This window comes from Nyctereutes procyonoides, unplaced genomic scaffold (genome assembly GCF_905146905.1).
Source record: "Nyctereutes procyonoides isolate TBG_1078 unplaced genomic scaffold, NYPRO_anot_genome, whole genome shotgun sequence".
NCBI classification, from domain to species: domain Eukaryota; kingdom Metazoa; phylum Chordata; class Mammalia; order Carnivora; family Canidae; genus Nyctereutes; species Nyctereutes procyonoides.
This window is the reverse complement of record NW_026575128.1, coordinates 26,897,447-26,969,535: the sequence shown is the minus strand read 5'-3', so window position 1 is coordinate 26,969,535 and position 72,089 is coordinate 26,897,447. Positions and strand designations below refer to the sequence as shown.

At 39.2% G+C, this 72,089-nt stretch overlaps 1 protein-coding gene across 1 annotated transcript; it reads right to left on the bottom strand.

The window, feature by feature from the left end:
- Nucleotides 1-29,222: 29,222 nt before the first annotated feature.
- On the bottom strand, nucleotides 29,223-50,762 carry ALX1 (ALX homeobox 1). Its single transcript, XM_055342023.1, has 4 exons — nucleotides 50,537-50,762; nucleotides 47,417-47,721; nucleotides 44,048-44,176; nucleotides 29,223-29,799 (listed from the first exon to the last, which is right to left on the bottom strand). Exons 1-4 carry the CDS (start codon nucleotides 50,760-50,762, stop codon nucleotides 29,479-29,481), a joined length of 981 nt encoding a protein of 326 aa, XP_055197998.1. The 3' UTR covers nucleotides 29,223-29,478.
- Between the last annotated feature and the right edge of the window lie 21,327 nt (nucleotides 50,763-72,089).

Genomic DNA, 72,089 nt, shown 5'->3' with positions numbered 1-72,089 from the left:
AATAAAGGTGGTGTGGGGAGAGAGGAAGAGGTAAAAAACGAAAAGAAAATACCTTACAGGAGCCAGAAGAAAATGTCACCTCTGCTGGGGACTTTGTGAAGTTAGGCACATCTTTCCTTCTTGGGGAATGTTTCAGATCTGTATTCAGGAGTAATCCAGGCTGCAGTGTCAGGCTAAGTGTGTCTTTGCGAATTATCCTGAGATCTTAGCCACTATTTTACTGCTGGAGAAAATAAAAGGGTCTGCTAAATTCCAATCAACCAAATTAGGAAGGTATTTTTAGGATACAATGCCTTTGGAAGTTGTAGTTTCCTCATATAAAGTGGGAAGCCTTGAACCAAATACTATCCCCGTCTCAGCCACAGCAATTGGAGTGGCTCTTACTATATTTGTAATAGAGACATATAAAATTAGGAACCAAATAGATTAATCATTTGAAAATAATAATTGATCAGATAATTCTATACAATCAGTATCATATTCTTTTTTTTTTAAGAATTCACAGCTTTATTCTGAATAAGCACAAAGATCAGAGTGTCCCATTCTTCTTAAGTATAGACTTCTTTTTTTAAGGATCCCTCAGATACTGAATTCTCTCTTCATGGATAAATTTCTGAATTAGATGTTTGCTTTGAAACAATCTGTGTTCTTCGTACGCTGCCTACCTACATAGACTCGAGTGATCTTCAAGAAAGGAAGAGATCACAGAGGAAATGAAAGGAAGACATGTAGCACATCTTGCTTGCACACCCTCATCATTCAGTATCTTAAGGCAACTTCCTCTCCTGTTGTCCCCTTTCCTCACTTTTCCCTTTTATATTTCTGCATCTCCTCCGTTTTATCTAGGTCATCGCTGTCCAATCTCCCTTCCTGAAGAAGAAAGAGGGTGATGGTAGATGGAGGGAGAGTACAGAAGGGAGAGGCTCCATGAGGACCACAAGGCAGTGAGAAAACGATCTGAGGGTCAGAGTGAGGAAGCCCTGTAGTGACACACAGGTGTCATCCAGGCAGGTAACAACTGTGTATCTCCGTGTGTTCATTACGGCCTTCATCCTCAATTGAGAGGCAGTATTATCTGGTCAGTTTTCAAAGAAGATAATTTAAAAAAAATCTCTGAGTCCTATGTTTAATGAATGCCTAGTTTCATTCTCTTCTTCAGTGCCCAGAAGAAAAACTAATACATTGAAATAAAGGTTTGTTTGCCCTCTCTCTTTTGCCCTTTTAATAAAATGAGCGTGTGTTTGTGTGTTTATGTATGTAAATCATGAAGAAGAAACAATGAGTCTACAGTGAACAACTAGACTGAAAAAATTAGATTCACTAAACTTAATATACAGTTGATCCATAAATATTATAGGACACGGCTTGTGAACACTTTTTTTTTTTATAATTAAATCCAGCCCTATTCTGACACACAAGTTTGGAAGATTATTGAATTCAGTAAAAAAAAAAAAGTTAGGAAACTTGTTTATTGCCACTAAATAAACAGAGACGTTTATTTGCCTAAACTTTAAAAAAAATTAGTTTCCATTTTGAAAAAATGTTAAAAGAAATACATTCGTTACTATGAAGTTATGACTAATTAGAATTTTCTTTTCAGGTCTTAAAATAAAATCCCAGGAAACAAATAGGCCATTATTTATTTTCATGACATCTACTATTTCACATCCTTTAAATGCTATCAGAGTAAAAATTATAGCAATGAGTCTGTTTCAGACTAATGGTTAAATATTCTAGTTTAAATAGATATTCTTTCTTCTATGTGCTTTTCAATAAAAGCTTTCCTTATACCATACTCAGGGCTGACAACTTCTAGTTAATTTACTGAAACTGAAATGTCCATATTTATATTATCAATAAATCATTTATGCCTTCACGGGCACAGAAACAAATATTTTGCTGTTTGATTATACATGTTTAGGATTCACAACTTTTCAATTTAGCCATATTATGCTAGAGAATTAAGTGATATCCTTATAAGTATATACATGGAACTACTGATAAAAGTAAGGACTTATTCAGAATTAAGAATTAAAAAGAAAGATGGGGACTACTTCTTGAATATGCCGTTTTACTAAATAATCTACAATATTTTTTACTTTTAGGCATCCTGTTTGGGGAAAAATGTTTAGTTTTTATGCTTTGCAAATCATATACATGGCTATTGCTTTAACATGTAACGTGAAATCAGATTACTGAAAAGATAATAATTATATTGAACAAATGTTTTATATGACAAAAATTGAAAATTCTTTAGCTATTTATTCACTTTAAGTTACACAGGTATATTGTTCAATCTGTCCTAAGAATAAAAACCTGGCTTGGTCAAATGAATTACATAATTATTCCAATTTGATATTTTACCCTGTTTGAGAGAGTAAAAGCATTATGATTTTAAAAACTCACGAGCATTGGAAAAAGCTTATATTTACATTTTGGCTAAATGGCCGCACTTCTAATATTAAGACTTAAACTTTGCATTTTCTGCGTAATTGGTAGCACAATTATTAGTCTAATTTTTAATAGTAGTTATTTTTGGTAGCATAAAATATCTTCATTTACAAAATTAGAACATACACATAAGCAAAAAGATCTATTTCTTACGTTTATTTATGTGAGAGAGTGGGTAGGAAAGCATGAGTGGGGCTCATGAGAGAGAGAGAGGGCAGAGGGGGAGAGAGCCGGGGGAGAGAATCCTCAAGCAAACACCTTGCTGAGCGCAGAGCCCCAGGTGGGCTCCATCCCAGGACCCTGGGATCAGGACCCGAGCCGAAGCAGGATGCTCAAGTGATGAAACCACCCAGGAGCCCCAAGCAAAAAGATATTTAAATTACCAGACAATACATGGAGAATGAGATACAAAGGTGTAGATGTAGTTGTGCATGAAGTCCAGTGTTCATGGATTCCCAGCCAGGGGCACAAACATAAACACGTGACCCCGCTAAAACATTCATTCACATACATATTTCTTTCCTCTTTTCCTCTTCTTTCTGGTTTTTCTTCTGCCTGCAAATATGCTTATGTGGTATAGAGAGACAAAGGCATAAATAAATTTTTAAATGGTTTTATTTGTCAAAGTACGGTAAGTACCTAGATAGATTTAGTAAATTTTAGAAGCTGCAAAGCGGAAGCATATAAACAGATAAGGAGGATTTGTATCATTTTGTTATATCTATATCCATAGGTATACTATATATACATTTATATACATAGACATGCACAGAGCACATGTTACCAATTAAGAGTTACATAAACTTAAATCTAAGTAAAAGCTTCAAAGCATGTTGGCCTATAAAAAATGTATATTGCCTTTAACTCAATGAAAAAAAATTTAAAAATTCTTTCCATAAATAAGCACAAGAATTCCTCTAAATTTACTTATTTTTCCTATAGGTCTATATAGTCAGGGAGAAGAATAGGGAAAATGAACTATTTTGCCACAAACGATCTTATATAAGACCTCACAGTTACATAGTGACTATTTTTCTTTGAAATTGCATATCGTATTTCCTGCTGCCATTTGTTTATAAAGTCTTTTTATTTTGGCTGGTGTTAACACAAAATTTTGATTTTGAAAATTAGGATGCAAGCACTCACCTCTTCATAGAATGTATACCTACCTACCTGAGCACCTAAATAAAAGAACTCGGAAATACCTACAATTATTGCTTAAAATCCCTGTCTGAAGAATGTATAATCTAGCAGAGGAAACATTTGCATGTTCAGCTAACGATACTCATGAAGTAATGGGGGTCTGATCAAAGTGCAGCGGAAGTACCCAGGAGAGAGTGATGATTTCCAACCGGGTAGTTGAAAGCCCGACACTTCACAGATACCTTCCTTAGGAAATAGTAGCAGCAGATTTCAAAGAAAATGTCATAACCTGAAGTTCACAAAAATGTCAGGGAACCATGGCATGTCATAGCAAACAGGACGCAGAGTGATGCTATCTAGTCACAGAAACCAGTTTGATGTTTTGACTGGTTTTATCAGTCAGGACTGGGGAAAAAAAGAAAGGTGTATTCCGTGATTGATGTGACTGGTACAGAAAAAGCAATCACACTTGTTTGTGTCTCTAAAGAACCAGTGTGCCTATGTATACACGTTGCACAAGCAAAAAAAAAAAAAAAAAAGACACGTGGGTACTGGAAGTGACTGTGCTAAATGTATTTTATGATCAAGTGGTTCTTTTTACCCTGTAATGACTGAAGAACGAGGAAAGCAAATGGAGAAATAGAGTTATTAGTGCTAAGGAAATATAGGGAAGAATTACATGGAGTCAGTGATAGAGAACTAGAGGGTCAAAGGCTGAAAGGAAAGCAAGATTTGACAAAGTGGAGAGAAAAAAGGGAAGAAAGAAGAAAAGGGAGGGGAAAGCACGTGTATGGATCACTTTCCAACAAAGCTGGGGATGAAACATCTGTAAGTCCTGTTGGCAGGGAGGTGGAAGGACAGTTGAGTTTAGGCACCTGGACAACACGACTCCCACCAAAACGCTTACTGTGATTGGGTTTATCCAGGAAAATTTCAGTTGATTTACGTGTGTCTAATTAGCCTTTGGTGATGCAGGGTGTATTTTAACTGTCCTAAAATTCCTGTTGCAATTGTCCACTGAAGATGCACCTGTGTATATTGAATAAAAATGAAACAAAGCTATTTATTAAAATAATTTGAAGGAAGCTCTTTTACCCTAAATTTATTTTCTTTTGGCTTAGGATGATAAACCATGAAAGACAACTGTCATTTTAACAAGCTAGTGAATAGCATTTAGCAAGTCAGCTTCAGTCCCATGACACTTCTCTATTATTGCTATTTGCTCAGTGTGTCATCCTCAAGAGCTCTACCTGTGTCCACAAATGAGCTTCAGAAACTTTTGGTATTTTTGTTTATTTTGGTATAAAAATACATTTAATGTAATAGTCACTAAATTATAGTATGTGTTATCTCTCAGGGCTATTTTTTACTTTATAAGCTACTCTACTACATAGTCAAGTAAAATATCAAGCTTTACAACTTTTGGAGCCCTCCTCAAAGAACAGTACTTATGCCATTTTAGACGGTATTTTGGAGACGCACTAACCACAAACAGTACAAGTCTCTTCTTGCTTGGACCTGGTCAGATTCAAATGGGCACACAGAACTCCCAACTGAAGAGCAGAGATGTGGAATAGTAACTACTCTTTTGCAATTTAGTTCTCTTTAAAATCTACAAAACCCATTTCCCTTAAGGAGTAGAAATAGAGGAACACCTGGTTGGCTCAGTTGGTTAAGCGTCTGTCTTCAGCCCAGGTCATGATCCCAGGTCCGGGGGTCATGCTGAATTGGGGTCCCTGCTGGGGTGGAGCCTGCTTCTCCCTCTCCCTCTGCCCCCGGCTCATGCTCTCTCTCACTCCCTATCTCAAAATGAGTAAATAAAATCTTTGAGGAAAAAATAGAAATGGAATTATTGTGAAAAGATACATATAGTTTATATACAGTTAGAGATATATGACATATATACCACATATATAATATATGTATTATATATGTAGTTCAACTGCCTTATGGAAGAATTTCAAATAATAAATACAGAAGAAATGAGGGAAATAGAAAATTACCATTAGAACACCACAGTGATAATTATTGCAGGCAAGATCCACTAGTGAATTCTATAATTAATAAGTAAAGCTTTAGGGAAAAACAGGATATTTGCATAGCTTCAAAGTATCTCCCCCAAGGACCTACTAATTCTGTGGCAGTTTTGATGTATTCCACAAATTATCCTATACTCTTCCCTCCAGGGAGTAAAGCTGAATTCCCCTTCCAAATAAAGTATGGAAGGGGAAAAAAATAGTAACTTTACAGAGCAGAAACTATGTAGCATCTTAGGTGAGTGATCAAGGCTAACATGGCTAGTGGTGAACCATGTTGATATGATGTACCCCCTAACATGATATAATGAGAATGGCTTTCACCTCTTCAAGTGTTCTTTCTGGAAATCCACAACCCCACTCTCATCATAAGAAAGAAAGCAAAGCAAAGCAAAGCAAAGAAAAAAAGACAAACTCAAATTGAGGGCTATTCCACAAAGCACTTGACTAGGACTCCTCAAAAATGTCAAGAATGTAAAAAATACAGGAAGACTGAGAAAATGCCACAGGTAATTGAAGACTGAGGAGATGGGACGAGGTGCAATGCAGTATCCTGGATGGGAAACCAAAGCAGAAAAAATGGGCATCGGTGGGGAATCTGAGGACATCTGACGAGCTTAGTTAGCAATATCGCACCAGTGTTAGTAGGCCCATTTGGTAAATGTACCTGATTATGACCGATGGAAAGTGTAGAGGAAGGTAGGTCAAGGATATGAGAGAATTCCATGTACTATCCTTGCAATTCTTCTACCAATCTAACATTATTTCCAAATAAAAACTAAATAAAAAGTCAAAGTTCTTACAATAGCTGGTAAGTACCTGGGTGATCTGGCCCCATTACCCATCTGATCGCACGTCTCCACAATGTTCTTCACACAACGGGGACAACCAGGGCCTGACAGTTACCTCTAGTGTGGCAGCGCCTGCCTCCTAATATGCCCTTGATCTTTTCTGTGGCTCCATGGAGAAGATTCCTGGAATCTTTTTTTTTTTTTTTTAAGGTCTTGATTTTTAGATAATTTCTACACCCAACATGGAGCTCGAACTTACAACCCTGAGATCAAGTATCCCATGCTCCACTAACCATGCTAGTCAAGCTCCCCTCCATGAAGCATTTTTTTTTTTGATCATCTCAGTTTAACTCTCTTCTACTCCAGTGACTTTCTACTGCCCTTTCCCTCTTCGCTTTTTTGACTTAGCATTCATCATTTCTAACCTCCTTTGTTTTTTATTTATTCCTTTAGAATAGAATTTCTGTCTATGAGGACAGAGGACTTTATCCATTTTGTTCATTGCTGTAGGCCAAGCACCTAGAACACTGCTTAGTAGCAATGAACACGTATTTGTTGGTTGAATCAATTCTTTAAATATTGTATTTCTGCTATGTTCCAGGTGCTGTGAACAAAATAGACATTATCTAGAACATCAAGTGAGAAAGGCTAGAGATGTTAGTGGATACCAGGTCCCAGAAGGCCTTGCCAGACACGTTACAGGATTGGGACTCTAATCAGAGGCACTTGAAGACACTGATGAGTTTCAAGCAGTGACTTGATCACTGAGTGATCACAATAGATGTGAGTTTTACACTCTATTGTGGTACAGAGATGAGCTATGGGCCTGGATGGATAAGACTAGACACAGAAGTACCGTGATCCACGCGGACGTGGGGAATAGATTGTTTATTCCAAGGTGAAGGAAGTTTCCCTTTTTATCTTGCTTTACTTGGACTAATGAGGAACAGCCTTTTCTTCAAACTAATGTTAGTCATTAACTCATGAAAGAATTAATGAGAAAGAGCTCTCTTTTATTCTCCTTCTCTTCCATGTTCTTAAACTGCACGCATGCAACCACACACATGGACACATTTACACAAATCACACTGAGATCTACTTTTTTATTTTATTTTATTTTATTTTTTTGAGATCTACTTTTAAATCGGTGTTGTTCAAGTAGGGATTGGGATCTTTATTTGAGGGAATTCTGCAAGGTACTGACACACATGTATTTACATGATAATGAAACCAGTTTTTTTTGTAGATACATGAGCTTTCTTAAAAGCTGAAGTTTGGGGCCCCTGGGTGGCCCAGTGGTTGAGCATCTGCCTTTGGCTCAGGTCGTGATCCTGGGGTCCAGGGATCGAGTCCCACATCAGTCTCCCTGTGGGGAGCCTGCTTCTCCTTCTGCCTATGTCTCTGCCTCTCTCTGTGTGTCTCTCATGAATAAATAAATACTTAAATAAAAATAAAAATAAATAAAAAGCTAAAGTTTATCTATCCCTGCCAACTGAGAATCTGTTTTAAATGTTTTTAAAGTGCCATGATTTTCTCATTCACTCAAGATCAATTTAATGCAATTGACATTACATGAAACTTTCTTTTAAACTTATATTATGTTCAGAGTTAAACGGTAAGCCCCTCAAGGCCAGAGTCTATGTCTAAGAATGTTCTAGCGTATATCCTCCACAAGACTTCACATGCTGCTTGACAGAAAGTATATGTACAGAGTTGATGAACTATATTACCCATGCATGGCATTTGACTAAAATTAATTCCACAATTTTTATTGAGCACTTCTCATGGATCGTTCATTATGTAATGTATTGCTGCCCATTGGAAGCTCAAAGAAGAGCAAAGGAATACACATTTTTTACATGCTGTTTGTAAATCCTATGGCCATATTTAATTCAACTGATTATTTTGTTAGAAATTGATATCTAGATGCCAATACACAGTAGGTAATTTTTGGTGGCACATAGATTGGAAGCTAATACCATTAACATCACAAATGAAGAACATTCTTTTCTCTTCCTTTCTCTCTTTCTTTCTTTCTACACTCCTGCTTTCATGAAATCCTTCTTCACCATCTCCTGGGCCTCCAGGGCTCTCCTGCTGCTAAAGCTCCATAATGAGGTGTCTGAGCAAGCGATAATCCCCAGAGGTCCTCAACGTTCCAAAATCTCCTCTCTCCTTTCCCCCTCGACAATGAAAACTTGAGACCAGTATTTTGGAAAAGCATTTCTGGAAGGCTGCCAGCCCTTGCCCTGGACCTTAGTGAGACTTGATTTTCATTCCATTCCTGTGACCTTCCTTCTTCTTCAAAAAAAGCCACACAATAGTGGAAGGTTTTTTAGAGGTGGGAGCATTGGTGGCAAAGACAATAGAAAAAAAAAAAAAAAGACTTAAAATTATTTAACAGAAACCAAAAGAGAAAGCAAGAGACTTCGATGTGTTTAACACTTACTGGTCTCTTCTTTCAAGGGCCATGTTATGTGCACTTATGATTAATTGCACATTTGTACTTTCAGATCACCCCACAGAGAAAGTGCAAAAAAATGAACCTCGATACTTTGCTTTCATTTTTGCCATGTCGGTTTCCTATCACATTAACTATACATTTGTTTTTTCTCATCTCTTATTCTTTATGGCACTGAAAGATAGAATTATCAGCACACAATAGTTTGATTCACACTGAAATGACCTGGAGAATGCCCCAGAAACAAATAGGCCCACCTATGGCTGTGCCACAAAGGGGAATTCAAGATATCCAGGAGATTCCCTGCTTCAATCACCACATCACCATGCAGTGCATAGTGAGCTTACACTACTTATTTTGTATCCTGGGTAATAAGACCTCATAGTTAGGTTGCTGAATGAGGGACTACTTAACACATCTTGCGGGAAGTTTTTATAGTCAGCGCCACTTAGCCAGTCTCCTATGAGTCCTAAGAGTTTCTTAAATGCTTGTATTCAAAGTTCAAAAAAGTGATTAAAGACATGGAGGCAGTTTCTCTGAAACTTGTACCCAAACAGCCATGGAAATCAACATGGCTGGCACTTCAAAACATATGTTAAAAACGAAAGGTTAGTTAAAGGTCAAGGGGGGATGACAATTTACCTTATGTCCTCTCAAAATGGTTCACTATCAAAAGTACCTTGTTTTCAAGGTTACCTAATTTTCTCCCTCTATCAATGAAATCAAAAGTCATAATCCTGAGGAGATCTCTTCCTCCTCAAGGCAGGAAGCTTCCACACCATGCCACTCATGTATTCCTTGCAATTGATTAAGATCGTCTTAGATGTGGGGAAGCTGTTTCTGATCCCCTTATCACAGTGTAAAGTAAAACATGCTTGACTGGTTAATAAAAATGGAAGATGAAATTACAAAGAGGAAAAGTTCACTTGAAAATCCAAACAAAGACTAAAGGCCTTTGGTCACACCCAAGAAAGTCAGACAAGCACATTTTAGAAATTGGGGGTTAAAGTCTCTCTGGCAAAATATTTCTAATTTACCATTAGTTATGAATATAACTGAGAAAAAGGGCACTCCGTATTAACTGTCTGAATTCAAATACATAAAACAAAACCAAAAAAAGCAAATGTTTTCCAGGTTTAAGTTCCACAGTCTAGGTATGCAATTGCCAAAGGCATCTGTAAAAGCAATTTTTTCATATGTACAGGGAACATTAAATGAGTTCACTGTACTTCATACATTATTAATATGTATGATTTTAACTTCCTCTATCATAAATCACCATTCATTCTCTATATTTTTTCCACTTAAAATATAATCCATTTTGGACATTGCACAAGTAGTCATTTCTCTAAGGTTTTGCTAAAACAATTAGAGAGAATCATAGAACCTTAGATTTTCAATGGATCTTAAGGGTCGGCTAGATTATTCCCTCATTTTAAGCGGAGGAATCCAAGACACGGAAATTAAGGTCAGAGTCATGTCAGAACTGGTTTCCCAACAATGCTCTCTCCTTGGGAGACCATATAGACCATAATGGTAACATGTGTTGTTTTGTGGAGTCAGGTTGCCAGAGTTTGAATCCTGGCTCCTCCACCGACTAGCTGTGTTATTTTGGATAAATACTTAATCTCTCTCAACCTCAGTTTCCTCATCTATAAACCGGGTATAATAATTAGAGCTGCCTTATGGGAGTGATTTTGAAAGTTGGTGATGAAGTGCTTAGTGGAATAATAATTTACTATATTGACCTTAGTGATATATCAACTGTTATTAATAATCTCACCTGCATCTGGGCTGTGGGAGTTGGAACCAAAATTTTCTCCAAGGGAAATCTGCTTGAAAGGGAGGTTGTTTGAAATCAAGCAACAACCAAGACAGATTTTTAGTTTCTGCTTTCCAAAGCCTCTGAGGAGAGTGTCTGAGATCACTAAATGTCCATTTTTTATTAATATCCATCTATATTACCCAGTCATTTAATAGGACATTGCATTAAAAAATCGTGAGATCTTTAATGACAATCATACATATATGAAAAAATAATGGAAGACATTAAAAACCAATTATGGGATCTAAAGAACATTAAACGTATACAATTTCATTATGGCTTTTAGAAGCTTACTGGCTGAAGATTGAACTATTTGGGTTTTCAACAGGAAGAAAATCTTTTCTTGACACTTGTTTTTATGGAAGGAGACACACCAACTTATAGCCGGCACTTGCTATATCACTGTGAATATATTTTCTTAAAGCATACTCCTCTCTGTGGTTGAAATGTTCACAAGAGGCTCCTTTGGTTTTTCAAGCCTCACGTAAATGGAGCCATTTCAGGACGTTGTTAAGCACTTAGAAAAAGTTTGCAGTGTGGTTCCTTTTAGTGTTAGGAAATTCTTGGTGTTACCCTGACCTCAAGTGGTTTCTTTCCTAATGTTTTTAGCAGAAAAAAAAATCATATTACACCAAACCTATTTTATTATTGATATAGTTTGTGAATTAGATAGAAAATATTATCAAGTTTAAATTGCTGGAGATTTTTCTTAAAATCGAAAACAGAATTTCTAAGAAGAACATTTTGCCCTTTGGGAGTCAGCCTACTCTGTTTTGGTTCTACTTCTGCTGACCTCTCCACCCAGTCAAAAACTCTATGTTTTCATTGCCCTCAACCTTACTTTTGGTGCTTCTCCTTACTTTGGTAGTTTCACACAGTTTTTACATTTATTTTCCCAGTATTTAGTCCCTCAGTGTCCTGGGCAAAGTAGATATCTTTTCTCAGCCTCAGTTTCTTTCACAAGAAAAGAGGTTAAGCATACCTACAACATGTTCGGAGATCTATCCAAACTAGGACATTATGATAGCATAGTGCTGTTTAAGAATGCAGGCTCACAGGCCAGATAGAGATCATTTCTTTTTTTGGGGGGGTGGAGTGTGATGGGAGGGGTCAGAAAGAGGGGGAGAGAGAGAATCCCAAGCAGACCCCACACCCCGCATGGAGCCCCACACCGGGGCTTGATCCCATGACCCTGAGATCATGACCTGAGCTGAAAACAAGAGTCAGCTGTGTAACCCACTGAGCCCCCAGGTGTCCCAGATAGAGATCATTTTAAAGCCGATCTCAGAGCTATTTACTGTATTTCTGAATAAGTCACTTGAACTTTCATCATCTGTAAAATGGATATACATAGTGAGATCGCCCTCCAAGAGTTATTGAGACAATTAAAAGAAGTAATGTGAACAGACATTCAGCAGTGTAGAGCACACTAAATGCTCAAAAATATTAGCTCCTGTCACTATCATCACATAAAGCAACTGGCATAGTACTTGCATTTGTGGTTAAACAAATGGAAATTATTATTATCAAATATTAGTGCTACGGTATATAACAATGATAGGAACAAACTCATACTTACTTCTAGGTTGTTAGGTGATGTGCCACCTTTCAGAATCAACACAATATATATTAAGCCTCTGGTAATACTCAACCTCATTCAAATAATGGAGGTAAGTATGATGTGGGGAGGTAGGGCCCTCAAACTACAGCTCACAGGTGGCTGAGTACTCTGATCACACACCAGGCTTTGCCTTGACTATTGCCTATGGGGGGTGAAGGGCTCCAGCCGTATCACATGTGCTTTTCATTAGTGAGAATTGTATCTTACCTTTGAAGTTCTCATTTTAAAATCCAATAATACTAAATATTCAGCGATCTGAATTACATATAACTGCTCTAGGATTTTCCATAGCTCCTTATGGGCTTACCGATTTCTGTGTCAAATACAAATTTTATTTTATATACACTAAATCCTTGAGACATTTATTTTGGAAACTTTTCGGAGCTCTAGTTCAAAACAGATGAATGTGACCTAATAAAGCTGGTTCTATTAGATAAGTTATATAATCACATCTCTAAGTCAGGCATTCCAAAGAGCCTGTTTTTTAACAACAAAATCTGGTCAATATATTCATTTACCCAGAGGAGAATATCAAAGTCTACATTAGTATTTCCAAATTAGGCGATAACTAACAAAAAGACTCTATGATTAGTTAGACTAGCAATATCCCCCATATTATATATCACCTTCCGAAGATTCACTATTTACATGTTAAAAGTTCTGAGAATTCCTAGAGGATAGAGACCTATTCAAAGTTGTTCTGCCCAGCTGAAAAGCAAACTTAAACATATGTCTGCATTTGAAGAACACCTACTATCAGCATGGGGAATTAGTGTTCCTTGAAACCTGTAGAGAACAAATATCAATATAGAAGACTAACGTTGAAAATAATGATTTTTCCCCTTACCTGAGGTAAATGAGCATATATTTGGCACCTCAGCTATCACTTCCAGCTTCTGGAAAGGAGAGGAACCCACCATCTTGCTGCTGTCTAGATGAGTTACAGACTTAACGGCCTACCATTGCATCGTGCATACTTTTGTCTTTATGGTTAAAGGACCTGAGGCCGGGCAGGAATTATTATTATTATTATGTAATTTCACAAAATTCTAAACCAAGAACTTCAAAGTTAAATACAAAAAGCAATTTCTACGAGATATATCAACATTAGGTGTGAAATATGTCTTAATAGTACAAACAGCTAATAGTAACTACAATGACAAAGAGAATTAAATGTGTTGAATCCATTCATTTAAAAATACTTGATAAACATTTGTTGAGCACCAAGCGTTGGATGTCTAGATGCTGGAACCAGGCTGCTGGAAAAGATACAATTTCTGTCCTTAAGGATGGTTGGCAGAGACAGATGTATTCCATGAATAATGGACAGGAAGTGAATACTCTGATGGGGTACACATGGGAGGCTGTGGGAGCGGATCAGAGGGGTAATTAGCCCAATCTTAGGTGATGAGTTTACAGACAAGGCTACCCCAGGACATAGGATTGCCAGAAAAAATGGAGGACACACACAGCTACATTAGAATTTTTTTTATAAACAATGAATAATTCCTTAATATAAGTACAATCATGCAGTATTTTAACTAGATGTCCTGTATTTTTATTGGCTAAATCTGGCGACTTTCCTAAGACATGATGTTTAAGTTACAGTCTGAGGGAAAAGAGTCAGATAAAGAAACAGAAAAGACCAACAGTGGCAAATGGACCCACATGTGGGAAGATGCAGATTTAAGCATAGGCAGTGCCCTGGAGAAGTACAAACAGGTCATTAGGGCAGAATCTGAGATTTGGCTGGAGTGGGGAGTTGTAAACATATTTTGGAATGTCTGCTTTCTTTAGCGGCAATGAGGAGCCATGAGATGGTTTTATGTCTAGTGTTATCAGATTTGTACTTAAGAAGAACAGTTCGGAATAGAGCCAGACTGGATGCAAGAAACCCATTAAGAAAGTATTGTTAGTAAACTTTCTGAAAAGTGTTGGTGCTTGAATTAATATGATGACTATAAGGATGAAGAGATATTATGATTTCAAAATATATTTAGAAATTAGTGTAATGGTTGAAGGTTCCTATCCTGAAGTCCAGTTGCACTGCTCCTTATGAGCTTTGTGTGGTAACACATCACAGGGGTTAAAAATAAAGATGTTTCAGTCCATTTATACAAGTAGAGTTGTCTCTGAACTCAGGTTCTCACTATTAATATAATCCTAATAATAGAACAGGATTACTGTAGTATTACATTAAGTAATACATGTGAAGTGCTTAGCACAGGATAATGAGAGAACGGAGAATAAAGAATGAAACTCAGGCCTCCAGCGGGGATGTTAGAATAATAGATGAAAATCAGAAATAGCCCAGAAATAGACACAAACAAATGTAGTCATCTGACCTTTGACAAAGGAGCAAAGGGTATTCAAGGATAGTCTTTTCAACAAATGATGTTGGGAGAAGTGGACATCAACATGCAAAACAGTGAATCTAGACATAGATCTTTATACTTTTTATAAAAATTAACTCAAAATGGACCAAAGACCTAAAGGTAAACAACAAAACTCTAAAACTCCTTGGAGATAATATAGGAGAAAATTTAGGTGGCCTTGGGTTTGGTAATGACATTTTAGATATACCAAAAGCATGATTCATGAGAGAAAAATAAGTTAGACTTCATTAAACTTAAACATTTCTCTCTGTGAAAGACACTGTCAGGGCCATATAATAAGGAGAAAAAATCTTTATGAAACACATGTACGATAAAGGATTTGTATCTAAAATATACAAAAATTATTAAAACTCAACAACTAAAAAAAAAAATCCAATTTCAAAAATGAGGAAAAGATCTGAACAGACATCTCGCCAAAGAAGATATACAGGTGGCAAATAAGCATATGAAAATTGGGCAGCCCGGGTGGCTCAGCAAGTTTAGCACCGCCTACAGCCCAGGGCTTGATCCTGGAGACCTGGGATCGAGTCCCATGTCGGGCTCCCTGCATGGAGTTTGCTTCTCCCTCTGCCTGTGTCTCTGCCTCTCTCTCTCTCTCTCTCTCTCTCTCTCATGAATAAATAAAAATCTTAAAAAAAAGAAAATATTCTCAACATCAAGTCAGTGAGTCACAAATTAAAGCAATGAGTTACCCCCATGTACCTATGAGAATGGCCAAAACCCAGAATACTGACAACACTCCATGCTGTGAGAATGTGGAGCAATGGGAACCTCTGCGGAGCAATGGGAACGGAACCTCTGCTCATTGCTGGTGGGAATGTAAAGTAACATACTCATTTTGGAAGATGGTTTGGCAATTTCTTTTTTTTTAAGATTTTATTTATTTATTCGTGAAAGACACAGAGAGAAAGAGAGGCAGAGACACAGGGAGAGGGAAAAGCAGGCTTCCCTGCAAGGAGCCTGATGTGGGACTTGATCCCGGGACTCCAGGATCACACCCTGGGCCGAAGGCAGGCGCTAAACTGCTGAGCCACCCAGGGATCCCCCGGTTTGGCAATTTCTTACAAAACTAAACATACTCTTACTATACAATCCAGCAATCATGCTCCATGGTATTTACCCAAATGACTTGAATATTTATATCCACATGAAAATCTTTACATGAATGCTTACAACTTCATTCATAATTGCCAAGACTTAGAAGCAATCAAGATGTCCTTTACAGGTGAATGAATACAGAGTGTGACATCCATTCAATATTATTTATTAAAACAAAGAAATGAGCCATCAAACCACACACAAGAAAAAAGACCCTGGAGGAAACAGATGCACATAGTTAAATGAAAGAAACCAAACTAAGAAGGTACATACTGTATAATTATCTATATGACATTCTGGAAAAGGCCTAACTATGGAGACACTGAAAAGATCAGTGATTGCCAGTGGTTAGGATGGAGGGAGGGATTTTAAGGGATTTTAAGGCGGCTGAACTATTCTGTATACTACTGTAATGGTAGATACACTTGTGGAAACTCCTAGTATGTACAACGCAAAGAGTAAAACTTAACATAAACTGTGGACTTTAGTTAATAATAATATATCTAAACTGACTTATCAATTTTAAACCATCTATCACACTCATGCAAGATGATGTTAATAGGAAGGGGTGCGTAGGAACCCTGAACTTTCCTCTCAACTTTTCTGTGAACCTAAAAGTGCTTTTAAAAAGAAATTCTATTGAGGCATCTGAGTGGCTCAGTCAGTTAAGCATCTGACTTTGACTCAGGTCATGATCTTGGGGTCCTGAGATTGAACCCCATGTCGGGCTCCCTGTTCCGTGGGGAGTCTGCTTCTCTCCCTCTCTCTCTGCCCCTTCCCCACTCTCTCTCAGATAAATAAATAAATAAAATCTTTTAAAAATATATTAATTATATATGCAATTGTATATATTAAATATAATATTAAATATGTATCTATTATATATAACATACCTATATATCTACCTATACATATAAAAGCAGAAGTGGGTTGGGATTTCACGCTCAGTTTGAGCGTCCCTGTGTCCTTGTGGAGTGTGATGGTAGGTGATCAGATACATAGCTCTGCTCCTCAGGAGGGAGGTCTAGAAGGTGATCAAGGGATCTGCAAAGAATAGTGATGGTGAGGAAGGAAGAGGACAGAGGAGAGCGCCCCGAATCACACTTCTGCATGGTGGGAGAGTAGGCTGGGGCAAGGAGGGAGAAGGAATAGGATGACTGGGTGCATGTGGTGCCGCAGAAGCCAACAGGGAAGCCTCCCTGAGCAGGAAGGAGTAGTAGAGTCACAAGTGCCAGATGAACCTGCGGATTTGTACTCATTTCCTCAGGCTGCTGTTAACAAAGCACCACATGCTGGGTGGCTTAAAACAGCTGGAATGTAAAAAATAAAATAAAATAAAAAATAAAAACAGCTGGAATGTATGGAGTCTTGGCGTGTTGGTGTACTGCTGTCAATAGGCATTGCAGGCCTGGGGGCCTGAGGGAGCTGCTGCCCCATGCCTCTCTCCTAGTTTTGGGGGTGGTTGGCAGTCATTGGTGTTTCTTGCCTTGTGGACACCCTGCTCCATACTTTGCCTTCATCATTGCATGATATCCTCCCCCTGTCTGTCTACCTGCAAATTTCTCTCTTAAGAACAGCAGTCATTGGATTAAGATCCATCCTAAACTCAGGATAACCTTGTCTAAGCTTGGTTAGGTCCATAAAGACCCTGTTTCCAAATAAGGCCACATCCACGGGCACCAAGCGTTAGGCCTTAAAGGAGGACACAATTCAAAGGAAAACAGAACGGATCAGAAGAACTGAGAAGCCACCATTGGATTTGGGATGGTAATCTTGAAAAAAAAAAAGTGATTTTCATGAACTGATGGAACTCAAGCCCCTTTTGCGGAGGTTTGAATATTCAGTGAGGGGAAAATGACAAAATGGAGATATTGGGGGCAGATATACCTTCATGCAACACCTTGGGGCAAATCTGGAAGCCATAAAGAGGCATGAAGATTTTTTGGCCAAGTTTAATTATTATTATTTTTTTAACAAATGAGATGGCCGAAAGGAGAAATTTAAACATACAGGAGATGGCAGGAAAACCACGACAGGATCAGAAGGGATACAAGACAGAATGAGAATCAGAATTAGAAAGAGAATCTCTTCCCCTAAAATAAATCAGAAGAAAAGAAAAAAAAAACACTTATTGCTAAAGATATAGTTTGGCAAGAAATCGACAGTTCCCTTAAGAGGCCTCCCCCCCCCCTCTTTTTCTTGTGAAGAAGGTGCAGTGAGATGGGCGAGCATTAAGGTGAAAGATTTGAAGTGTAGACAGGCTTGGGAGTGCGTACGGTGGAAAACAGGAAGCAGGACTGACTACTCGGCCAAGCAAACCTCCCTTTGGGACCGAAGACACACATTTTTAGTGGAGATAATATACATTCTTTTAATGGAGCTAATCTGCACGCATTCCTCTTTAGCGAGTTCATTACCCAGGTGGAGGCAGGTGTGATGAAAGGAAGACAGCAGGCCTTTGAAGGTATTGGCCAAAGGGTAGTTGAAAGGATGGCCTGTGAGGTGTAAGAGGGAGAGGACAGGAAGTAGATATGGACCAGAGTGTCAGGGAAAACGTGCTACGGTCAAGGGACAGAGGACTTGATGAGGTTGGATAATAGACACATTGAGGAACCTAAGTCAGAAGATTCAAATGGTGGAGGGGGGACTGCAGGAGGACGGCAGGCCGGGCTCCCAGCTGTCCACGATGGCACAACTGGGTGCCAATTGGGGACACAATTGTGGGTGAGCTGCCACCAGGGATGGAGACACCCAGAGTAAGGAGGAGGCAAGAGTTACTGCATTGATGCAGCAAGACACTGAGCAAGTCAAATTCTGCTTGTTCAAGTTTTTAAAGTACTTTAGTATTTTCCACATCAGCCAGAAATAAAATAGAGCTGGACGATGTTAAGAATATATTTGTTTTAACAATATGCAGCGTCCTGCTGCTAAGCAAGGCTGTGAGTTGGGGAATCTTCTGCCTGGCATCCTCTCCTCTTCTATGCTGCCCCTAACAGACCAACACGGGCCCTCCCTCCGAGGTCCGCTTTGCTGTCCTCGACTTTACCCCCAAGCCCCTAAGGTTCTGTAGGTTTCTGACTGGGATTTATCAGTTTCTACACCTTGGGTTTTCAAGTCTTTTCTTTTAAAAATGTTGAAATGTTGACTTACTTAGATGGATGAGTAATTCAGGTTGATAAATTGGGAGAGGGCAAAGCAGAGGGGGCACAACTAGATCAAAAATCTGGGCCAGTCCCCATCCTACCACCTGCTAGCTGTGTGACATGAGGGAATCGTCATCCCTCTCTCTGCTTCAGTTTTCTTATCTGAAAAAGGAAATAAGAGGACCTGCTCATGTGTCACATAGTAAACACCATCTAAGTGTTTGCTAAATAAAATTAGTGTTAATGAATTTACGTTCTTCCCCCACATACACCTGCTAGGACTCCTGGGTACAATACTCTCGCCTCTCGCTATGGAAGAGAACTCTAGTGGAGGGCGTTTCACACCAGTGAGCATGACTGAAGATCCTCTCTCTCCCCAAATCACATCGGTGTAGACATCTTTTACACCTGTGCAGTGCCATCTACTGGTAAATAGTAATAGTAGTAGTAGTAGTAATAATAATAGTAATATGAATTTAATATTTCCCTCCATAATAAATTTTGTGAAGCTTCTGAATCTTTAAAAATGCACTGACATCTCTGATCTTTTGCTAGTCTTATATCCTTCCCCCTTACGTATATTTTGTTTTTCCAAAGTAGATTTTGCCAAATAAAGCATAAAATAAGCAAAAGGCATGCACAAAAGTTTTAGAAGGAACGCCTTTCTAAAAACGCCTTGAACGGACTATAGCATTTGCGGGGTGAAACAGCTTTTAATCTGTATCCAGGTGTCTACATTGCTGAATGATTTACAGACTCAGACAGAAAGACAGATGAAATAGCAAGACCAAAGTACTGCAGGTCCACGGTAGATGAGCAGCCTTTATGTGGTTTATCAGCTGGGTTTACTCAAGATTGTGTCAATCACTTTAATAGCATTGGCTGAACGTGCCCTCTGAGGACAGCAAGGAAGCTGCTTTTTTCACCATTCTTGTCATCCCAGCGATTGGTAGCAGCTCTTTCCCTGAATATCACCCAGGACTTGAGACTTGAAGAATGGGTTTTAGAGAGGAATGGGCTCTGGGAAAGAGGAAAACAGATAAAAGAAGAATAAGGAAGAGATAAGGAGCGGGGGAGGGGGACAGAAACTAGGGAAAAGAGATCATGAATTAGGAACCCAATAGATTAGTGAGTTGAAGAGAAAGAGGCAAAGCACGATCCATCTTCTCCTTAGATATTATAAATTGTCCCCCAGTGGAGTTTTCCACCATCTTATCTAGATTCTCATGCTTTTCTCTAGTTTTGGTTTACACATTGCCATCAAGTTGATCTTACGAATCTCTTTAATGATTTCTGATCAATATGACATTAATAATTGATCATTGACAGACAGCTGGGGTTAAATCCATATGATTTTTTTTAAGTGTCCATGAAATTCTCTTTGCATGGAAAGGCTTAAGTTGGAGATGATTTCTGATCCTGCAGTTTGGATTCTTTTCAGGTGATGAGATTCCACTGTCTTTGCAGCATAGCTGTGAGCACGTTAAGAAAAACAAAAACAAAAACAAAAAAAAACCCCACATTTCTGTCGGAGGACTAGAATAAAGGCAATCTGCCCCAAAGGGGTTTGTTTGTTAATTGCTTTGGTCTACTTTACAAGGTCAAATCCATTCTCCCAATGACGAATCTCATCTGTTCTGGCAGAGAAAGAAATGTTTTCTTTCACTTCTACGTGTGGCAAGAGCTCATTCATCTCAGTAAGTTCTGAAGAGAAATCTAGCTACATCAGAGAGAGGAGGATTCAAAGGGCAACCGATGGCCAGGAAGATATATGGAATTCACTTTCCTGAGACAGACATTCAAATGGTACCAAGTGATAGAAAACAGCTCTATATTTCAGCGTGATGTGTGTTCGCTCCTGATGATTAAACCCTGTGAGCCATCTGCGTTTAATGGGTTAGAACTACTTTGTAGCTGCAGTTTTTTCCTTCCACTGCTCTCTTATTTATTTGAGAGGAGACCCAACTCCACTCTTTAAAAGTTAAGCATGTAGGAAACCCTGCCAAGAGAATCAGAAAGCAAAGGCAAATTTATAGCCTAGTGTTGTTTTAAGCATTTAGTAGTATAAATAAGAAGTGTAGATAAATGTGTACAAGTAGACGCATAAGTGACCCTCTGTTTATCTCAGTTACATTATTTGCCTAAATTCCAGAGCAGAATTAACCCAATTAGTTTATATAACGGCTAATGCTGTCCTTCAGCCGAGCTATTAGGGATGTGCATGGCTGATGCTAGGTGGGGGATGGGGTTGTTGTACGTGGAAGTCAAGCCTTGGGGACTGTGACTTGTATCCAGCATGCAGATCAAAATCAGAATCCAGTGTAGAAATTATTGTACCGCAAGGCGATGTACACGGTTGGTGTTATTAATGCAATTAAATCAGACTTCTGTTTAAAAGGCCAACGATGATAATGGCTTTCTCGAAGTAGTGCTGTCTGACTCGAGACGTGTCACATTTTACTAACATCTCATTATTTTTCTCTGACTTACCAAAGTCGGCAGCCATAAGCACTCAATAAATATTTGCTGAATTGAATTGAACTCTGAGAACTGCGAGGTGAGGTGGCACTAATCATCAGTGACACGTCTGGGATCAGAATCTTGATTCTCTTCTGCTAAATTGGTAGTGATCTCAGCCAAAGCCAATCAAAAGATTTCACGACCTGAAACCTAAGGAACTTGTGCATCGTTTTACAAAAAGCTCATCTGAGTCACCTAACTAACTATAAGAGCCTGGCAAATTCTCTCTTGCCATTTATTTTCATTCTTTTTTTTTTTTTAATCATTATTCTTTTCACTCGTAATACATTCACTAATTTAAGGGTTTACCCTCTGACTAACATCTAGCTACATAGCTCTCTTCCTAGGTCTTCACAATTTTCTTCTAAGGTATTTCTCCAAATTATCTTTTCCAGCCCCCACGCCCACCCCCCTGCCATTTGAAACAGAAAACGTATCTACGGGGCGAGCTGTCTTAGGGTTTTAAAAACATCGATCAATTTCACAGCTGGGAAAAGAGGGATCAAGATAAGAGAGCAATTCTTCCCTTAAACCTCTGTTTATAGAATTTAGGCAAGAGTTTTGTATGAAGTGAGACAAACTTTGACCATACTGAGGCAGACAAAGAGTTAAATTAAAGACACAAAAGCAACCCCCAGCTGCAGCTTCTTTTTTCCTTTTCTCTTTCATGAAGTGGGGAGTATTTTTCCTGCAATGACCTCAGAATCTTCTGTCTTTTTCTTGGTCAGAGATCAAGGGGTATACCAGGGTGAAACCCTCTTCTAACTGAACTTTTCTATCAGCTTTTTGCAGATGTGTATTTTGAAGCTGTACTTGCATTTTTTCCATGTTTTCTGTTATATATTTACAGAGAAAGCTTAGTAAAATATGTATGCTATATTTTCATGAGAGGCAAGTTTCAGCAAGTGTCATCCATCCAACTAAACTGAATATCCCCTGAACACAAAGGCCATGGCTTGCATTTATTCACAACCTCCACTTAGGAATATTATGAGTTTGACACACATTCACTGAATTATTTGAGAGCAGAAACTTGTAAAACATTATTTTTTAAAAATTTCTTAAACATTATTGAATAAAACAAATTATTTCTCTGCTGAATCTGAGCACTTTGGTTTAATTAACAAACTGATAATATATAAAATAAGGATAAATATTTAAAAGTACAGAAAAAAATTGTGGTATATAAACCAAAAAATTGCAAATATTTTAATTAGCATCAACATAGCTTTTCAAAATTGATTTCTCTTTCAGAGGAAAAAAGGCAAAATGATATATTCGTGTAAGTTCCTAACTCATCTTTCCTTTTTTTTTTAAGGATTTTATTTTTAAATAATCTCTCCACCCAACATGGGGTTCAGACACACAACCCCAACATCAAGAGTTGCATGGTCTACTCACTGAGACAGCCAGGCACCCCCTACTCATCTTTCAGTATCTGACTCAAGACACCTCTTCTCTGCAGCTTTCCATGACTTAAAAAGGGTTGAATTAACTGCTCACTTACCTGTTTTCCAATAGTATTTTGCAGAAGCCACTTCCACGTCATGTTATAGGTCTTTATCATAGCTTTTCACCTCCTCAGCCAGCATGTTAGTTTCTCTAAGGTCTTGGCACAAAGGGGGTTCTCATAATTTTGTTTGTTAATTGAATAAAAGTGAATTTAAAGATTAAAAAAATGAAGGAAGAAAAACCTTAACATTGACTCAATAGGAGGAAAAATTGGCGTCTAAAAAAGGTATGTAATTTAAGCACCTCATAGACTACAATAAACTATTTTTAAATGCAGATTTCAATTATTTTTTCTTCATAGCTCATAGGAAAGTCTATGGGATAAGAAGGCAGGAGGAGAGTCTTTGGATTTAGAAATTTCTTATATTCTCTGACTTTATACCTCATCTGTGAAATGCAGATGATAATAAGGCCCATTGTCACAAAACTGTGAAAGTCACAAGAGAAAATGAATGTGAAAGTGCCTTGTTAACTTAAAGCCTTATGTAAGTTTTTCACTTAACAATGAGAAAACTGGGGATCCCTGGGTGGCTCAGCAGTTTGGTGCCTGCCTTCCACCCATGGTGTCATCCTGGAGACCCAGGATCGAGTCCCGCCTCGGGCTTCCCACATGGAGCCTGCTTCTCCCTCTGCCTGTGTCTCTGCCTCTCTCTCTCTCTATGTGTGTCTCTCATGAATAAATAAATAAAATCTTTAAAAACAACATTAAAAAAAAAAAAAAAACAATGAGAAAACTAAGGCCCAGAGGAATTGAATGACTGGCCTACAGCTTTAAAGCTAAAAAGTGGTAGAACTAGAAATCCTAAGGCCATACTCTTTCCATGACATTACCAAGCACTTCTCTACCTCTTCAAAAGCCTAGTTCCAACCTGTTTGGGTGGCTCAGTCAGTTAGACTCTTGATTTTGGCTCATGTCATGATCTCAGATCTCAGGGATCTGGGATCAAGCCCTGCCTTGGGCTCCGCACTCAGTGGGGAGTCTGCTTGAGACTCTCTCTCTCTCTCTGCTGTCTTTCTTGCTCACATGCTCTCCTCGCTCTTTCTCTTATAAAAAAATAAATCTTAAAAAAAAAGGCCTCATTCCTACCTACTGCATCCTAGCTTCTCAGTGATCCTCATTAAAATGCCTCATTCATTCATTCGACAATGAATACTGTGGGGCTTCCTGCTTAAAAAGTCCCATTCTTTTTCAATCCTACCCTCTGCTTGTAAGAGATAATCTGGTAAATTATTATGTACCTGATTTTACTCCTTCCGTAACATATGACCAGCCTCTAGGGTGAAAAAAATTACTCGATATGGGAAGTGACAGTGGCACCCAAAAGGGGTTTCTTAATCCTTTCTGCTCCTTGGACCCCTTTGGCAGTTTAATGGTCTCGGGAACCCCGTCTCAGAGAATGCATTTTAGTCAATAAAACGTATAGGCTTAAGAAGAAAACCAGTTGTATTGAAATAAAGGTGTCCAAATATTTGCAAAACAAATTTGTAATATCTGTGCATCTTTACTGATAGATTAAGTAAGAAGACCCAGCAACAGAGCTAAAAATTCCTTAATGAAACTGTCCCAATTAAGAGATAAACTTGAAGTGTAATTATTTCAAGGTATCTATATTAACTCTAATGTAATATGCAAACATCTGTTCCTTTATTGGGTGACAAAATCACAGGTACTGCTAATACTACTGAGGTTTTATGTCCATATTCATAAATAAAAGAAAGTGCCACGTTTCTTTTTAGGGGTTAGTGAAACTAAGGGTCTATTTCCCCATCTCAATATGTGGACTGTCTCTGACTCCTGTCCAGAGATACATCCTCCTCTATCTCCACTCCCACCTAAGTTATGAATCTGCTCTAGTGATTTGGGGAGATTTTAAGCATCTGAATCTTTTTATGTCCACCAGTTGGACAGCATAAATAGCCTGTAGGGGGCTCCTTTAGCCTTCTAGTAAAAACTTGTCAAGTTTTGACAATGCTGGTGATCATTCTGAATTATTCTCTTAAGTCTTTCATGTGTACGTTAAGGTAAACAAGTGAAAATATTACAAGTGTATAATATGTAAAGATGCATGAAAAACTTCAGTAAGTAATGTCTCTAAAGTCAGACATGCTATAAAATAATGTCATGATGAAGTACTCAAGTGAAGTCATTTAACTGCCGCTGGAACTTACAGAATGTTTCAATTCTCCTGTTTTATGCAGTAAAACTGAAGAATTAGCTAGCCTTTGTCTTGAAAACTTGCTCACGATTTTTGCAATATATTTCTAGGAGGAACAATGACAATATGCTCATTTGCAGAGGAGAGTTATTAAAACAAATAAAAAATCCTGTTTGAGCATTTTCTATACGCTGGAAAACCAAAAACACATTTAATCTGTTTTTGAGGATTCCTGCCATAAATGAGGACTCTACTGCTAGGCATTTCACTTGTGATTTCGTTTTCATTTGGATCATTAGTGACATTGCTGCCTGGCTTGTCTAAAATATATGTAATGAGACTTAGACACTACGAACAAAAGTACTATTTAATATAGGATTTTCTTAAGTAGAGTCCCTTACAAAAAGCCATAGTTTCTTCAATGCAAAATACAAATAACTAGAAGGAAATAATGTCTGCTGAAATTTTAGATGCCTAATGTCTTAAAGCAGAAATGGTTGAAAGTTAGCAATTATGTTTTAAATAATAAACACACATCTTTACGTTTCAGAGAAAAAAGGAGTTAGCCCAAATAGGATTCTAAAAATAAGACCATTCCTAGATTTCTCCTAAAATAAATGGCAGCAAATAAAAAATGGCTAAATTAATAATTAAAAATTATATCTAACAATTACTCATCATTTATAATTCCCTTTGATTTAAATATTGAAAAACAAAAGTCATTGTTAAGTTTGGAAAAGTATTTAAATCTTTCAAGGAGCTTAAGCAAACACTGTAGTCCATCTTTCCACTTCTTTTTTAGCCAATTGTTTAGCTGCTGAGAGACTAAAATGGCAGCACTATATTGAAAAGAGCATTAAATAAAATATAGGTAGGTGATATATGAATTGAACCATGAAGGTCAAATAAGCAGCCAGTATTTGAGACAAGAAAGCAAAGATACTACAAGGAACAATAACATATCATCTTTGTAAGAAGAGTGTTAAATGCATAGGTATGCCCCTTCCTCCCTTCCTCAGAGGTTAAAAAAAAAAAAATCAACAGTCTACTGAAACAACGAAGCTAATATGCTCCAGTAATTTATATACTCAATTTCATGAGTTTCCTCAAAGTTATATAGGTTAAGTAACTGTTATTCTTTTGAGATACGTTGTCAAGACTGAAGGCAAAGGTTATAGTAGCTTTCTTTTTCTGATTTCATGAGACGTTATATAAAAAGGAAATAATCACTAAATAATCACTATATAATATTCTCAAGGAAATTATGTCTCTTCAAAAATCCACAAACCATTTTCTGAAATTTCATCTTATGTTTATGAAAGAAACTACAAAACTTACCTAATTCTCCAATAAATTTACCTCCTGTCATGAAGACCAAATCTTAACCAAATCGCTCAGGAGAAAGAGCACAAGAATCGTCCCTTAAACCATCTGTGCAAGAAAAAATGTGTAGAAGGGGCAAATAGGCGATGAGAATGGCATGGAAACAAATGTCCAAGTGGATCAACTATTTCGTGGGCCAAAACTCTCAGGGAGCAATACTGTCAATAATTTGAGCCCAAACAAAAGTAAATCAAAACCCTCCTTAGTTTTTCCTCTCTTAAGTGTGTAAGTTCAAAACATTTTATTTTTATTTTAAAGATTTTATTTGTTTGTTTATCTCTCTGAGAGAAAAAGAGAGAGTAGGGGGAGGAGTAGAGGGAAATGGACAAGCAGACTCCACACCGAGTGCAGAACCCGACCCGGGGCTTGATCCTACAGCCTTGAGATCACCAACTGAGCTAAAATCAAGAGTCAGACAGTTAACCAACTGAGCTACACAGGCGCTCCTAAGTTCAATATTTTTGTGAGTGATCTGAATTCTAGCATATGAAACTTAGTTTAACCTAAGTTCAGAAATAGCAAGAGAAAATTCAGGAAGTGCATTCTACACACTCTTTGTTTTAGCTTTATCTTATCCTATTGCATGAAAAGTTCATTTTGTTATATTTTAGTAATTTAAATATGTAGTAAAATCCAGCCAGTGAAAGAGAAAGGTCAGAATAACACAAAAAAATTGCATTAAATTCTTACTGCCTTCATAAAATGCAAAGCATGGCTGAGGATGCAAACTTTATGGATGCATTTGTCCAGGAATATTGTGAACTCACAGAGGACAAAACCATGGATCTATTATCTATTTTATCATCCCCAAAAGTACTTCACACCCTGGAGGTGTTTTTTAAAATGTGCTTATTGAATTGAATTTATACAAAGCCCTGCAGGTGTAGAGCAATCAAAATATGTTGTTAAAATGGAAAAAGAAAAAAGGATCTACAGAAGCTCCAATTATTAGAATATAATGAGAAAAAAAAACAGTAGGAAAGAAAACTGAAAGATGAAGTGAAATTCAAACATGATTCAAAAATGAGTTTTATCTCTCATTTTAAAACTATAATGTATTAGCCAAAGGACATTAAAATTCCAATTAAGAAAGCAGAAGAAAATGAACATGAACACTACTAATTTGGGAATTTTTAAAAAGAAAATCGTACATTTTCATTCTAAGTTTTAGTTCACAACTATATCTATTGAGCAGATATACGAATATATTAAAATAAGTCATTCTGTTTTGAAACATGAAGGATATTTAACAGCTGCCTAAACAATCCTTTAACAAGAGCTCCTGCATGTAAGCAAAATTCTCAGGGCCAAAGTTGAACAAGTTTGTCCTGGGAAGAAAACTAAAAAGAGAGAACACAAAAGTAATAAAGGACAGAGTTATTATGAAGTCAAGGAATGTTTGTTTAGGACATCACTCATCTCCATCATCTGCTTGATTTTAAAGTTTTATTACAGAAGATGTCTAACTGCCATAAATATTTTCCCTACTAGGAAGAGACACTGAATTTACGTGTTTTTTCTGAAATTTAATTTTAAAAATTCATTTATTCCTGTCCGTTAGGCTTTAAGGCTTCCAAGCATATCCCTAAAAGGCTGTAGGAACCACAAGGAAGATTCTAAGGGAGTACAAAGAGCAGGCTTGCTCTGATCCAAGCCATGGGAGCCATCTTCATTTCAATTAATTTACTTTGCCTTTATGAATTAAGAGTCTTTTAAGGAGGTTGACATTTCACTCATCTGAAAAAGCTTGGAATGTGACAGGGGAAAGGGAGGAGAAGTAAATCAAAGGGGTTAGCAATTTTCCAGATGCAATGTATTTTTCTTTTCTTTTCCACCAGAAATTTTAGAGAGCCTTCTGACATTTTAATTCCCTATGCAAAACCACAGTAGCAAAAAAATGCTTACAGCTTATATATCAAAAAACAAACACGCACACATGTGCACTTGCATAAGCCCATGAAATAAATATAAATTCAGATCTGCTGCTCTTTTAGCTGAAAATGTTTCATAATATAATAAAGCATAATAATGTTACATGTCAACAAAGTTTCTTTAGTGTATTTATTAGATGTTTGTGTGTACAGTTTAATCAACACCATTTTAGTTTAAATGCAGCAGCAGGTTTTGTAGCTCACTTTTTTCCTAGTGATACGAAGTCAATGAGGTGAGTCAGTGTTGATTTTTTTTTTCACTGAGTTGGTGCTGTTCCACTGAAAAGATAGCATTTATAAAAAACTGTTCTTGTAACTGTATTTTAAATCACACCAGAATATTTCAGTTATCACCTTTAGCCACATGGTTTCAGGAAACTATGCCCAAATATATCATGCGAATGCTGGTCATTTTAGAAGAGTTCTATTTCAGGGGAGTGGAAATTCACTAAAACATCTAAATGTAAAAAATCTCAGAGGCCTGAAGACAGATTCTCAGCAACAGGGGATATGTCCATTGTGTCCTGGAGCCAGAGAGGGAAAAATAATAGTCAACTCCCCAAAACACCCTGCTCCGATATTTACCTGACAGCTTTGGTATCTTGACATTTTCCCCAGCGCATTTCCTCCTTTATCAGGTATTATTTTACAAGGGATTTCTTGTTATACAGAACTGACATAAATCAATCTATAACAGAGGAATTTGTTTAATACATTTATTCTTTTAAGAAGTTGCATGATCGTATTTCATCGACTCGTACAATAGAAAAAAATTTACTACTAAAACAGAGTTTGTGGAGACGGATGGATGGTAAATCTATTTAGTCTTTTCAGAGGTTCATTCTTAGATTTTAATGTTAAATAATAACAACTATTCATTTAAAGCTGGTCTCACTGTATATCTTGACCTTTAGCAATTCCACACACAGCAGCTTATTGTGGTATCCTTTAAATATGAGAAATAGAATGTTTTACTTTGCCATTGAAAGAAAAATAAAAGAGTACTGTATGTTACATGGCCCATGAAATATTGGCAGTGTGCTCCTTGGCTTTCATTCGAAGAACTGCGATACTGGAAGACCTCCTTTCAAATTCTGGCTTTGTTTCAAATGCGTGTCCATTGGTAGCCCCAGTAAGAAGAGAGTCAGTGAAAAAATTGTTGAGGGGCACGTGGCTGAACTGGTTCTGGTGGTTTGAAAACCCTGTGTAACTGGAATCTGTCCGAGGCGAGTGAGAATAAGGTGTCATACAGGAGGAAGTGTCACGTGGTAACATGCATGAAGTAACCACAGAACCACCACTCGCATTTCCTGCCCACAAATTGTTCTGAATCTGGAATATATAAGACAACAAATATTACATTTACGCATTCTCACTTTTGTTCCCTTACATTTGTTAAACAGTGTTTTACTAAATTTTGTCAACTATTCATTGTTTGCTCCCATTGGGTGGTCTGTAATTACATTCCGAGTACATAAAGTGATTACTAAAAAATAATTATTGAAGGATCCTTCCAATCTGTTATACTGCAATAGTTCACCAAAACCCACGTACTTGACCACATAAAATACTCAAAACATGTCAATCTCCTGAGTATTCTTTTTATAGTCGTGATTGTTAAAGTGAAATCTAGAAAATCTGGTCAGGATTCATGACAAATTCATGTGTTTAGAAAAACAGTTCAAAATACAGTTTTAAGTTTATATATAGTTTTCATCCTTCTAAACAAAATGACACAAACGCATTTTTTTAAAGTTTTATAGTTGGACTCAATGTGGCAATTTTGGTTGGAAACCATTCCTGATATGAGGCTATTACCTTTGTCGATATTTGTAATCAAACTCATTATTAGAAATGTTTGCCCTTTGATTGTTTTTTATTTCCTATAGTCTTAAATACAGAGCTCTGTGAATATGAGCAATATATACATATTTTAAACATTTTTCTGTGCCTTATGTATGATACAGTGAGGTTGCAACAGAATTATGACATGTAAAACATTTTAAAATTCTAAAACATGACCTTATCAAATAATGGAAGTACAGCTGAGAAAAGCCTGCTAGTATTAGCAAAAATATATGAGTATAATTAAAGTACTATATAACGTCTTACATAAGATTGAAAACTAGGTTGTCACTTGTGCCCAGGAAATTCACATTTCTTAGTATTAAATCTCTATAGGAAACAACACACAGAAATTTCTCTAAAGTTTCTAGCACGTAAAGGAGACACTAAGTAGAATTTGTACAATAGGAGTTTTAAATAGGAGGGATCTTAAACCAGCTATTTAAACAAGGAAAGAAAACAGTGGTCACATGCATTACTGAGAAACATCGAGAAAAATCACACAAACAGCAGGAACCCGGGAAAACTGTTGGATGGTATAATATGAAAGACAGTTCGAGCCTTAGAAGACAAAATTTAAAAACTGTATGCTTTTGCAGTATTAATACAACAGATCTGAACTAGAACAGAGCAGGAATACCTTTGTTTATCCCCCTGGCTCCCTTTTTAAAAATTGTAATAATTAGAATCATTGATTGTTTTTAATACATCCACAAACAATGTTTGCTTATATTTACTTTTTCGTAAGAATTCCAGTCTACCACATATAGCCTCTGGTGTAGTCTCACAACACCCATCCTTAAATCCTGCCTTTTAAGACAAATTATTTTCAATTAATAGCATAAAATGTTAATGAATCTTCTATATTATACTGGTAGAGATATTACTCTGTCACTCAAGAAGAGACCGCTTAACCAGTTTCAAACATAAGGAAAAACTGAAACAACTAATTTCATCTGTTAGTTGGGGCTTCAGAGATTGGCACGATGCTCACTTCAGTGTTATTTTAGAAAATAGTCATTTATATAGATACCTTTATAAACTGCTTTAAATATATCAAATCTGTGAGACATTTCTACAGATATATATATATATATATATATATATATATATATAATGATTTGCACATTCTATTAATCTTTAAGCCATCATGGGCTATGTTGTTCTAATTTTGGCTGGTTCTAACTAAATGCATCCCACTTGAGCCAAAATATGATGACTGGTGCCACTGATTGCTGAGTTATGTATCTCAAACCAACAAGAGGGACTGTTAATGTCATTACTCTGTCAACCTAGCTCTTCTAACTTGATCTGGGTGATTTTCCTCTGACATTTAATCAAACATTGTGCTACACTGCAACCACAGTCACATGTCTGACAAAAGGGCTTTCAGGAAATGAAAGTGAACTTGCTTGCTTATTTTTGAAAAAATAAATGAAAGGCAAAATAGCGGTAGAGAAAGATTATTTACAGTTTAAGTTTGTTAAAGGATTCCTCAATTTATACATAGCATTGCTTAAATTTATTATTAAAATCATCTACTCATATTCCAAATGCATAGAAATATATTTACTAAGTAGGCAAAAAGAAAAAAAAAAGAAGGTCAAGACAAGGAAAGTGATCTATGAATATATATTAAGAAAGATTTTTCTCTTTAAAATAATCCACATTAATCTATCTATAAGTTGAAAATAAATTCTTTAGTTTCTATGGCATGAACAAATTTTTTTTTCATGAAAAAATATTTTTATTTTGACCAAAACTTCTTATCTGGACATGATCAAACAAGATGAATGTGCTACTTTTGGTGAAATAATTTCTAGCATATAGAAAGAAATGTTTTCCAAAAAGAAGAGATGGGTAAAGCAAGTTACTGCAGCAATATTTTAGTTGGATTTGAGAAGATACCATGGGCATCCCAAGGGTAGTGACACTGTCACACGTTTCTACTGATATGTCCTATTTCCTGATCTCTATCTTCTCCACCTCATATCTTTTTTTCATTTAAAATATTCCTGGCATGTCTTCATTTCACTTTAGGGTTTTAGTTGGTTTTAATATTGAAAGTTTAGATGCAAATCATAAAAGACAATATCCCCAGTGAATTGAGGTTTTGTTTCCTCTGAAGCGTTCCCTTGGGATGATTAAACATCTGATGACAACAATCAAAACAATGCTCATGATAGCTAATGGTTATCAGTTATTCACCATATACATGCTATTAAATGCACTGTGCAGACTTCTAATCATTTCAACACACTAAAAGATGCTTCTTTGCTTTCAGTATCCACATTTTGTAAATGGTAAAACTATAGAGCAGGGAGCTTAAAACCTTCTCCAAGATGTGTAACTTCAATGTTAGAGGTCAAATCTGAACGCAGGCAATCTTAAGAAATGCTACAATGATACAAAAACTAGTCTTTATAAACTGAAATTATTTACTTATTTACAATCCTAACTTTGTGTGGGTTCGTAGGCTCTGTTCTCTGAAAGTGAAATCCCTGATGCTTGCTCATAAGTTTTTCCTCATCCTTCAGCCTAACACAATACATGATAAGCACTTAATACAATTTTATTAAATGATCGAAAAATCTCTGAACAGTCTGAAATTCAAACTGATCCATCTTGCAGGTGTAATCAAAATTTTATGGACAATTTATGGTAATATATCTAAATTTTGTTTCATGATTTGAGCTCTATAATCACTACTATGTATAATATTGACAATTATGAAAATTCCATCCCAGACACTGTATTTCCCGAGGTAGTTTTATTTTCCTATTACATACTTATTCTTCATCACAGATACATCTTGTTGGAGATTCTGACTCATTAAGCATGGGTGTGGCTTATGGGATCTGTTATTAAAATAATGGCAATGATAATAATACAGGAATTCTGAAAATCATCTGGGATTAGGAAGCATTATTGAAGCTCCACTTGCCTCCAAATGCAAAAACCCCTTGTACACACACGTTCAATTACATTTAGTTCTTGTGATAAGAAGCTCACCTCTTCAAAAATTTTTCATTCCTTTTTGGACAGTTCTATAAAAATGTGAGCTGTTATCTTCCTCTACACACTTCTATTTCTGGTCTTTAAAATGATACAGAACCTGGCATTCTTCTTACATGTGAAAATCTTCAAGTATCTTAGGCAATTATTGCACATGTCTCTTTTCTTCAGCATTTCTCAAGGCAGTATTTGATCAAACAGCAGCTTGTGGTTTAATAAATCTACTGCTGTCAAGGTGGGCTCAGTCTATGGTCCCTCCATCCCTCCACCAATTCAGTGGTCATTTTCAAACTCTGTGCTCGAATCTACAAGTCATATTGTCTAAAACTATAGACTTGAAAAAAAAATAAAAATAAAACTATAGACTTGTTAGCAGAGAAGCCACATAAAAATCTTGCTGACTCATTAGAAGAAATACTGTATTTGCTGTTAGATTTTGGAATGAAAGAGTACTTTTTTTTTTCAAATAGGATCACTACTTTTTTTTTTTTTTTTTTACTATTTCAGAGACACCTACGATGGTGAAGCCCAGCACCAAATAAATTTTATGTTTTTTTGTGTGTGTGTGTGGGGGGCCTCTAACTGTATATTAAAGAGCTTCACAACCAGGAACACTCTTATTAAGTAATACCCACATCCTCCTTTCCTGTGTGCCAAAAAAAAAAAGACTGCCTTTACATTTTTTCTCCTTGATTGTATAAAAAGGAGTAGAAAATCTAAAAACATTCCATGTTTTAATGTGCTTTGCAATGTTTTAAAAAAATTCTAGGGGTACGTTCAAAGCATTGTCCAGGGAACTTAGCCAACTGCATCCCGTTAGCACGAATGCAGGTTCAGCTGACTTACCACACTCCACTTTGAATGTTTGCCCCTTAGTGTTTTCCTAATCAAATGAAAAGTTAGCACTTAATTATTCCATGACTATGAATTTAGGAGGAAAGTTGTTTTTTGTCTGATTCCTTCCAAAGAGAAATTAAATTTATTTAACACTCATTTTCCCCCCAAGGAATTAAAAGTAATATATAGGAAGGAAAGGGTCAATATATATGCGTATTTTACACACACGCACACACACACACACAGAGTTCTTCACTGTGGGTATATATTCATCATGAGTTGAAATTATATGGTAAATAATGAAACTATAAATCTCATTTACCTCCACCTTAGAAACTTGATATAGATATATTCTTTGTAAAACCAAAACTGCAAAGAAATTTTTAGAATATTAACCCTACCTAGTATATGTTTCTAATATATTTGCAGATTTTATTATAGTAAGCAACTTCTCGTACTTTTAAAAAGCCTTTGAAAAGAAATACAAGTTTGTTAGTCTTTGCATTAGTTGTAAAGTATCATGATGTATAAAAAACATCAAATACTTTCATGACAGCATTACATATTCTATATCCTAATGTTAGTGCTATTTAGAAGACAGTATTCTATGAACTTTAATCTGGATTTAATAGAAACACTGAATACCATGAAATCAATGAGTAACAATCATTCCTTAATTTTGAAGCAACTCTAAAACTAAATATTTTTCAATGAAAGCAAGTTTATATGGCCTTCCTCCTCCACTATACATAGATTGCTCTTACCTGCCACCAATGTCCATATGTATACACACCACAAACACACGTGAACACCCCACACACACGTACTACCCTCATACCATATGCCTACACACTTCCCTGTGGGAGTTAAAAGTTGCTTTAAAAAGACACAGATTAGGGATTTACCAAGAGGTATTTGTAATGTTTTAGCAATAGCTTCTTTGCTTTAAAATCCAAAAGCTGATTTTTGTTTTTCCTCTTTAAGAGAATGTTTACAACTATTGACCACTTTGTATATTATTCAATACTTACTACATAGTTTTATTACCACATTATCACTTACATAATTTTCCAGATTTTTTATATGGTCTCTTTAAAAAATGCAAACATGAGTTTCCACAAAAGCAGTTTAGTTTTTTAAGAGGCTATTATATATTTTACTAGCATATCCCTCCCTTTAAAATTTATGGTGATAAAATGTCAGTAAGAATCATACACTTACTAACTTGTAGATATTTTTAGACGTTGACCAATTTTAGGGTCCCATTAACTTTTCTAGTAACTACAACAATAAGTTGCTGGCAGGGAGAAAGAATATAAATGCTTTTCTAAATAATGAATTAGCTACCAGTGAGTAAGTCTCACTTGCTACCAGAGAATAAGTGAGTAAGTCTCAAATACTGATACTGTCCATCTGGGGAAAAAAAAAATCCCAACTTAAATTAATTACCTAGTGAAAAGATTAACCTGAGCATATTTAGGTACTACCTAAAACAGAAATGAGGGTATATTTTCATCAGTGCCTACTTTATAGCTGTAATTTTCACATAAAAAAGGGTTTTTTTGGCAATCAATTTACATTTCAAAAATTTCAAAGGTATACTTTGTCAACATAGTGTATCATTAAGCTGAAACGATTAGATATTACTTATCAGGAAAGGATATGTTAAATATTGACTGCTACTTTGATTTTTTTAAAATAACATTCCATCTTACAAATGTGTACAGAGATTTGGAACAAGGAAGAATGGATTTTCCACTAAAAAAATCAGATATAATAATCTATGAGACTAAAAACCTGAGAAAAAACCACTTTACAGAAAAATAAGTGTATATATCTTTTTAGTGCAGAAATTAAAAACACAACCCTCAGAAGAAATGTTAATGTCTGGAAATTTTCAGAATGACATCATATAAATGTGTTTAAATTTTGCATTATTTAAATAGTATTTGAAATATGTGCTCCAAGTCAAAGATGTAAGAAACATTAAGGACATTTTTTCCTCTTCCTTTAGGATTAGATGTGTTCTTAAACTATATGGTAATTATGATCATTAAAAAGATTTAGAGGAGATCTCACTCTATATGTCTTAAAAGGACACTTTTCAAGTCAACTCACTTAAGGAGGGAATAAAATAAGAGCACTTAAGATTTGCTATTTTACTTATTCAGCAACAATGATCAACATGGAATATTTTCCAATTAATTGTCACATTATTTTTCATGTATTTTAATACAGGCATGATAGCCATTGTTGACAGTGCTTGATTCATTTTTAATGACACAAACCCTCAAAACAAAATCCACAATTACAAGAAACAAAGATTAAAATATAAATGACATTTTCCTTGTGAATGAGTAACTTAAAATACAAATCAAATATGCAAATACTTTAATCTGCACAGAATATTTTTAAATTTAGAGATTTCATGAGGCTTAATAAATATGGAAAGCATAAAACTCTGGGTTAAAATATATCGTAGGTTCACACTAACAATAACAGTGTGTGCTGGTTTTAACCTACGAATCTGTTCTCACGGACTTCTCAAGTTTAATTTCCCCTCTGGTTCTCCATCCTCCGTAAGGTAGTTTTTTAAAATATATTTTTAATTTATTTTTACTTTTTTATTGGAGTTCGATTTGCCAACATATAGCATAACACCCAGTGCTCATCCCGTCAAGGAGATAGTTTTTTTTTAATTTTTATTTTTATTTATGATAGGCACACAGTGAAAGAGAGAGAGGCAGAGACACAGGCAGAGGGAGAAGCAGGCTCCATGCACCGGGAGCCTGACGTGGGATTCGATCCCGGGTCTCCAGGATCGCGCCCTGGGCCAAAGGCAGGCGCCAAACCGCTGCGCCACCCAGGGATCCCCAAGTAGATAGTTTTTATACATATAAGCAACAATAGCACTCTTCAATGATTTAGATTTACATTTTTTCTTATTATTTAGTTTGGTAATCTACTCAATTTCTTATTTATCCTTTCCTTTTAAAAATATAAAATACTCATGACCAATTCAGTTAAATTCAATGCTTTAACAGCAATCACCTATTAAAAGTAAAAAAAAAAAAAAATCAGCTAAGTTAGTATCACTGTGTAAAGTCATTCATATTAAAACTTAAATACCATGTTTTTCAAAAAATATGCCCAAATTCATAATCTAAAATATTAATGCACTTTGCTTCTTTTACAGGGTATTTTTTAAATCTCTGTAAAGTGTCTGTATTTTCAACAAAATTAAAATTTTTCCCTCTTTGTGTCTAGCTGCATCTTCACTTGACTGATGCTGACAATACCTGCCTCATGCTACATATCACTTATTTTTAATATGTACTTATTATACACCTATGTGAAATTTTCTTCATACAAATTGTTATACAACCTGTATACATTTTTATTTTTTTTCATTTTTAGACATTTAATTAAATAAGCAATTTTCTATCAATATGACTTGATCTAATGATGTTAATATTTTTGTCCCTCCATTCTTCACAAGACAGGTTTCATTGTATCACTATGTGACCATTTCACTGGCTGTTTCATAGATATGAGAATATTATATAATGTCTCAATTATAGCTATATTAATAACGTTTTTTAAAAGATTTTGTTATTTATTTACTATTTTAGATGCCTTTAAATTGCTAAACCACAGTGGTTGAGGGAGACAAGTTCCATATTGTTTAAGTGAAGGTAAGCTTCAAGATGAGTACAGAGACTGATGCTACAAGAAGGGCAGAATGAACAGTATTTTTCCCAATCACTATTTTATAGAAACTTTAACATTTCCTTCAAAACACTGCATAATTACAATGTTTGAAGGAGAATTTGTTAAACTGGAAGTGTTGTACAGCTATCACCTGGGTCTTAAATTATTCCAATGACTAAAAATTATTTATAACTTGAATCCAACTCCAAGTGGCATTTATTTGTTAAGTCATCAATTAAGCAACAGAAAGCAAGACACTGCAGGGGTCCCCTTGTATATAATGTAAACATAGATTTAGTTATGATTCTCACTATACACTAAGTAAAAGCCCATGGAAAATTTTGGTGGGAAAAAGCTTCAAACCTTTAAAATTTTTTTGATGAAAATATTTTCTTCATGAGAAAATAATTTTGGTGGGTTAAGAGTATACTCAAACATCCCGTAATTACCGTATTTGATTTTCCTAATTTAAAGAGGAAAGCACATTTAACTAAATTTGATCTTTCCCTAGATCCTTAAAGAGTGAATTTACTAAAAAATTGGATTATTTTAAATGCTACAAAAACAAAACATTCACACCACTTAGCTAGCTCGCTACTGTAGAATCAATAATGAGTGACTGGCTATTATAGAACTGTTACTATTTATTGAGCACTCGTTATGTACTAGGCAACGTCCTAAGTACTCTGCAGAAACTATTGTGTCTAATCTTCACAAACATCATGTGAACTTTTATGCTCATTTTGTAACTGAGGAGAAATATGCCAAGAGGTTCATTTACTTGCCAAAGGTCTAAAATCTATTAAGCAGCAGATTCAGACTCATTTGAACCCAGAACCCCCTGGCTATGAAGCCCATAGTCAAATATTAACACCTAGCCCTCCTCCAGCCCCATGACTTAGCTCCACAGATGTTAGGAAATCAATTTAGTCCTCTCAATAACAGAAAAGGTACTAGGATGATGATCACACCACCAACTCCAGCACCAATAATACCTCCATTTTACAAATAAAGAATCTGAAGATCCCAGGAAGTCAGGAGATTTACCCACGTCACCCAGCAAATAACTGATAACGTTAATGCACATGGGATCTGAGCCAAATCTAAGGGCATGAAACTAGACTTTCTAGTAAGAACGAAGGCTGGCTATAATCCTCCAGAAAATGTTTATACCTGGAAAACTATTTTATTCAACAAAACAATTATTTAAAGAAATGCTTTGATGTCCATAAATTAGAAATAAATTAAAATCTACTGTTGATAGATGCTTGCTTTTGCAATTCGAAGACAAAATTATGTAGGTTTTTTTGGTCTGCTGGGTGTAGATTCTATCAAGAAGTGCCTGCAGAATTTGGTACAAATATTACCTAGTTTGTCATCTGCCCAAAAAGTAAGAAATTTTGCCTGGATCATTTATAAAACCCCCGGGCCTCAAACAGTACTTAACCTGTATTTGTTGAATTAAATGCAAATAACTCTGGAAGAAAAAAAATTAAGCCAAAAACATTGTGCAAAACCTTCCTAATCTATTCCTTTCAACAGAGGAAGAAACTGAGATTCGGAGAGGCAAAGTTAACACTGAGGACCCCAGAGATGGTTAATAGCAGAGATCCAGGAATCAGCTATTTAACTGAAATCTGATTAATCTGGGGGTTCATAACGTATTCCAGAATGTTGAAGCAAGACTCCTTTTTTCACACCTATTTGGTGTATACATAACTTTGTTTAATACGGTTGTAATACGAAGTTAAGAACTGACTCCTCTTTTTGAACCATAAATAGTTTATGTTGTAAAGGGGGGGAGCTGACATTGTATACAGTCCACCACCATGTCAGTGAGAATTGTGCTGACTGAAGTAGAACTGAAGGAAGGTTTCCTGGAGGAAATACAGTTTAGGTGAGGAAAGGGAACTGAAGACGGAGGAAATGGAGTCAGCATCGCGCAAGGAATAGATGTGACACGTGACTGTTGTTTAAAGTGTCATGTCATAGAGAACATTAGGCAGTCAAGTAGTTTCATTTAGCTAAATCATAGTGTTGCCAAATGACAATGGATATGGTGAGCCAAAATAAAGGGCTTTTTAAAAACAGATACTATTTTTCAGTACATCAAAATATACTGCCCTAGGGACGCCCGGGTGGCTCAGCGGTTGAGTATCTGTGTTTGGCTCAAGGCATGACCCCGGGGTCCTGGGATCGAATCCCCACATCAGGCTCCCTGCATGGGGCCTGCTTCTCCCTCTGCCTGTGTCTCTGCCTCTCTCTTGGTGTTTCTGACAAATAAACAAACAAACAAATAAATAAATAAATAAAATCTTTAAAAAATATAAACTACCTTAAAGTATATTACTACTGACATCACGCCTCTCACTGTTTGCTATCCAACATGATATCAGATGTCACAAGTGAGCAAGCTTAAAAAAGAATACCTGAAAGCAATCTAAAAAGTGTCTACGCTTTTAAAATGCTTTATATCACTATTTTATACATTTGAAAAATGAAAGCATTTTTGCTTTCCAAAGTGACTTGGTGTTTTAGTGTCAACATTGAAATATTTCATGGCTCAGTGGCGCTGCGTAAAGAGCTCTGAACCCCTGCACTTCAATTCCGTGAGTTAATGGCTATAAGAAAGAAGCCTGGCTTAAAATAAGCCTTCAACTGGTAAATATTAATTTTACCAGTAGGGCTGTTACTATTTTGTAATGAGAGCAATGGAAGCAAAGTAGTTAGAACATTTTAGAAAACATTAATTACTACTCATAAATAAACTTATTATATGTTATACAGAGATACCTTTATAGTTGGTAAGATCATTATTCACATTTGAGTAGACCTGAGGAGATCGTTTTCTCAACCATTTCTGTTTTTCATGTATTTCTGTGTATGCTTTTGCTTTCCTGCCAAAATTTTCATTCTTTATTTCTGTCCTGTTTCTAGTTTTCTAGTTTCCAACTTTTTGGTAATTAATTTTTTTTTCTGTAATTAGTAACAGTAACCAAGCTCAGTGTCTTGCTGCACTGAGTTGTCAGATTCTATTTTGGTCCCCATTTTTCTGATTATAATTTCTATTTTCAAGACACATGCTTAAAAAAAAAGTTTCCTTTAGGCTGAAGCTTGAGAGACATGATCTTGGCACAACTATTTCTTCAAAATAAAAAAGTCCACCACACATTTTTAAGTTAAAATGGAATTTTACTGACTTTATCCCTATAGTGGGGATTGAGAGACACTTGATTTCAGTATTTTTGGCAACCAAATAGTTAATGAATTACCAATACAGAAAATTAGTATGGCTTTTACAGTATGGATTTTTAGGATTGTTGATGAATTACACCATCAAAATAACTTCAAAAACACAAACTTCAACATGTGATGTCCTTGTTGCCATACTTAAATTAAGAGTTGACATCACCAATGGACATAGCTTTGGAGAAGCCACAGGGAGAATTAGTGCAACATTCCCATGATTCCTGAGGGGAAATTTTTAAAATTAATCCTCTGTTGGAGTGAAAAAAGACTATCAAATGTGTAATTTGATTGGACCATCTCCCTTCCTGCTTGCGCGACCTTACTAGGGTACCTCAGCGTGCTGAATGACAGTGTCTAAAGCTATGAGGCACAGTAACACAATGGCAAGACAATCCTAGGAACAAAGCATGACTAAGAGTATATTAAGTTACATGAAGCCCTTATAAAGAGCTTAGTTTGTGCCAGGCACTATTCTAAATGTTTTATGTTGCACCGAAGAAGAAAGGGAAGTTCGAGATAAAGTAACCACCAGCAAGGCACAGAGAAGTGGGGAAACACACACACACACACACACACACACACACACACACACAACGGGAAATGGGGTCTCCGAGGAAAGGAATGAAGACCGAAGTAAATGCAGCAAGAGAAGGAGATGGTAGTCAAGGGTGGTGGAGCACACTTGATTAGGAAGACTGTAAAAAGTCCATTTGAAAAGAATTCATTAATTTGTAACTTCTATCTGTACATTCATCACAGTGAGGTAGTTCAAAATTACATAAAGTACATGCCAGCATACGTCATCTGTCTGTCTCTACTGTTTTCATCATTGCTGCACTTGCTCTTAGTTTCTGCTCCCCTGAACTGAGCTGCAGACTTGTACGGTGCAACCTTAAGCCTTCTGCTCCTTTGGTATTCATTTATCAATCATTCAATCCTTTCAACACAGTCGTTGGGAGAGCCAGTGTGCTGTAAGGGCTAAGACCTTGCACTTGGGCGTCAGACTGCCTGTGATGAAATCTCGGCTTTGCCACTAGTGAAAGTGAGAAAATCTCTGCCCTCTCTGTGCCTCAGTTTCCTCACACGGAAAACGAGGACAATTAATTAACGACACCTAGTGCATAAGGTCGTCGTAAGGATGAAATGAGGTACCACGTGTAACCTGCTCAGAACACTGACTGATATAAGGGCCATGGCTGGGTCAACAGGTAAGAAATCCACTGCAGTGCCTGCTTCCATGGAGCTTGTAGCCTACCAGGGAAACTTCCTCATGGCACTTTGTTCAGAACTCAACTAGGACACTCAAAACTATCCGGTGAATAAAAGCTCATTGGCCCTACAATGGTAAGTAACAGAGTACATGCATGCTTTTAAACTGGAGAAAAAAATTTAAAAATAAAGGAACTATTTTACTATAAATTTTTAAAAGTAAGAAAAACAAGGTTCTTCTGATGGCAGGTATGGACATTTATTTATTCAAAAGGTACCGTCGTCTTCTAGTAAACTGCAGTAGGGAGGCTTAGCTGTAGCAGCATATAAGCCCCTCGTGGGCTGTCCTATAAGGAGGAACCAATTCCTTCCATAACTCCCATGGGTCTCATTTCCTAACGTTTAAAAGGACTGAACTAAGGTGATCTTATCTGGAAGGGTGGAGGTCTCAAAATAGGTTTTTAAGAATCATCAAAAGCATCAGAATACAAGGATGCACAAAATTAAAGGACTGAATTCATGCTTACAGGGTATGAACCTACAGTTGAAGAAAATGAGTACCCTTAAGTCTGGCGTGGTGAAGATTTGGTTCCTGGACTATCAAGGTAGTCCCCCAGCATATGTGTTATTTATTTTCAAAATGGTCTGTAACAATGCATATCCTTAAACCGTAAGGAGTAAAATAACAAATATCATGTTCCTTGTAAGTGTTCTGTATCCTGTATCAAAGGCAGATCCAAATATTGGAACTCAGTAATAGGGAAAACTAATGCCCAATTAAAAAGATAATATGCATTTTATCTACATGCATTACAAAGTCTGAAAAAGAAAAAAAAAGCCTCTAAATTTAAAGGAAAAAATTAAGAAAAACAGTAAGTGCTCTTTATTTTTTTTTAAATTTTTTTTAGTTTATTTATGATAGTCACAGAGAGAGAGAGAGAGGCAGAGACACAGGCAGAGGGAGAAGCAGGCTCCATGTACCAGGAGCCTGATGTGGGATTCGATCCCGGGTCTCCAGGATCGCGCCCTGGGCCAAAGGCAGGCGCTAAACCACTGCGCCACCCAGGGATCCCAGTAAGTGCTCTTTAAAATGAGATGAGAGCTCCCATTATAAAGGCATGGATGCGTTTTTTTTTTTAATGTGATCGATTTTTTTAAATGATGTCCAGTACTAATCCTATGTATGTTTTAAGTAACAAAGGGCTAAATGTTTCCTTGAAACAATGAGTAATTTCAAAGCTGAAAAGACAACATAGGAAAAGAGATATTTTTAAGTGGAACTGAAGGTTTCATAGAGCACACTGGACAGTAGGTTAGGGGATGGAGGTTCGTAAGACATTAGCCACAGGGACAGCATGCCAAGCAAAGCTTTTATTTATTTTTAAAAGTTAACGAAACGAGCCTGCATAGTTAAAATGTAGACTAGTTAAAAGACTCAGACTGTGAATGATGCTACTTCAGCTGTTGCTGTGTATAATGAGGAAGGGACCCTGAAATATTTTTGAACGAATGGCTCCAAAAGAAAATAAAAACAAAATAAACATTTCAGTAAAATAAACATCTAACAAAGATGCAAAAAGTCTTCTGGAGGTTCAAGTTTCCATTCTCGATTATTGTGTTGGGTATAATAAAGCCAATAATAATAATAGCCCTTTTAAGAATATACAAACCACATCTATTTTTCGCCATCAGTATTCTGTGAAGTTAACCATACCTGTGGATAGCTGTCAGTCCTCGGCAAAACCGATATGTCATAGGTGGCAGCAAAATGGCTTTTAGCTTGTTGTATTTGGCCATAGCGTTCTCTTTTTCTCCACTTGGCCCTTCGATTTTGAAACCAAACCTAATTTTTTTAAAAAGGAGAATTTTAGCTGAGGAATATTTGAAAATGCAATGGTCATGTTAAAAGACACAGATCAGAAAGGGTCAACCAGGCCAATAACATCACTAAGAAAGAAATTTAGGTCAGAAAAGTATCCACGAGTTTTACTTTCTATTTTACCCTGGTAAGTGGCATGTCCATGAGGTACTATAAATTAATAGAAAGGGACGGAATACTTCAAAAATTATTTAATGTGTCTCAGTATCTGGGTTTTTCTTTTCTTTCATTTTGGAAAATAAAAAGGAATTAGGTTACATGACTTTGAAGACTCCTTATGTCTCCAAATTATCATAGATAGCCCTCCTCTCAGAGAATGCTGCAAATCTGGAAGACATTCATAACTTTTTAGTTTGGGGTTATGCACATAACATTAACCCAGCCAAACTATAACCAAATTAATATCTGGGTCTGTCAAAACAATTATCTTTAAAACATGTCACAGAGTGAAGACTCTGCTGGGTTGTACCCATACTTAGATAATCTTAGAAAAATTTAAACGCAATGATTACATCCAAAACATATGGCACTGGCAGAAATATCGTGATTATTTAGAAACTGAAAATATTAAGATCACATATCATATTGAGCATGATAAAGACTATAGGTAAAATGGAACCATCTTAAAACTCTGGTTTTAAAATATACAAATGTCCTTATTACACAAATTACACCACTTATAATATTTATCCTCCCTTATAGAAAATGCTCAGAAACCTCCAAATCATTTCTCCAATTCAAGCAACTTACAGGTAATATAAATAATAAAAGAAATGAGGAAGATATAACCAAGTGTCAAGAAAGCCTATGGGCTACTACAATCTCTACAGGGTCACTAAGCTGTCATCCAAATTTCTCTAATTCTATATTAATAATATTTGCATAACAACCATCTTCCTCAGAGAGGTAAATAATTACTAATACACACCTGAATTAGCTCTCCAGAATCTTCACTTTAATATTTTAATGAATTGAAGGGAGACATAATACATTACATTCACTATAAATCATTTGTTATTTTTGAGTAGACATTTCACAAGTAGCTGTCAGGAAGCTCTTCGAGTATTTACAAAACTATGTTCAGGGCACAAAATACTTACAAAAGAAGCTAGAAATTACATACAAAAGTGCAGACTGCTAAAACTGCTAAAATTTACTCGAACTTTTTCTTTTTTTTCATATTCAGTTGTAATCTTCTATACCTTTACCATCACACTTATGGATCCATATTGAGCCTCAGTTCAGTGCGCAAGCATGGACTGCAAATGTAAGGTTGCGCTTTAAAGGGTTTCCAGCAATTAAAATAAGGCGAGAGCTACTTGTTCAGTATGATTTCTTAGAACTCTGTTGGTAAAGGTGTATTACACAGGATGCCCAGGGCTCAAACCAACATTGACAACAACACAAAACCTATTTTCTTCCCGTCTTCTCAGGCACTAGGAGCATAGTAAGGGAATTTAATAGTGAGCTGTTGTTTTAATTTTTTTTCATTAAGAAAAAAAGATCGTTAGGTGTGAATTACCACTCTGATGTGAAAGCAGGAAAGAGAAAACCTGAGTCAATTAGGTTCGGGCTGGTTCTCTGGGCATGTTTTTAGACAAAAGTTATTCAGCGGTTGATGAAATTTTAAGGGGGAAAATATCCATTGTGCACAGCTGATCATCCCGTATGTAAACATATTTTTCTATGGCTACAAGTATAACTAATTAAAATATATGAACACAAGGCAAACACACACACACACACACACACACACACACACACTCTCGCGGAGACTGGTGTTAACACCTGACAATTCTAAGATTCTTCATTAGCATCAACGTTCTGTATATTTACTTCCTGAACTGAGATAAAGTAACTATTTGCCTCCATAAGCTAAGGAAAAATCCTGCTGCTTGGTATTCCTGCATCACCAAATGTCGTCTTTAATCATGTAAAGGCCTTACAATAGTTTAAGCTTCAGAAGTAGTACTACTACTTCAGAACAAAATTTTTCACTGTCTTATTCATTTCCCTATGATACTGCATGGGAACTGCAAAATTCAATATTCTGATATTTAGCACGGTGAAAACACACAAAGAAACGGGCCATTCCCTGAAATTGTTGTTACTAGAGAACTGATAAATATAGTTTGAGAATACCAACTCTAGTAAAAATAAAATATGCCTCAGAGGTAGACTTTTAACCTCATATAACTCTTTTTTTCAAATAATTTTAATAGTATATTGTATCATCCAATTTGATAACCTGAATGCAACTTATAAATATAATTGAGTATATATCTGAAAATTACTTCAAGATCATTATCCCTATTGCCTCTACAAAAAAAAAAAAAAGACAAAAGCTATCTACATTTAAAAATTAAAATGGAATGGCAAGGCAACTATTAGAGCTAGAAAGGTTGTAGGTGAGGTACCTAATCTTTCCTCATGCATAGTGAAAATCAGTCATGGCATACACCACAATTGGGACATTTGTGAGATTGGTTCATTTTTGTTTGTTTTATTATGACCCCAACCTCAATAAAATTATAGATCTATGGGCCATTACACAAATGGCTTACCAATACTTGCTATATAACCTAAAAAGAACCTTAATAGCTAATAAAATCAAAATAAAATACATGTGTTAGTAAATACTTGCTATATAACCTAAAAAGAACCTTAATAGCTGATAAAATAAAAATAAAATAAAATACATGTTAGTAAGGAGATAGCTAGGTTTCTGCTGCCTGTCCTTTGAAAATAACTTTTTTTTAAAAATTAGAGATATTTAGGGATCCCTGGGTGGCGCAGCGGTTTAGCGCCTGCCTTTGGCCCAGGGCTCGATCCTGGAGACCCGGGATCAAATCCCATATCGGGCTCCCGGTACATGGAGCCTGCTTCTCCCTCTGCCTGTGTCTCTGTCTCTCTGTGACTATCATAAATAAATAAAAAAAAAAAATTAGAGATATTTATGCTATCCTGTTTCTTTAAAAAACGATCGCCAATTTATATGCCTACCTAATAAGTCAAGTGTTCTTTTATGTTTCTTCTGTGTGAAGGATTAAATCCTTTGCAAGGAAGAAGAACTTTTAGTAGACCTCCATGCATATAGAATCAGTTCCTCCTTTTGTGGCAAAACGCAACCACTGAATGATCCCAACAGTATCCCCCCCCACCTCCCCCAACCCCCCTCCACCCAAGGCCCCCCTTGGCTCCTACCTGGACCCTGGCCTCCGTGAGCTCTGTCCTCAGAGCAAGCTGTTCTCTGACATAGACATCCGGGTAGTGGGTTTTCTGAAAAACCTTCTCCAGTTCCTCCAGCTGAAGGCTGGTGAAGGTGGTTCGGTGTCTCCGCTTCTTACTGCTGGACACGTTGCTGTCACATTTATCCCCAAGTTCATCCAGGTCTCCCTTTTCTGGCATCCCTTTCCCGGGCGACATGCGGAGGCTGTTGCAGTTGTCCAGGGCCCTGTTCAGCTCCGTGTGGAGGGGCTGGCCTTCCACTTTCGTGATGCCATAGTTCACTGTACCCAGAGGGGGAAACAACACTTCTCAGGACTGTGAACCGAGCCGGTGAGGCACCTAAGCCCAACTACTGCAGGGCCCGAGCATCAGGAAAGCGGGCTGTTAACGACTCCCTGTGCCACTATTCATTCAATCATCGCGTTGTGTACCATTATTAATCCACTTTGGGCAGGTTTGAAGCCATTTAAAAATGTGTACGTGGAACTCCTATAAACGTGCCACGTCTTACGGGTTCTACCTTACGGGGCTGATGCAGAGCTTAGAAGTGGAACTTATCAGCAAATAAGGTGATCGAATTAAAAGATGCTCTAGATTTAAGAAAAAAATAAGTGAGCACAATTTTTGAAAAGGGAACCACATTTAACGTAAGCGATGGGTACGTATGTACTCACAGCAGGCAAAATCGGGCTAATTAGGTGGCCCCGGGAAAGGTGATTTCAATTTTAAATGATATCTGTAAACCCAAATCCAAACTCTTCCCCAAAGTTTTTTTCCTGCTCCACACGAAACGTATGGACTACAGATTTAAGATACGGTTTTGTTTCTATAATATTTTGAATATTTTGAGTGTTTATTCATGGCTGCTTTTTAATCTTTTTTTTTTTCAAAAAAGTGACCTACTAAATTAAAAAATGACTGTCATATCGGTTTCTGGAAGTGCTTCTTCTAGAACAGAATAAGATTTAAGTAAACTTCATTAGCGTAAAAACTCATTTGCAGCTCTTTCGAAATAGGTCGTATTTATCTTTAGCTCACGGAACATGTTCTAAGACAGAAAGCCTTATTCTTCCCTAAAGCAGAGAAATTAAAACATCTATGAAAAGATCGCAAAAGATGTCATCTTCCATTCTGTTTAGGGTTGTTTTACTTTCAGTGATTTCCTCCAGATTTGATTGCATGCTTGCAGTATGACATAAAACAAAAACGTATCCTATGGTGCCACACACACACACACACACACACACACACACACAAATGCAGTGGATGCACATCATGAAATTGGAAAGAGTTTTTAAAAAGGTAAAGCAAAGCGAGCCAGAACAATAATTTCCAACGAACTGCCACACTTTCTTTCCTTTTGATCTGTTCTTAAATTCTCATAACCTATTTTAGCAACTGCTCTAATGAGTATGCAAATGTTTTGAGCTTTAAGACCTATAATAACTTAAATGCTTAATATCTTGTAAGCTAAAGAGGTGAAGTGAAACCAGATATAAAAGAAGAGCCAGGACTGATTAACAATAGGGTTTTGTCTTGGGCAGAGTTAAATGGGGGAACTTCGGTAATTAGGGATGGGGGAGGGAAAGCAGTGGTGAGGCTAAGGGCATCTCAGGAGAAAGACAGGAGCTTTCCTAAATTTAGCCAACTGCTGCCTCCGTTCATCTTACTTACTATTTTCCTATTAAAACTCATCCGAAAAGTGTGATGTTCCTTCCCAAGTTGTTAAGGTATAATAATAATAATTCTAAAAAAGATCACCTATTTCTCTTCCTGTTTTGGATTCCCGACAATTTAAAATAGGATATAGTCCTACGGAGAGCAGTTCACACAGGACAGCAGAGAATCGCTTTTTGTTTTTAAATCCCGCCCATTCAAATAACTTCACGTATATACATATAAGAATGCCAGAAATAAGGACCCTGAAGTCTCAAATACCACCAGAAAAGCCAAAAGAGCTAGCATATTAAAAATAAAAAATTCATCGCATGTGTCTTTCGAAATAAACGACCGAAACGATTTAGCTGATTTTTCTCTCGTTCCCGTCTATGTTCTGGGTTCAACCTTGCGAGTCAAAAGTAATTTGCAACGTTGAATAAGTCAAATACACGAGATGGGGTTCTTTTTTTTTTTTTTTTTTAAGTCACTGTGTACAAAGTACTTGGAAAATGCGATCCTAGGAGCCAGTACCTTGCCAGATTTTGACCCTCTGCACTAAAACAGGGGGCGGGAGGCTTGTTGTAAATATTTCACACTTAATTCGTTTGTTATTTTAAAGCAACCCGCTCCTTACAGCTTAACTGTGCAATATATACAATGATAAGGAAAAGTCCTCTTGGAATTGTAAACTTGCTCTAGCTGTCGCGATCTGGAAGAAAAAAAAATAGGTTTGTCTTGGGTTACAAGATAGAAGAGATAGATGGCTTGTTTTGATAACACTCTGACTTTGAGATACTTGGCCGCTCAAAGTTGAAGGTTTCACCCAGAAGCCTTCGGAGAGGGGGTTCCCGTGCGGTCAGAAACACAGAAAAAAAAAAAAAAGATAAAACAGGATTCGGGATTTGAGTGCTTCCACGGGAGATTCTTAACCCGAAGCTCTTGAGAAGGATTTGGCATTTAGGGAAAAAAAAAAAAATTGGGTGTTGCGCTGCAAACCCAAGCAACCAGCAATCCCAGCTGCACACGAGCTGCTCTGAGAACCTTGCAGCTTCCCAAAGAGAGACTCCCGCTACGTCCTGGACAGCTTTTTTTTTTTTTTTTTACAAAGAGGTTTTTTGGGTTTTGTTTTGTTTTTTTTGGGGGGGGTTTGTTTGTTTGTCTCCACCGGGAGGAGCTCCGACTTTCGGAGCCGTGACAGCGGGGACGCGGGCTAGCGGGCTGCGGCGACGGCGGCGGGGCCGGGGCGAGGGGTGCGCGCCCCCAGGCTCGGCCCGCGCAGCCCCGGGACCAGGGCGCCGAGCCCTTCCCGCGGCCCCCGCCCAGGCCCGGCGCGTCCCCGCACCCCGGGGCTTGCAGAGGGGAGGCGAGGGGGAGGGGAGGGGAGGGGAGGGGGGGAGGGTTGGGGAGGGAGGGCGCGCGGCCGGGCCGCCGACTCACCGCCGCCCTCCTGGCAGGGCGAGGCTCGCTCCAGGCGCACGTGATGCTCGGCGCGGGGCAGCGGCCCGAAGGCCTGCGCGCATTTGCCCGCCGCCGCTTTGCCGTAAAAGGGCTCATTGTCCAGCGTCTCCATAACGTGCTCCAGCGCGCCGCCGGCGCCCATGTAGAAGTCCCCGCTTTTACCCGGCGGGCTCTTGAGCGCGAACTTCTCGCTCAGAAACTCCATAATCCCGGCGGGGCGGTCGCGGGGCGGCAGGCCCGAGGGCGCCGGGGGGCGGGGGGGCGCGCGGGCGGGCGCGGGCGCGGCGGGCGCGGCGGGAGCGGGCGCCGCGGCGGGGGGCTGCCCGGCTCCGAGCCCTCCGCTGCGTCCCGGCTGCGGCGCGGGCATCCGAGGTCGCTTTTATATCTTGAAACTCAGCTGGGCGCTCCGGGCAACCTCCCAGCTCTAATGAATATGAAAATAGGCAGGCGACTAACTCCACCCCGGGGCCCCCCTCCGCCCCCACCCCCACCCCCGCCCCCCCACCCCCGCCTCCCCGGGCAGGGCGCGCCCGGGCCTGGCTTAGGCAGCCCCGTTCCAGGCCGGTGGCGGGAGCGCCGAGGCCGCGGCCCCCAGAAGCCTCGTCGCCGCGACAGCCCACGGGCGCCTCGGAGGAGCGGGTGAGATCGCGGAGCGCTGAAGCCTCCGCTCGGCGCGCGGCCCGCCCGGCGCCCGGTCCGCCCCCGCGCCCCCGCCCCGCCCCGCCGGCCACTCACAGCCGGAGAGATTTAGAGGCGTCTTAAGAACTTGAAAGGAAGTTATTACTCCAAAGAGCTTTTATTTCATCCGTAAATCGTTTATGTGGAAGGTCCACGTTAAGCCGGATCCCCAGAAGCCAGCTCCAGCGCAGCCCGGGACTGGGGGGCGGGGGGGGGGCTCCCGCCTCTGGCCCCGCGCCCCCGCGCCCCCCGCGCCCCCGCCGCCTGGCCCGGGCGAGCTTTCTGGAAGGCCGCGCGTGCGAAGGGTGGGAGCAAGAGGCTGAGCCAGAGGCCCTGCCGGCGTCAGGCCCCTGCCAGTCCGTTTCCTCCTCCTCCTCCTCCTCCTCCTTCTCCTCCTCCTCCTCCCGCTCCCCTCGGGCCACGGTCGTCTCGCTCCTTCCAGAGGCTTCTAGGAAAACCCGCTAGGAGCAGGGCCTCCTCCCCGGGCCCGGGGCGCAGGCCACACGGAGGCCGCTACACAAAGGGGCTTATGAAAGGCGGAGGCCTCCAGCGCCGGTTTTGCAACAAATCCTTTGCGGGGGCGGCGGGGGCGCGGGGGGCTCCCTGCGGGCAGGGCAGCGCCGCGGCCTCGGGTGTGCCCGGCCTCCGCGGCGTCTAAGGGCGCTTGCGCTCGGACCCCGGGCGCCCGGAGCAGCCATTCGCAGCGGGCTCCGGACCTGGCGGGCTTGCTGCGAAGCTGGCACGGTCTGGGGACCACGGCCGGCAGCCCCCCTCCCCCCGGGCGGACTCTGTGCCAGGGTCCCCGACGGCCTTCGCAGCGCGCCTCGGGCACGCAGGGCAGCGGCGGCTCCGAGAGCGGGGAGGCCGGGCCCGGCTCCGGCGGGCGCCCCCGGGGACCCCCCCCCAGCCTGAAGCCCCCTCGGCCGCCCCCAGATGCCCCGGGGACCCCCCCCCCGCCCGCAGCCTCGGAGGAACCGCCCCGCAGGGCAGCGCGGCGCACCTCTGGGCTGCTGGGCGGGCCGCGAACCCCGGGGCCGGGCGGGGGGAGCCCTGGCGCCCCGGGACGCCTCCCCGACGGGCTGGGGCCTCGAGCGCGCGCTCGGCTCCCGGGGAGCTGACCCCGTTCCTGCACCCACTGCGCTCCCGCAGCGCGCGCCCTGCACCTCCCAGCCCGGCGGGGCGGCGGGAGCGCGACCTGAGCCGTCCTGGGGGGCGCGGTTAGGGCACAAGGTATCCCCGGGGAACTGCGCCCCGAGGACGGAGCCAGACTCCACGGAGACGCGGGACCCGCCCTGGCACCGTCGGCTGGAGGGGGTGCGGGGGGGCACCCCGGGCGTGCGGACCCCGCTCAAGGCCGAGGAGCCCCCAAGCCTTGCAGGGCACCTCCGGGCGGGTGTCCGCGCCGCCCCTGCCGGAAAGCCGGGGGCCACTTAGCCGCCCATCCCCATCCCCGTCTCTACGCGGCCTGACGGTCTTGTGCTCTCTCCTACCCGCCCCCCTTACCTTCACAGATAGCCTGCAAGACTGACTTTCTGTAGTAAACAAGGAGAGGGGGAGAGAGATGGCCATTGAATAGGTTTTTAAACATTTCGCAGCAGCAAGAATGACGCCTCGCGGCCTCCGAGATACGCGAACAACCCCTAGCTCTGAGCTCAGTTACGAGGTACCGCGCTGTCAGCCTGTTTATAAATATGCGTCTTAAGAGCCCTAAATTTCCTGAAAAACATGCGATGTAGCTTAAATGAAAGACATATGAAGCCAGCTCCGGAGTACTTGTCCACCGCGGAAGGGCCCGCTCAGGGAGGAAAAACTACGGGGGAGCCCGGGAGCCCAGCCGCCTGGTAAACCGGCCCTGCCCCACACCCAAACCCAGTTTTGGTGGTGGTGGTGGTTGGAGGGTTGGGTGGGTGCAAGGTGTCACCAGCCACTCTTCACATCCCTGGAGCCTCCTGCAAACGCAGATCTATTTCACGGGAAGGCTGTGTGTTTGGGGACACGTAACCGCTTGTGCCCCTAACAGAGGGAACAGCTAATGGCAAACTCCCATAACGAATGCTTAATCCGCAGTTTTTGGCAAGAAGTTGGGTGTCTGGTTGCCAAAAGCTGTATTAAATAGATGTGGAGAGGCTGAGATGGAGTTCAGGGTAATGACACAGCTCCCACCGTGGGAGCTTTGATAACACGCTTAAAATAAGCCTCGTTAAAATAATACCAATTACATGATTTCTGGAAGTCGCAAGAAGAGAGACCAAATCGGATTGGAGGCTATCTCGCCTTCGGTGAGACCTACCTGGGCTTTTTCTTCCTTGATGTTTTGAGGATGACTTTCTTGGAAATTGACTGTAGCACTTGGATAAATACTTTCTACCCAAACCTGGCATAGCTCTTCCCTCCTCCGTAGGCTTTTAAAGCCTCCCCTAATCTTCCTTCCTCGTCCCAACCCTCTCCAGTTCCAACCGGTCAGCCCGGCCAGGGCCCAAGGGGTCAGGGTTCTGAGGAACCATCCGCTGGCAAGTAAGACCCAGTTTGTTAAGTCAGGGTCTAATTGAGATTTTATCTCAGCAGGTTCAGTCCGTCGTGGCCCCCAGGCTACCGCTCCCTCCCTTCTCTGCTCCATCTTCCTATTTTGTCTTTGGAGGATGCTGTTGATCTCTTTCTAGACTCTGAGCCTGGGTTCTAAACTCGAGATCCTGCTCCCCATCTTTCCCGTCGGTCAAGAAATCCACCCGGAATAAAGCTGCGGGGCCTCCTTTTCTCCTCTGCTTCCTTCAAACCTGAACCTTCTCAGGGGGCATCAGGGCTTGCGAGAGGTGCTGGAAGGGCGCTGAGAGGTGGTAGCAGAGGGGCGGGGGGGGGGCAAGTTTCTTTTAAAGCCTCGCAAAAGTTGGGACATCTTAGGATTCCAGCACCTTCAGGTCTCTGGGTGCTGTGAAGATACACACGTGTCCTCACTTGGCTTTGATGGGGATGAAGTGCCTGGTGGGTGGGGAGGGTGGGGAGGGGCGTCAGTAAGGAATGCGCCCTAGTGCCCTAGTCCCAAAAGCAAAAGGGTGGTGAGCGCCCAGTGGATTCAAGTCTCAGCCTCTTTGTGAACTTGGTTCTCTCCTCCTTCCTCTGGCACCTCACTTGCAAACGGGGGGATGGCGGGGGGTGGGGGCTGTATGGTGAAGTGACTCCTATGATGATGCTCGGATTTGAAGTTACATCTAACATTCCTGCAATCAGTCTGTGGTTGTTGCTGTTGTCGTCAGGTGCCAACTGACGACAGTTGGCAAACAGTAATTTGGGATGGGTTGTTTTTAAAATGTTCTTTACTTAACTCCCGTTAGAGCCTAGAATTAAAGTAACTGGATAAACTAAAACTGGTTGAGAAGCCCACGGAGGTGACTGACTCCCCCAGACAGGGACATGTAAATTCAGATAAGCCAAGAGATTGGCTCTCAGCCTGACATACTTTATATATATATGTATATATATAATATACATATTATACACATAGATACATATTATATATTATATAATATATGTAAAATAACTGATATAAATATTTATTAATATAATTAATATATAATTATATATACATATATAATATATAAAATAATTGATATAAATATTAATTATTAAGATATATTATATATATAATTCTTATGGTTGAAAAAGCTACATTTAATGTTCTCCTCCCCCATGAGAATATATTCTGGGAAATGAAATATATTTTGAGTTCCTACGTCAAAGCAGCCATTGAAGCCATGTGTTGGACCACTCTAGTTCCTTTCCTTCCCAGCTTCTTGAAGAAGTCACACTTCTAGAATAAGAGCGGGAATGTCAAGATAGTATTGCAAGGACTTGAGTCTCAGCACTTTCTTTTCTGTGGTGTGAGTTTGAGACACATTACTAAGTACAGCGAGGAAAAAACGCGGGCGGAATCAGATGACCTATGCCAAATGCAGAAAAGCAGGGGTCCGGAGAGGGGAGGAAAGGCTGGGTGGAGGAGGGAAAACTCTCATGAAAAAGTACTCGAATAATTGGATGTCATGTACGATGGCAAGAAGCCAGGTGGCCTCGTGCTCGTGTGCGCTCCGCTGCTGTTTCTCTTCGCTGGCTTCTCCTGCAGCCTTCCCACAGCTCCACAGACATAACAGATCCAGAAATAATGCATCGAAGCAGCTCAAGAGGTTCCCCCCAAATAAAAATACACACACACACACACACACCACAAACTCTTTAAGTGTTTCTTTTACATGCATGTCCCAATGCATCGTCATAGACTCAAGAAAACACACCTACAGGCTCATGTATGACTGTCAGGTTTTTGAGGCTTCTGTATTTCAATTTTAAAAAACAGTTACTCGAATTTTAATCCATCCTGTCAGTCTGTCAAGTGTCCTGTTACAAAGCTCTCATCAACGATAGATTAAATTTACCTGCAATTTCACTAGTAATACTAAATATCATGGTCGTTCAGAAACTCGCATGATTCCTCAAAGAGCTATGCTTTCCTTTGAATTTCAACTTGTTTCAGAGTTTTTCACATAGTTGCCCTCTTCTTAACTAGAGAAGTGGATTTGACTTCTGTTCTCCTAAAGGCTCCAAATTAAATCTAAAAAATCTAAGAGCATTTTTTTCCCTCCCGTGGAAATATGTGGCCTTATCTAACATACGCCATGGTTTACATTTACTATGAAGTCGTTTACACCTACTACAGAAGTGCATTTTACAAATACAAAAACTCATTAATTCAACCGCGATAACCTAGTCACCTCTGTTACTCGCGATGGCTGTCGTCATTGCTTCAGGAGTTTTAGGTGAAATACAGAATCATTAAAGTAAGATCTATGGGGATCCCTGGGTGGCTCAGTGGTTCAGTGCCTGCCTTGGCCCAGGGCGGGATCCTGGAGTCCCGGGATCAGTCCCTACATGGGGCTCCCCGCAGGGAGCCTGCTCTCCCTCTGCCTGTGTCTCTGCCTCTCTCTGTGTATCTCTCATGAATAAGTAAATAAAGTCTTTTTTAAAAAATAAAAAATAAAGATCTATGATGCGTACACCTTTAAAAAGTTTATGATGACATGAAGCTGGAGTTCATTCATAAACTCAGATTTTACTCGCAATTAACCATTTACCTGTAGCATGTCTTCCACTATTATGAGATAATTGTTTAAAGTTCTATCCATGGGTATTTTTAGATCCTCCCCCCCCCCAGCTGATTATGTAGCTAAGTCTTTTTTTTTTTTTTTTTGTATATTTTTAAAATTGGAGTTCGATTTGCCAACATGTAGGCTAACAGCCAGGGCTGGCGGTCAAGTGCCCCCTGTGGCTGAGTCGGAAAGGCAGGGCTGCTCCTCTTCTAGCAGGTTGTGCACACCCACCCACCCGCGCATTGTGTTCACGTTTCAGGTGAAAACTCAGAGAATGTCTCAGTCTAGACAGAGGCAAAATAGCAGGACGGTGTTTCTCCTCGGCGCCGGAATTAGACAACCTAAGTGTGGGAGTCCGCGGTCCTGAAGCCAACCCACCAGGCTACGATTCATGGACGGAGTCAGGGCCAAGATCCAAAGAGAAAGCAGCGACCCCGGGGCCTGGCCCCGCCTGGGCCTCCACGGCGCCCCCCCCCCGCCCCCCGCCCCGCGGCCCCGGGCGAGGCCCCAGGGTTTGCGGGGGCCCGAGCGGCGCGCTGGGAAGGCACCGCCGCGAGCCGCAGTCCCGTAAGCCTCGCGCGTCAGAAGTTGGACGGAGCGGAGGAAACACGAACGCGTCCCCGACAGCCGGCCGGGGCGCCCCGCTCTCCCGGAGAGCCCGCGCGGCCCCGAGCGGACGGGGGACCCCAGGTGCGCCCTCGGCTCCCCTCCGCCCGCCCAGCCCCGCGGTTCCCGCCGCCGTCCTGCCGAGTCCCGCCGAGTCCTGCCGAGGGCCGTTTCCCTGGCGAAGGGCCCGCAAGCAGATTTCCGGGACAGGGTGCCCGGGGGTGGGGGGGAGGAGGGGCTCGCGGATCGCCCCCCCACCCCGGGAGCGGAGTCCGGGAGGGGAGTCGGGGCGCCTCCGTGGGCGGGGGGCCGCCGTCGGGGGCTGCGGGCGGGGGTGGGGGAGACCCCGTCCGATGTGTCCTGGGGCGGAGGGGGGACCCCGCCTGATGTGACCTGGGGCGGGGAGGGGGGAACCCGCCTGATGTGTCCTCGGGGCGGAGGAGGGACCCCGCCTGATGTGACCTGGGGGGGAAGGGAGACCCCGCCTGATGTGACCTGGGGGGGAAGGGAGACCCCGCCTGATGTGACCTCAGAGCGGGGTGGGGACCCCGCCCGATGTGACCTCGGAGCGGGGGGGGGGGGGGACCCCGCCTGATGTGACCTGGGGCGGAGGGGGGACCCCACCTGATGTGACCTGGGGCGGGGGTGGAGTGTTGGGGGGTGGGGACCCCACCTGATGTGACCTCGGAGCAGGGGGGGGGAACCCCGCCTGATGTGGCCTGGGGCGGGGAGGGGGGAACCCGCCTGATGTGACCTGGGGCAGAGGAGGGACTCCACCTGATGTGACCTGGGGCGGGGGGGGGAACCCCTCCCGATGTGATTTCGCGCGGGGCGTGGGGACCCCGCCTGATGTGACCTCGGGGCGGCGGGGGGGATCCCGTCCGATGTGACCTCTGGGCGGGGGGGTGGGGACCCCGCCTGATGTGACCTCGGGGCGAGGGGGGAGACCCCACCTGATGCGACCTCGGGGCTGGGGGGGGGACCCTGCCTGATGCGACCTGGGGGCCGCGCGGTCACCCAGGCCCGGGACGACGCTGTGGCCGCCGGGGCGCGGGCCGGGGAGTCTCGGAGCCGAGAGGGCGCAGCGTCGCTTCTCCCGTGAACCTCGAGCCTCCACGACGACGGCGAGAGGCCGGTGGTTAACCGATTTGCTGCTAATATTTCACCCGTGGTGCTTTCCCTCCTTTAAAGTCTAACTCTTGGGAAAACAACGTATTTTAAGCTTTCCATCCAAATATTGATATTGGCAAATGGATCCCGCCCCCGTCCCCGGTGAGGACAGGGCCCCTTCTGTTCCCGAGCCGCGCTCGGCGCTCTCCGCCCGCGGGCTGCGCGGTCCCGGCCACGGCAGGCCCGGCGCGCTCCGGACGCCCGCTGCCCGCTGCCCGCTGCCCGCCGCCGCTGCCCGCCGCTGCCCGCTGCCCGCTGCCCGCTGCCGCCGCTGCCCGCCCGCTGCCCGCTGCCCGCTGCCCGCTGCCCGCCCGCTGCCCGCCGCCTGTTCCCCGCTCCCCGCCGCCTCTCCCCGCGCGGGAGCCGGGCTGCGGGACGACCCAACGGCGGGCAACGGCCTAGGCGCCAAGACCTTGTTTGACGCCAGGCATTGCCCCACCGTGGCTGGAGTTTTAAGACCCACGTCCAGGGCAGCGGGTCGCCCAGGCAGGAATCCCGGGACCTCCGCGGATTACGTCATCTCTCGCTTTCCCTACATCACAGGGACCTTTGTGCAATTAAACACTTTCCTGCCCTCGCAGTTTGCCGTCCTAGATCACAGAACCTCACGACTGCATGATTTATTCATAAAGTTCAAGGATAACAAGCAGTTAAAATCCAGTGCTATCCTTTCAGATACTTAAAGGAACATTTTTTTTTCAGGTTATCAAAAAGAAAAAAAAAAGAAAAAAAAGAAAGAGATGGCTTCAACCAGTTCATTGAAATTGGATTCTTTGCAAGATCTCAACCACTTGTGCAACACCAAAACCAAAATACACACACACAACACACACACACACACGTTTAAAATAGAATTTATTTGAGAAGAAATCTCTTTAATGCAGTTACTTTTAAGGGCTCCAAATATTTCCAATAAAGTTCATTTCTGTTTACATTAATGAAATTATTTCTTCTGTGCTATGTTTGATTCACATGTGCTACTTTTGGACAAAGGGGTTTGCAATAATGCAGCGCATATATGCTGCATTAAGGATTGTTTAATACTTAAGCAAAATCTAAGTAATTGATTATCCTATTTTAAGAATGTCCTTTAATTCTGCATTCTAAAGTTAATACAACTTTGAGTACTAGCTTAGAGTTCAAAAATACAAATCTTGACAGAATTAATAAAAGAAACTTTATCAGTGCAGTTTTTATTTTTCATGAAGTAAAATAGATCTATGAGCAATGTTTCATTTAAAGCTTCTTTGGGAAAAAAATAAAGCTTCTTTGGGTATCTCTAACTGCTGAGTTAGAATTGAGGCAAATGGTATAGGATGGAGGGGCTTCTCTAAAGTATCTCATGCAGCTTTTTTTTAGTTCCAGCAGTAAACACTATAATCTTATAAACTATTTAAAAATTTCCTTCAAGTGTTATTAAGGGTGGACCTTAATTCTGTTCAATATTTTCTCCAAAATCTCAAATATAGATATCGCACTTAGAAGTTTTATACAGTAGCTATTCTTAGGGGGGATAAAGACTTCAAATACAAGAAAAATTGGCAGGCAAATGTTTTTGGAGAAAGTGGAATGATGGAATTAAACCAATGGAGACAAATATGAAGTTTCAAATGAAGATTTAAAAATAAATACAGAAGAGGGGAAGCAAAGCTAATAAGGGTCCATACAATAAAGATCTGAGCATATTTTGAATCTACAGCATGATTTAGTTGCTAAGGTAGTTAAAACACACTTCACTTACATTAGCAGAATTGAAGCATCATACATCCAGAAAGATTAATCTTCACTATATGCTGTGTTATGCAGAAATCTAGAGAACTGAGAAGTGCCCTGGAAACTATTTTTACCAACCAAGAGAAATTGATCATTTTGAGCTTTTCTAGTATACAGTTGATGAGTCAAAGAGGATTTGGAAAGGCTGTCATGCAAAGAATGGTTAAAGGAGTTAATGATTTTTAGCTAAGAGAAGATATGCAAAAGACCTATCACCTTTATTCAGTGTGGCCCCTGCAGTGGAACTAGATGGATTGGCTTCAGATAGAAACCAGGTTTTTTAGTATTAAAAAAAAAAAACAACAAAAAAATGTTTTAACATTGAAAGTTCTCTGTGACTAAAGTGAGCTGATTCTCAAAGCTGCATGCTCTGGGCAAGGGATTTGACAGAGGTAAGCCTGTGTTGTACAAATCTCTTGCAAATCAAAGCTTTCAGACTGCGTCCTTCACAGTTACCATAGCATTACCTCTCTGAAGTTTCCTTCTTCAAAAAATTACTGTACTATTAATATCCAAATTAGGATTAATTTTCTCTAAGGAAAAAATAACTTTTTCCATATTTTGCCTTAATTAGGAGCTGAAATTAAAAGCAAATGTTGTCTGTCAAACTACCATTGTATCCTTCTGGCCTGCCTATATTTTTATTATTTAGATAACTTTTTCAATTACCTATCGGTGGCACCTTTGGGTAGCTGGTAACACAGTGTCTGCAATAGCGTATGTGTGCATATCTTTTTGTGTAGGCAAATACGGAGTAGGTTGGGACTCAAATGGTTTGGGTCCACCTGGACCACCTGCCCCTTGTGTGGTGCTGAGAAGGTACGTAACCATTTATGATTCAGTATCATCTTCTATAAAAGGGGGCTAGGACTAGTGCCTACCTCAAGAAGTGAGAGTAAATAAAAGGACTGAATGCATGTAGAAGACTCAGGGACAGTGCCTGGCCATATTATGAGCACTATGTGTTTACTGTTATGATTTTTAAAATTCAGAATGGGAAAGCACTTAATAAAGATGATGGACATAGTAAAAAATAAACAAGTGGTGCTATGGAATGAAAAGTGACTTTAAAAAAAGAAAATTCAACTATTTAAATTAAGAAAATGAAATATATAATTACAATTTAAGAAAGAGGAGAGAGGATCACACCTGAGAAACAAATCTCCATGAGAATTCTATGTCCCGACATGTGTGTACTAGTTTGAGGTAAGTGTGTTTGCTGCAAACTATAATTCAGTCAGGTTGTAAACACAGGTATCATTACCTCTAACAGGTTTTCCAAGATTTTTATGACTTGGGAGGCTGGGGACCTGTTACTAACCATCATTCTGTATAACCTAAAACAAAAACAGTTACTTATGTAAGTCTCAGCTTCTCTTGTTAAAATACTCCCATTGAAAGCCATCTATTGAAAAAAGATCATATTATTTTTTAGAAATACAATTCTTATCAATTAAATAAACTACATGGCTTCTAGAAGGCTACTACTATGGACTGAACGTTTGTGTCTTCTCGAAATTCATATGTTGAAACTTTAATCCCCAATGTGATAGTATTTAGAGGTGGGGCCTTTGGGAGGTGATTGGGGTTATATTTTTGGTCATGAGAGTGGAGGCTTCATGAGGAGATTCACGCCCTTATAAAGGGATAAAGAGATGGGAGGTCTCACCCTCTGCCATGAGAGAATATGGCAAGAAGATGGCCACCGGTAAACCAGGAAGAGGCCCCTTGACCATGTTGGCACCCTGATCTCAGAATTGAAGACTGCAGAACTGTGAGAAATAAATGCTCGTTGTTTAAGCCACCCACACCATGGTATCCTGTTGTAGCAACCCAAGCCAACTGAGTCAGAGGCCTTAACAATCCTTTGATTCTCATAGATTCCAATTATAGAAATTCTAGCTTTTTCTAGCCATTATGAGACTTAGAAGACTCAGCATCATGTTCCTGAAGGCTTTATAACACTTCCGCTGGAGTAGAGCGGCTTGTTGAGGGTATCACCGTCTGTATCCATGGCCTTGCAGGGGAAGCATTTATACAGAGTTCAGCCCATGTCTGTACTTGGAAGCAGCTTCACTTAGAATTTGAGAATATCAGCATATGTAAAACCAACTCTCAACAGACTTTGATGCGAGTAATTTTACTGTTATTTCATATTTGAATCAAATTCAATTTCCCACTGATCATGTCCATTTTTATTTTGAGATTATGCCAGCAATTATCGGTAATAATAGCATTGCCTTCTTATTTTTGAAAACCATCACCTAGCAGTTTTCTGCCTAAAGGCTGTAGGCAGGACAGATCTCAGAGTACTTTATCCAATCCTACTTCCCAATTACATTTCCCAGTAATTCTCTGTCTCTCTCACCAGGCTCCCTCTGTTTTTTTGTTTGTTTGTTTGTTTTGTTTTGTTTTGTTTGTGATTTTATTTATTTATTCATGAGAGATACAGAGAGAGAGAGAGAGGCAGAGACATAGGCAGAGAGAGAAGCAGGCTCCCCGTGGGAAGCCTGATGCTGGACTCTATCCCAGGACCCCGGGATCATGACTGGAGCCAAAGGCAGACGCTCAACCACTGAGCCACCCAGGTGTCCTTAGGCTGTGTCCCTTCTGTCCAATAATCCAGCCTCTGGATTGTTCTCTCCGTTCCCTGGACATGTCACTGCTAGTTGTGTCCAGGTATCTTATTTGCCTAAAATGCTTTCCTTAATATCAATTCATCTTTCGAGGTCAATTAAATAGAATGTGAAAACACCCTTTCCATGTCTATTCTCATTTGAAACTAATACTTCCCATGCTCCAAACATTTTCTAACCCTTTTGGGATGCTAAAATAGAAGTTCCTGTTAGTGTTTATTGGATTTAGGCTAACATTCATCTTTTAAAGTTAGATTATATTTATGAAGATTAAAAAAAAGTTTCTTGTTGATCAAAAAATGAATAAAGATTAAGAAAGGAATAAAATCGGGGCAGCCCCAATGGCGCAGCGGTTTAGCGCTGCCTGAGCAGGGGGTGTGATCCTGGAGACCCAGGATCGAGTCCCATGTCGGGCTCCCCGTGAGGAGCCTGCTTCTCCCTCTGCCTCTCTCTCTCTCTCAATAAATAAATAAATAAAATCTTAAAGAAAAATAAAATCATGGGATGGATATGCTTTTCTTTGTCTCCCTAGAGAGACAATGAGCCAATATTTCCCTTTGAAGGGGAGGGGATGAGAAGTGAAGAAATATGAGAGAAGTGGAGACTGCACCAGTCTAGCTAATTATGTGGCATCCACTTTGGGACCTGGTAGTAGAAACATTTTATGGGTCCATTTGGGAGTTTAGAGCACTGACTACCGAGTTCTGGTGCTGGCATTTTAACCTATAGAAATATGTGCTTTACTTGTCCATGTGAAAAGCAAGCTACATGCTATTAGAAATGTATTCATTTTACATTTCCAAAATATTCTGTATACTTTCAATGGAGGATGCTCAAAATGTATGTGTTTTTTTACAATATGTATGTATATGTGAAGCATTCAATTCTACCGTCATTCTGAGTCAAATTTAGAGAAGTCAGTTTTAAAGATCTTTTAAAATATTTTCCATCATTTCATAGAAATACTTGCTAAATAAGGTATGCAGAATCGATCCAATTTTTGGCTTAATTTTGGAAGATGAGTTTGGAAAGATTTTCTTTGCCAAGTCATTTATTGAGTGCTTATGATACATAAGGTACTGAGCCAGGGGCTCCTCATATACTTGGTCTCTTGACCTCATAGCACCATAGGAGTTATAATCCTAATTTAATGGTAAGCAAGCAGGCTCACAGAGTTTGCAATTGTCTAAGATGACACATCAGAGTGAGGATTAGAACATAGGACAGATTACAAAACTCTCTCTCTCTCTCTCTCTCTCTATATATATATATATATATATATATATATATATATATATACTCTTTACTTTTTTACTTTATATTATTCTCTTTACTTTTTTACATATATATATATATATATATATATATATATATATATATATATATTCTCTTTACTTTTGTCCAGGTGCCTCATTCCAAAGCATGTACTGAGCAGAACAAAATTGCTGTGCTGATTTCTTACTTTCTTCTATGTATTATACACTGAGTTATTCTAAATATTGGATTCATATCAAAGTTAGTAGAAAGTCCACGGCTAGACAAAATTTGAATGATTCAGAGAGAGATGAGAAACAGATCCATCCTTACCATGTCTATGAGACATATCAGTCAGAAATCATCCTATATTTATACCATTTTATGGTTCCCCAAACACGTAATTTTAGGGGTTAGGGCAGCTGAAGTTTTTGTCCCTGTAAGATAGTGTGTCCTTGCAGTTCCATTTGATAAAAGAAATACGTGGCGGATATTGGGTTAAATAAAATGCACTATTTTTATCAATTTCTTTTTACATTTGTAACATGGCTACCAGAAAATTTAAAATTATATATGTGGCTCATTATATTTGTACTGTACAAATGCTTATCTAGAACGAGTCTATGAGGATTCTGAAACAAGTGAAGCTTCTATTACAGCTTTTGCAAGAGAAAATTATTTCTAGGAAACACCAATGACATTAAAAAAAAAAAAGTTTTACATTTACTCACCTGGTTACCACTGGTAGATGCATTCAGGCTTCCAGAAAGAAAGCATAGGCTTGAAGTGGTTTCTCCCCTTTGCTTTTGCATTGGAGATGTGGTTATACCAATACCTAAAATGTAAGGATTGCTACGAAGATTACACTCAGTCATGGTAAAAATCAACCTTGAAATAAAAAGGACCCCTTTACCTGTTGTAATATTAATTGGATTAGTTCACTTTTCTCAAAGGCTCCCTAGAAGGGATCTTCCCTGGCACCTTGGCCAGCTACTGCCTGAAGGCAAAGATGACAGACAAGTACCAGAGAGGCCCTTACTCTCAACACAGCACAGCTAAAGTCTGCTAAGCAGACTTTTCCAGTTGGGGCACTCTCTCCTGCTGCTCCATGAGAGCATGCTGCTCCCTGCCTTCTGCTTCCCTGAGCTCTGGAGTTCTCATGATCCCCTCTCCAGGTTGCCATTCCAGACCTACTAGGCAGGTGGTGGTGGTGGGGGGGGGCAGGGGCTCTGGCTCTAAAGTGCTGGCAGGGGTATGTCGTAAATGACAAGTCACATGAAATGTTTCACTTCGGTTTTTGACTTGGGTAAAATTCTGGCTCCTAGGAACAGTAGGTGACCGCATACTATTTGGATGGGAAGGAAAAATGGTGGTCAGGCAGGACCACATAAAGCCCATGTTGATTATACGCTTTTTAGAAGCTGTAAACATGCAATGTGCTGTTTTCAAATAAATCATATTCGGTTATGCAACTGTTAGCGGTTTTCATGTTTTGTGTATTAGATTAAAATTGGGTTTATAATACAGTAAGATGCCAAATATAGCATTGTTCCCATGAAAAGGCCTTATTTATGTCCATTCAAATCATGCCATTTGAAAATTAACAGCTATCCATACGTCAAGTCTGAGATAACATAGACTACAAGGTGAGTGCTAATTCTGTTTCTTGCCACCAGTAATATAAAAGACCTTTCCTTGACATTATAAGATGGGCTTTTATTAAAAACAAATGCAAACAAAATAAAATATATATATGTTAATTTTAATGAAATTAAATTCAATTACACCATTTTAGAGTCTAGAACCACAATTTAATTTTCCTTTTATTTATTTATTTATTTATTTATTTACTTACTTATTTATTTATTTATTTTATTGGAGTTCAATTTGCCAACATATAGCATATAACACCCAGTGCTCATCCTGCCAAGTGCCCCCCTCAGTGCCCATCACCCACTCACCCCAACCCCTCACCCACCTCCCCTTCCACTACCTCTTGTTCATTTCCCAAAGTTCGGTGTCTCTCATGTTTTGTCAGCCTCACTTAATTTTCCTTTTTATTTCATAATACTCTCTACGGTTAGCACAATTATTTGTTTTCTTACAAATTAACATTTTTTGTGCCCTCTTTTCTGGGGTCACTATCTTTTATCTACGATCTCACCAATTATTCTCTGCATCTATAACTCTCTAATAGCCTTCAGATCAGTGCCATCCAGCAGAAATAGAACATTCAATATCGATGTAATTTCAAATATTTCCAGTACTCACATCTTAAAAATATATATATATTTTGATGATACTTTTTATTTAGGGCAAAATACTATTAGTTTAACATAATCAATATAAAATTATTGGGCAATTTTGCATTCTCTTTTCATACTAAATGTTTGAAATCTGCTGTGTATTTTATATTTACATCATCTCTCAATTCAGACTAACTGTATTGAAAGTACCAGGTAGCTACATGTGTCTAGGGGCTAATGTTCTAGATACCTTAGGTCTAGATTATATATAGCTCTTTAGCTTCTGGAAAGAGGCTTTCTCTGAATCTCTTAACCATCAATGACAAAAACAGCTGCATCTGGGTAAGCAAAGATATCATGGTAGATAATGGATTGCATCTGTATGGAAAAAGACAGAATAACATCTCCTATTAGTGATGAGTTAGAAATTCGCCCTGACAACCATTATTCCATAGAATGATTAGGGATCTTCTTCCACTAAATTAGAGTCTATTCACTTGATAAGTCACTTTCTCCCAGTAGAGTCATGAAAACCATAAATTCAGATGCTGAATTATTTTCTGGGTCTTAAAGATGATAGAAACTGCATTTGGTACAAAATACGATAATAAAGGAAATAGTAAGGGGAGACCTTACCAGCTTATTTTCCTTTTCAAAAGAATAGACAAAAAATGTTTCTCTTTTCTAAGAAACGTATTATAGTTACTTTGGTTATAGCATACTACCAGTAAAGTATTGTCAAAATACAAAGCACATGTTTAATTGTATTAGTCTGAACTTTGGCTCAATGTTACCTAGATTTTGAGAAAAATGTGAGAATATGAGTAAATTATGAGCAACCAAGAGAAAATCATGGCAAAGGCCAATTCAATAACAGCATAATCAAAATGTGGAACATCCAAAGCTGCTTATGCTGATGTTAGGAGGTTTAGAATTACAGAGATCTCTTAAAACACTGCTATTTATTGTTCATTTGCAACTTTAACTTAAAAAACTTTTAATCCCTGTCTGTGCCTTCCAACTTATTCTTTCTGGTTAAAATGCATTATCCCTTGTTTTCACACACACACACACACAAAAAAAAAACAAAAAACAAAAAACACAAAACTAATTTCCAGGAATTTTGGTGTATTCTCCCTTTTGCCTTTAAGGCAGAGCATTGCCTTGAACAGTGCTTTGGCTTTTGTTCTACTATTCTGACTTTTTTGTTTTTTCATGTGGTGGCTGTAACTTTAATTAATTTATGAGCACAATAAGTAATGAGGTTTTGGAATGCTTCTCAAAATACCTAAAAAGCTCTCTTATAATGCACTATGTGCACAAAGATGTTGTTGGCAGACTGGACCTTGGGAAAACGACACCTCCATAAACCATAGAGTTAACTCTCATATCAAGACATTCTGGAATCTCCAAACACTGCCGAACACATCCACCAGCCTTTTTTGTGATCAGGGATTCACTTTGCCATTCTCACTGGAAATGCCTGGTAATTATGATAGCACTGGGGAAGGGGACAGTTAGGAAGGTGAGAATTGAGTTGGGGAGGGTTCAGGAAAGACAAAATGTCACTTGGAGTTGTGCATTTAAATAGTAACATTGCCTGGGTCCCTTGCTATCAATCCAAAATTCAGTCAACTAAGTGACAACAGAGGCTCACATTTTTGCCTTCCCAAATCTTAAAGACAAATATTGGCCTTAATGGCTCCCCCGCAAGGCAGCAGGTGAAAGAGTATCTCTTGGTTTGATTTCTTTCAGGTTCTATTCAGCTTTTTAAATTAAAAAAAATTACATTATTTAAAAAAAGTATTCGATTTTAAAATTTACCTTTTCTATTTTCGTAAAGGCAAATAAGCTAGTGGTAGAAATGATGCTTGAACTTGGATTTTGTAAATGAACATTTGAAGCCCAGACAAAATAAACAACACTACAAAGAACTTCCAATTTAACAACATTTTTTGGAAACTATTTTATTGACATCTTCATCAGTCATCACCTACAAATTCAAGAAGCATCAGCACCCATCATCTTCCTCAGAATTAATATTTTGAAACAATTACAAAAATCACAGAACAAGGAAACTATAGACTAAATTATTTTTAGGCACGAAAGCAGTTTAATCATAAACATCTCACTTCTCATACTAACTTTTTCATTTCATTGATTTGAGCATATGAACCATAAAACCCCATCAATTTCAGCTCTGATGTGGTTTTCTCTTTCAGGGTTCACAGTAAGTTGCGATAAAATATTTTCCATCATTATATTATGCTGGTCTGTGGGTGCTCTTAGTAGAAAGATGACATAACAGCATGTTCATAAAGCAACTACACATGGAGCTTACGTTCCAAAGCTCAATTTCTAGGCCACAGCATATGAATATCTGTTTTCTTTGATTGACAGCTCAAGCTGCATTAACATTTCTATCTCAATCAAGTTAAGAGAGATTTATAGGTTTGAAATGCAATAGAGCTCCAGAAGTAGGTAGGGGGTACAAACAAAATAAGTGCATCTTTAAATCTGCTTAGCCATTTTTAGATGAAATCCTTCAATAAAGAGTAGGAAAAGCAAAGGGAAAAAAACTAAAGTTCACTAAATCCTGTTACACAGCAACACCCTGGGAAGTCACTGGAGAACTTAGCTTGGTGAAAAAAGCTCCAAACTCAGGAAGGTAAAAAGATCCTAAGGAGCATGAAAGGTGAATACAGTATTTTGCACATTGTATTTACTAAGACATCATAGAATATTAACCACAAAAAGTAAGAACTTAATAAAACTGGTCTGTGGCTTTAGAAAATAGATTAATATTACAAAATTTTAAGATGGAGATGTGAAAAGTTTTTAAAAATAATTTTGAGGCAACTTAACTGAAATTAAAATAAGAGTATATAATAATATAAATATTTAAACTGATATTTCATTTTAGTTTAAGCACAAAGTATATTTTCTTAACATAACTCTACTTAAGATGACTTAAAGTAAAAAGAAAAGGCCATTTTCATTGTCTACTCTAAATATCTTCTGGATGAATTTATCTTTCAAATGCCCCATGATAATAGCCTGGTCAAATAAAATTTATCAATGTATTAATTATTCATTAATACTATGAGCAGGGTCAATAAATTGCAGCTATATTCTCTTACAATATGTCTACGGTATTACAACTTATTATGGTATGAAAACCATCTTTAATACATATGTCATAAAATCTTTAAACAAAAGAAGAAATTGGATAGGCAAATTCCATTACAATATTTTAAGAATTAATTCTGGAGGCCGTTCCTCATAAACATAGGAACAATAGCAAAACTGTGTTTTACAGATGGGAAATCAGATAACTCCATCAGCAAACAAAATTGTGGAATATGTATAATAATACAAATTAAATACAGTACTCTAAAACCTTGTATTCAATTGGTAACATGACCAGATATCCATAGATCTCTGGAGAAAACCGTGTGCCATATGTTTTGAATGCTGAAGCTTGAAGAATTAGTTTGAAGTTTTCGCCTTCTTTTTGCCACTTCCCCATCCACCACTGAGTTGTACAGGATAGTCACGGAATGATATACGTTCTTTCTTAGAAGGTCTTGTATTTGTTATCACTGGAGCAAGTATTCCCTTAACTGAAAAACCTAGACAGTGATATTAAATGGACACTTTCACTTAACTTTACCCGAGTAAAATTATATTTTAAAATAAGAAATATATTTGTCAACACTTATTTGAGAACTGTATGATCTTTGAATTAAAAAAAAAGCATATTTAGTATCTTTTTTTTTGTTTGCAAAATAAAGTTTGGTATAACATACATTTTGTTCAAATAAAAGGAAATGATTGAAAAAAATAAATAGGTATGTTTTCTTCTATCTACAAGTCAAGACTGGTAGGTAGTTCAAGAGTGAGATGATACATCTTCCTAGTTTTTAGATATCTAAATTTGTTTTTATTTTCAAAGCTTAAACGTTTATAATTGTGTTTTCATAAAAGAATATGTTAGAATTAGTTTTAGAAATAGTTCTGTTAAGGACTTCTTCAAAAAAAAAATTCTTGGTAAAACAGAAAACGTATTAGGTCTAGAATCAAAAGATATTCATGGGTTCTAGTCTGGCAGCTTTGTGACTCTAAACAGGTTACGACCTTTCTAAGCCTTCGTTTTATAAATGAGGGAAACAATCTGTGCATTACAGGATTATTGTGAAGATTACCTTTCTGATTATACTGCAATGGTGGTAAGAACTATGAGAATGCTTTGTAAAGAGGTGCTATAAAATGGGAGAAATTATTATAGTCAACAATTTAGAATTTATCCAGAAAAAAGTATCAAAAATTGTTAGAAGCTAAAAATAAATAGTAGCTTAAAGAATAGGACAGTGGATTAGGAATGTTTTACTCAGCAAGACCCCAGAATGCCATATCAAAAATACTATTAAAGAATTATGATCATCTGCTTTAAATCTCCTGAAGACTAAGCAAGCACAGGGTCCTATCTGTGGGGAAAGCAGTCTGAAAAGCAGCAGAGTGAGGAATTCCAGAGCTCCCTTAGGCTGGAGGCAAAGGTTCAAACCACGTGACTCTCCATTGTGATGCTATTGTGCTTTAAATGTTTAGGAGGAGAAATGCCTAATTAAAAAAAAAAAAAAAAACATTATGCTTTTCCAACTGAAACTTAAAATATTTTTTTAAATGTGTCTAAACAGAAAGGTCAGGGAACACTAGACCGTTTGTGGAAATTTGCCTTAATTTCAAATTTGGTCCAGCATGATGGTAGATATTGATTGTAAAAGCCCATTTTATATCTAAAAAGCTTTTTTATTTATTTTATTTTTAAAAAGATTTTATTTATTTATTCATGAGAGACACACAGAGAGGCAGAGACATAGGCAGAGGGAGAAGCAGGCTCCATGCAGGAAGCCCCATGCAGGACTCGATCCCTGCTCCAGGGATCATGCCCCCAGCCCAAGGCAGACACTTAACCGCTGAGCCACTCATGCGGCCCTAAAAGCTTTTTAAAAACAGTATTGCCTTCTGGATTTTTATACTAAAACTGTGATTAAGAAAATAATTTCAAAGTAGTTAATGAACCTCCTGAAAGGTAGCATATTTTACTTTTTAGTCTACAAAGAGAATATTACTGAAAGGCAGGAAAGGAAAAGCCATGGATTTAAGGAGGGGTGTGCTAGACAGGTGTACCTCTGGCTACAGGTACAAGTCTGTAATGGAGTTGGAGATAGAACATAGCTCACGAGTTTAGAGACCTTCACAGATGGCTTCCCTCAAAGGCAGTCAAAGGCAGAGGGACCAACAGCCATACCAGGTAAAGTTGGCTTCCAAGTGCCAGCCAGATTTGGCCTGCGAGAAGCTATTCCCTGGAAATCCGTCAGTAGCCCTTGTGAAGCTTCACGAACTCTTTCAAGCAACAGGAGTATTATGAATGCAGAAAAGCAAGAATTTCCTTTTTTTTTTTTAATTAAGAATGTCCTAATGATAAAATAGTGGCCTAAAAGGTGTAAGAACGTGTCCTAAAAGCTTATCATCTTCCTACTTGCTAGTTACATGTGGAAAAAAAAAAATATTTTCCAGATAACAGAATGGAAATTCTCTTTGGTCTATTTTGGAAAACAGCAACAGTAACAGCAAAATCTCACCTTGCCCCAGCAGTAAAAATTCTTCAATGAATAAACTATTTCCTGGATAGCAAATGTGTACTTAGGAGAACACATAATTTGAGGAGAAAGCTGGGGTGAATGGGTGGGGGAGCAGAGAGGTCCAAGAACCGAAGGGCTGCTGCAACACATTCAGAATTCAGATATATTTATATAAGACAAAAACACCGATCAATAAAAGAGTAAGCTGATTTCCACATATGCCTGACACAGATGTGTCCTTCCAACAGAGTAAGCTAAATCAAGTTCCTTGTAAGCATTATTCAAGGTAATATGTACCAGTAAGTATTTTAAAATATAATCCAATAATAGTTCATTATTGGTTAATATTTTCTATGAGAGTATCTTAATAGTATAAAGATGTATTATTT

Excerpts from the sequence above, each read along its gene's own strand:
- ALX1 (XM_055342023.1), bottom strand. The coding sequence starts at position 50,762 with ATGGAGTTTCTGAGCGAGAAGTTCGCGCTCAAGAGCCCGCCGGGTAAA. Across the intron at positions 47,722-50,536 it reads GCCCTGCCAGGAGGGCGGCG|TGAACTATGGCATCACGAAA; the intron begins GTGAGTCGGCGG and ends CTCTGGGTACAG. Across the intron at positions 29,800-44,047 it reads GGACTGACAGCTATCCACAG|ATTCAGAACAATTTGTGGGC; the intron begins GTATGGTTAACT and ends TATATATTCCAG.